The following is a 63083-nucleotide window of genomic DNA, read 5'->3' as shown; positions in this document are numbered from 1 at the left end:
GCTCCTATAGGTCACATGGCCTTTACAGATTCTCAACGACTACAGTTTCGTCCTGCAGTGTGGTTTCATACCTGTGGTTGTGCAGGACATAGAGTAATAGAGGCAGGCGGAGGATGACAGAACAACAAAAATGAAAATGTTTTACTGAATATGTTGGTTTCAAGTCATATTTTGCAGGAGTCAAGTAGTTTTAAACAGCCAACCATTGACACATGAGGATGCAAAATAACCTCAACCTGTGATCGGGTTGGTTAATAAAAATTCTTCCACAAGGATCCTGTGACTGGTAAAAGCTGGACTAAGCAGGTCATACCTCCTACTATTAACAATTTCAACACCACTTCAGTTTCAACATGCAGCTATTTTAAATTTACAGATTACATTTAAGATCTGTTTCTGTGATTCACCTACAGGAGTTTGATCTCAAGCACCACTCAAGGTTAATTTACCTGGCAACCCCTAAATCTGTGTGCTGCTGGAAATGAAGCTCCCGTCAGTAGGTGGTTATCTTAGCTTAACAGCCGTGACGACTGTTACTGTGTACAAATGTGTCATTTTTTAACATTTAAGTTTTTGTCCAGATTAAATAAACAATACATAACGTGTGAATTAATGAGCTTTAGAGGTGCTAACAGGTGAATTTTATTACCTTTTCACAGGCTAGTTGTTTTCTCGTATGGAGTACAGACACGGTAGAATTGATGGTTTCATCTACCTCTCAAACGTTTAGCAAATATATTTTCTTCCCCAAAATGTCAAACAGTTCCTGAAGGCTACTGTTTAAATCCCTCACATAAAACCAGGAACATGTAAATTAGCAAATAGGAGCAGAAATTCAACAAAGAATGGATAAAAAGGTAATATTTCCTTCATAATAATAATAATATAATATATATAACATAATAATACAGCTTTGCCATTTTGATTTTTAGCAGAAGGTTGAGTTTTTTCATCAGGCTGAATAGTTTAGGAAAACTGTTAATTGGTGACAGCATTTGGCAGTAAAAGGAAGAATTAAAATTTGCATTTATTTTGGAAGATTTAAGAATTAAGAGATAAATCAGCTTTATGTCATCTACAGTTTAGTTCTGTTTAATCATAGATCCTCTAAAGGTATCATTTCCCAGGGTATTTCCAGGTCCCATACATGCTTTTTTGTGCAAGCTTCCTCCTGTTCTTGTAAAAATACTTCTACTCTGTTGCATCTCTCAGTCTACCTCCATGCACAGCTGTGTTCTCTTCATTCGTTCCTCTCCCTTTTTTGGCCTCTCCCACCCCTCTTTCTACGATGAAGCGCTTTGCATTCTGTGCCATCAGGCCCAGTATTACAGGGACAGCATCCCCGGGGCCACATTAACTCGACGGTGAGGACAATGCCACCATCATGTCAGCTCCCATCAGCCTCCATCCTGACTGGAGAGGAGGAGAGAAGGAATGAGTGGAACAACACGAAAGCCAGGGGCTGGGACTCTTTAGAAAAGAAGAGAAAGGGAGAATTGAAAATAGAAAAACAAACGTACATGACTGCGTGTTTTCCTTCCTTGGGGGAAGGAAAAGGAAGGAGTCACTGTGGATCTGGCTCTCTCACTACTGAACTGTCTGGCTTATAACTCAGCGTGTGAGGACGTGTGTGGAAGCCTGTGTGTAATTTCCAACCCACAGGCTTCATTGCAGGGGGATCCACTGAGGCATTTTCAGGCCTGGAGCATGAGACATTTCTCATGTCGCCTGTGTAGGCTGGACAGCAGAGGACACTGTGCAGAGCTGTGGCCACTGCTATGAATGTGCACAGTTAATGCAACGCTTCCAAGTGTTCATGCCGGTGAAGGTTTACATCTGCAAAACCTACAGGAAAACTGTTAATGATGATCGCACATGTCCAGAAATGCTTCCATAAGGTTCTGAAATATTAGTTGAGCTAAAGCAGCTGACAGGTGATGCTACGCTTTTTATTTGGTGAAAGTGTGGAGTGGTTTTATAGCAGATGAGTTAAGGGTAAAAAAAAAAAAAGAGATGGAAACACAACAAAAGAGCTTAAACCAAGGCCAAACTGCTAAATGCAGCATAATTACACAAACAATACAAAACAAAATGTTTTTGAGATGTGACATCACATAAAGTTATGACATTTAACCAACTCCCAAAATTTTAGTTGCAGCTCTGGAGACTTGTCAACCCACATTAAAACATCTCTAACAGTGATTGATATGCAAAAAGCGTCTACTTAGCATCTCCAAATCTCATTTTAGGTGTTTACAACACAACATACGGGTCTGAAACTTTAAATGTCTTTTGTTCTGTGAGACAGCTATAGTCTGAGCTGAAGGCTTAACCTTCCTCAAATCCTTTCAAAGATGAGAGACACTGCAAGAGTCAGGTGATAATTCTCTATGAATCGGAGTGACCTTTCACACTCCTCCTGTGATCTATTATTATAAACGTATAATTAAAGGAAGTTTTTGGTAAATGACAACAATAAAAAGTAACAAATCACACAGTTAAATTGTTGAGGGTAAAATCACAAAAGCTTATTGCTTTTGTGGATATCTCAAAGGGAAATAGAGAGAGAGATGAGAGATGTCACAAACAGACACACAGTCAGGTCAAAAATGTACCAACAAAAAAAACAAACACATATTTGTCAAATAATCATTAAACCTCTCAGAGTGTTAGACAGAGAACTACAACGCTGTATAAACATGGAAAAGTATTTTAACTAAACTAAACTTAACTAAAGTTCATACTGTATGGAAACAAGTTTTGAATTCTTCCCTGTAGTTACTAATAATGGATTTATGTAACAAATTAAGACAATTATTTAAATCTCCAGCCACTAAAAGTGACCGACTACATAAAAACTGCTCTTTTCATGGTCCCAGCTGCTACACATGAAGATTGAAAAGAATAAACTTTATACCTGCTAAAGAAATGGTGCACTTTACAACCAAGGGATGATTTTTGTTTTGTTTTGTTGTTTGTTTGTTTAGATGGATGAAGTCCCTTCTTGTGTAGTTTAATGTGAAAGGCAACATATTAGCATACCATGCCAGTTGCATAAGAATTCAATCCCCATTTGTAAAACAATCACTGAAAGTACTCATAGTAGTCCATTTAGTTTGAAAGCTGTCATGTATTTTGACTTGTTTAAACAGTGCAGAGAGTTTTTCTAAATTTAAAAAATAATAAAATCTATGGCTTCGCTGGACTATTAATGCATTACTCTAAGACACTATCTAAATGTGTAAGTCAGCCAAAGCTGCATGATTCAGTGTAAAAGAACGAAAGATAAAAACCGCCGAGGGGGTAAACGTATTTATACACACTGTAGTGTTAATAATCTGCATGAGGAACTCTTATAATGTTCATGCAGAAATCCTTCATGTCTGTAATTACTCCCTTTTTTCTAATTAGAGGTGCAGCAAAGCAACCTGGGTAGGCACTAACACTCTGAAAAACATTGAGATCTGCTAGTTGGGAGGCACTAAATAAGTTTTAGAAGCAATAAAGCTTTTAGATGTTTGCAGTGAACAAGTGCTTTCAACATTTGTCTGAGTTTGAAATCATGAATTCCCCCCCCCCACATAAAACAAGGCTACGACTTGGTTCTCTGCAGATGGAACTAAATACTGCTTTCATCTATTTGTAGTAAATGTTTGACATTTTGAGTAGATGATATTTCAATCTTTTGAATACATGGTATTTTTTTAGGTTGTATATAGTGTAAACACAAACTAGAAATGATCTGTTGTGCTTTCATTATGTAAATATGTTTATATGTCATATTTTGTGTCATTTCCTATGTATTTTGTTAAACTAAGGGCTGCATCAAGTCATTTCACTTCTGAGAGTATCTATTATACTAAAACTGCCGTCAGTGTCAAATTGTATTATTTCATGATGATTTTAGGAACATGCAACATAGGGAGATCTGTATTTTTTTTTTGTTGTTGTTGTTGTTGTGGGGAAGCTCCCGTTACATCCAGTATATAATGTGCAATATGCAGGTTAAAATAAGTCTAGTGTGCTGTACGTCACACTGTGGCAGAAGAACTGCTAATGTAGCATAGAGCAACAATAAAGAAGACAAGTTGTCTAAAATCTAGACAGCGTTTCTATTGTGAAGGAATGACTACTAATAAGCAAGAAGGCGTTAAAAAAGCCAGTGGTGGTGAGAGTAAATTTGATTTGAATTAGAATATTTGCAGGGAGGCGGGTTGTGATATTTAATGCTGTGTATAAGGACTGAGTTTAACTTTTTCACTGTTAGGAGCAAACAACCCCATTTTGGCACTGTGAACCTGTGAGTAACTTGCACTATAAAATATATGTAAAGAATATAAAGGAGAACAGAACTACTAATAAATAAATGTGTAAGTGCTAATTATGAGATTATGATAACCAAGTAAATCCAAAGAGGTGTCAGTATATTGCACACTCCATGTACCTGTGCTTCTTATTACAACTCGTTTATACTCAAAATGTTCTTTACAGACGATTGTTTAGTAGCAGCCACTGCCACTTTTGAAAATGAAACATTAAAGACTGTAAAATTAACCTAAAGCGTTGGTTTGCTTTGTTTGTATCAAAGAAACACTGGACCTCTGGGAAAAACCCTTCAACGAGCAGCAGATACCTTCATTTCACAGACCGACGCCCTGCAGCCAGAAACACACTTTACTGCAGTTATTATCTAATCAAGCTGCATGTGCAACTGAGAATAAGCCAAATCAGTGTCACTGATGAGAATACAGGTGAAAAGCAGCTGTTTCACTGTCAGCAGCTCCTCTTAAATAGTTGGAGGACAACGTTCTTTTAAACCACATTATCACAAATTAGCCAAGCTGAGATTTGAAGAAGTGACAATCACCAAACCTGTCCCAGTAACCACTAATTCACCCATCAATTTCAGAAATGTGAACATGTTCAAGATTTATGTAATGCCTTGATGTGCTGTAGACATGAACTAGATGCAGAGGCTGTGAATCTGTGGCGCCACCTCATGGGTTGTAGGTGTTACTACAAGAACCCAGGGCTTCAGTGAGGGGGCCTCAATTCCTAATCTACCAATTTTAAAATTCACTTATCTGTCCACAGAAAACATAAAAAATGACAATGTTTTTCATATATTGTACCAAGAGGGTGGTGAGAAGCCGTTATTTGACAGAAAACAGGTCGGAGCACAAGTTTAAGAAATAAAGAACATTTTAATGTCACAACTTGAGTCAAGTTTCTGATGTCGGACATTTAACAAAGTGCACAGTGTCAGTAAACGTACCACTTTTAATACGTTTTAATCTTTTACTTAAATTTTGTTTCAGGTTCAAACAAATACAAATACCTAAGCCTGATTAAATATATTAAATATTTTAATTGTTAAGAAAGGTACGGAGCATTGTGATTTGTGACACAATTTTTAGACATTTTATGTAACACTTTTTAATGTAACGCAATTTAAGTCTGATCAAATAGGCCTAACAGTAGTAAATTAAACTGTGCTAACATGTCGTATGTTAAAAATAGCTGTGCTGTAAGTACGATGTATTCAGAAAGGTAACTCACACATAGTTTTGGCCTAAAACCCAGAAAATGCAGTACTGAAAGAAAACAGTGATTAATACCCACATGCTAACAGAGGTAAAAAGCTGTTAGCTTAAAAACTGCAGTACATATGATTTACTATAAATGGTTTAATCATGTAAATACAAACTATGCAAATTCTTAAACATTCTGTGTTGTCAGACATAAGGCTTGTCTTTATAAACTCAACATCTCTAAAGTAAAGAAACTTAAACATGTACTGATGATTGGTCCTGTATTACTATAAACTATCCTATGTTCTGTAGTTATAAAATGCTCCTCAACATGTTTCTCAGACAGTCACAATCATGCGCCCTGTTTACCTTTGGAATGTTTCACTATTTGTTTGTTGACACTAATCCATGTTGGTTGCCAAAGAGAAAAACAAAAAATCATTATTAAAAAAGGCACATTTAGAGGATTAAAAACCCTTGGAGACATGATAAGGCCCATTAGCGGAGATTACAAGTACTGGCTTTGCTAAAAAAAAATAAATAAATAAATAAATGATAATAAACTGATTCCTGATGATGAATGAAGGCCCACAACTATGAAGTCTGGATGTACATGGTAAATATGTGGAGCTCTCCGCTGTTAATAATATGGTGACGAGACAAGGCCAGAGCCAGAAGAAGCACGAGAAGGCTGCACTATGTTTCAGGCTTTTACTGGTTTAGAGCTGGTCAGGTAAAAGCTGGTTATATTCTGCATATATAAAGAAAACATGATTCTGTTCATAAGTAACCCAATGGTCTATTTCTATTCATTACTTTCATGTTACAATTACTCTGTACACATAAATCAAATCAACAGGCTGCAATAACAAGCACCTCAGTAGAGAATGATGGTGTGGATTCCTTCAAATCTCTGGGGAACGTGGATCTCAGGGAATCTATTTCAGTACAGGTGTGGGCGAGGATTCTCAGGTGTGTCCATAAAACCTCTTCCTGTGCCAGAGACAGTCTCACATAGATGCAAGATTGTACACCGTATTTACAAGATCTACAATGCTTTCTCATTATTTGTTTATTTGTCATTATTACTATTATCATCATCACCACTGTTTAATTTGATTATATTAAGTTTCTCTTTTATTTCTGCACTATTACTGTATTATGTTTTTTGATTTTTGATTTTTTTTTTTTACTTATGTTGATCGCTGTTCAGGGGCCTATTCTGCTTATTTTCATGCTTTGACTAATTTTTTACCAGTGTTTGTCTACATGACTTGTAGCCTTCTACTATGTTTGCAGCACACTTTTTACATTTTTGTTTCTTTCTCCATGGTTTTGTAGGCACATTAGGGTGTGTAAAAGCCAATAAACAAAGTTTTTTAAAAACTAAAAGAAAAAGAAATTATAAATATTGGCAGTAGTAAGGGTAATGTGGCAAATGATGAATTCAAAAACAAATAAAGAGGATGTGTATCTGCACTTGTATCTGTATGTAATGCATAGCACCCAGTATAATTCTATTAGTCCCACAGCCCTAGAGCCTGGCACACCTTAAAATTGATGTGCCAAAACAGAAATAAAGCTGATACCAATTGCCACATGATGGGCCTCTCCACCAGAGTCACAGATAAAATAAAGGTTTAGGTTGAGGCTGGTGGATCATATAGAATGCCCTCCCTCTCAACCAAGCTTGTTTTGTTTTGTTTTACATGCCCACCCCATCTACCGTTGTCCAGTTATGTTGTTGCCTCCAGGATTTATGACGATGGAATCCAGTAAGGGACGGAGAGCCTGGCCAAATGGCCTACAGAGGAAAAACAGCTGTACAGTTACACTGAAACCGAACGGTATAAAGAAAGGAAACAAATTACAGAAGGAGAAAAATGGGAAGGAGAAAATCTCACATGGAGAAAGAGATAAATAACAGTCAGCAGTTATACAGTGTCACAACTAACATTTCCATATTATTTTAGTGCTATTGCAAGCAATTTGCTTATGTAACACTGATCAATTTCAAATTTCTAAATGTTGTGATGGATGTTAATGCATATAGTTCTTTCTGTGTCATCTCCTTAGGGAGGTACGAGGGAAGGAAAAGGACACCATCACATCATCTCACACAAGACATCATCAGTCTTGAAAATTCAGAACACCACAGGATATATTTGAGGTGAGGTGATGCAATTTGCTATTCTCCTTTACCTGTTTGTACTTTAGTTAACGTGTTTGGGCTGAACAACCTTGGATCTGAACACGTTTTAATAGTTCCTTTCTACGGTGGATTTGTATCTTCATACAGTAATTGTGCATTGAGTTTAGGAACATTATGAAGCTTGTCAAAGTGAGTTCACTCACGTGGATAGTACTTCGGATGGAAGGTCTGTGATGTACGATGGGATCTTTTTACCCGTAAGAAACTGAGCCACCTCGTTGCTGAAAGTGTTGCAGTTGTGCTCAAACAAGTTGTACTTGTCACTTCTGTTTAATGCAAAAGAAAGGAGACAGAGGAAGAGAGCAGACAGAGAGGCCAGACAGGGTGGAGGGGGGCAGGTGAGTGGCAGGAAAAGACAAGATAGAGAGAGACATTTTGACTGAGAGATAACAGTATCAACTGAGGAATAAGACATTAGATGTATGGACTTTAAATATAAATTAAGCATGATAATGATGCCTCATAACTGATTCAAATAGTTTTCAAAAAGGAAATTATTGTTGTTATCACAATTATGGAGAAGTGAACAAATGTTTAAACATGTTTATTTCCTGTAATGAGTACTGTTGTGATAAAGAGGTCCCCTACCTAGCCACTCAAAATTTCAGTTTTTACCTGTATGTGGACTCTTCCAGTGAAGTCAGATGCTCCATAAATATCTCTTCAGGTACCTCAGTGAAGCCCAGGTCAACAATGGAGTTAGGCTCACCCAAAGGGGTGCCACCCTATAACACAAACACATTCATCACTTTGACCAAAGCTGTTTCTGAACCAATTTGGATTTATGTGTGTTTATGTGTAGTAAGTCTGAAGAAAAATACACAGCAGATTCATACAGGTGAACAACTATTGATGCCTTCTCCAACATAGAAGTACTCCTTTCCATGGACCACAATAGCAGTGTGCCTGTAAGCCACCAGAACACATAATTATATTAAATCAAGCTTTCAAAAGTAGCTCACTATAAGTAATTGAATATTTTCTGACTTACTACAAAATTTCCTATCAAAAGATGCACTTACCATATCCCATCAAGTTGTTTGCCTATGAACACAAAATATAAAAAACATGAACAGAAAAACTATCCCAAACTTATTCATGGATCATGTCTATTTGTAAATCTGTAAAATTATAGCTCAGGCCTAAGAACATCCCCGCTGTCTCCTGGCTTCTCCCCCAGGCCTGGAGCGCACTCTCTACGGATTTCATGAACAGGTAGCTCGTCAGAAACTCACCTAGCATGAGAGGACTCAGCTGCCGGGCCATGCCTCGGGACATGTCGTAGATGTAAAGTTTTACAGGATAAGAGTCGGTGTGATCCATGCTGACACAGAGGGATTTCTTCAAAATGACAACAGAACCTAACTTAGCTCAAAGTTAGCTAAGTTAGCTGACTCACACCCACCAAAAGTTAGCCGACTAGCTAGTTGCCGGTAGCTAGCACACAAAACTTTAATAAAAAGCCTATTGTTGAACTAAGATATAAAACCAAATCAGACACTACTTGAAAAGGTAAGTAATAAGTATACTAATAAAGTACAGCCCGTTATAAAAGCCTCCTGTTACTGCCGGTGCTGTGTCACTGTCCGACTGTAAACAATAACACGACTGTCAGTTGGCACCGGCGTGGAGCGCGTGAGGGACACTTCACCGGAGACGAGCCTCCCTGCAGAAAACCCCGCCCTCCCCACTAGGATTGGACAGCAGCTTTGATTGACAGACAGGCGTCCTATAGGCGACGAGCCGTCCGTACGAGCGTGCTCGTTCATGTGTTGAACGCGCCAGTGTTGTCCGGACTTGTTCAAGAGTGTGTCTTGGTAAGTAGTTGTGTGTTTTTGCAATGATTTATTAACTATAGCTAAGTTATATGTTGTTATTTTAATGCGTGTACTTCATATACTTTGTGTGTAATATATATAGTTATTCACCAAGCGTCTAGTTAAAGTAAGTGTAGCTAATTACAAGCTAAGCTAGCTAATGTTAGTTTGAATGGCTAAACCCAGGGTTAGCGTTTATTTAGTTAAGCGTGAATAGTGTTGTAATAAACATTGGTAGTGTTTATGATGTACTTTATCCTTTGCACAGTGTGCTCTCGGATTAACGTTGTTACGTACAGCACTCATTTGCTTCAAATGACCGCTATTCTCTGGAAGTTTTTGTGGAGGACGTGAAATAAGTAATTAAGCGTCGAAGTTAGGCAGCAGTCACTACACGTATCCCACATGTCCCTCAGTGTGAGAGCGCACATGCAGCACTACATCAAAACGTTTTAAATATCTATCACTGCAGCAGTTTTCAGGCTTATTTATGTGTCCTGTTCTTGCTCTTTGACAGCTCTAATGGCAGAGTGGAACGCCTACTACCGGGATGAGGATGAGGATGAAGAGCAGGAGGAAGGAGAGCAGTCTGGAGGTGACATGAATGCTCCGCAGGGTCATGATTTCTTTCTGCTAGATTTGCAACGTTATTTCCTTTTTTTTAATCATATTTCACCAGTTAAAGAATTGGAAATGTATATGACAAGTTTGATTAGGTCACACTTTAATGCTGTGCAATTTTGTGTTGTGAACTTCAATTAATAATAATTAATGCATGTTTAAAAGCTGTATTCAAATTACTAGAACTTTTAAAGTTAAATCCAACAAATCCTGCCTTTGTCAGGAGGCTACAAGATCACGGGAAGAGACAGTTTGGTCTTTTTGGTTGATGCCTCCAAAGAAATGTTCATCACAGGAGAGGAGGGACAGCCCTCCAACTTTGACATGACAATGCAGGTAAGATGTTTTTTGTTTGTTTGGTTTTTTGTTTGTTTGGTTTTTTTTTTGCTGCTTGGGAATTGCCAGGAGTTATCTCAGATAATATATAGGAGAGGCACGTAGGTTGGGAGAGGCACTGTTAATTGTAAGTTGTTCTGACTATAAAAAATGTAAAGCTTTCCTGCATCATTATTACAGAAATATCTTATTAGTTACTTATGTTCTCAGATTTACTGTATCAATATTATGACAATAAATGTGTGTGTCCTGTCATTGTAGGTTGTGCGCAGTGTGTATACCAGTAAGATCATCAGTAGTCACAGAGACCTGGTGGCTCTTGTCTTCTTTGGCACAGAACAAAGTAAAAACCCCAGGAACTCATTCAAGCATGTTTATGTGTACCACGACCTCGACGAACCTGGTAAGAACATTATGATCACACTTCATCTATAATGCTAATATTTTACTGCAAACACAAATGTGGGTACAGGTATTATTCAGTGTATGTATTCACATATTGTAACTTCTTATTGCTATTGCATGTCATTTTAGAGTTTGTGCATTTTAGTCAATATTGCATGTCTAGCAAAAAATAAACCGTAAGCAATTCCTCTTAACCAGATAGTGTGTATTTGGATTAAATGGGGTAAAATGTTGATCCAGGGGCTAACATTACTTCTTCAAGTTGATGTTGTCACTTGCTAAAAATGTCTTTCATAGCATCTTATTAAAATATTGAGTATTTCAAAATGTTAAAATATTTTTTACAGGTGCAAAGCGTGTGCAGGACGTGGAAGCTCTGCGAGGGGAAAAGGGTGCACAGTTTGCAGCAGAAACCATGGGCAGTGGGGAGACATCACTAGGAGACGCCCTGTGGTGCTGCGCCAACCTCTACAATGACATCAAGCTTCGACTCTCACACAAGAGGCTCATGATCTTCACATGCAGAGATGAGCCACACGGGGGCGACAGCACGAAGGACCGACAGGCTCGTACTAAGGCCAGTGACCTCAAAGAGACAGGTGGGTCTGAGGCAAAGGCCAGCATTACAGAAAAGCTTTAACTGTAAAACAGCAGTATTACAGGTGCAACACCTAACAACATAATTTTACTCCATAATTTATAATTGGTCATTCTCTACCAAAGTCCCATATTCAGATTTAGACTGATGATACAAATGTATTTGTACATTAAAACTTTACATTGCAGGCGAAATCTGTTTAATTTCTGTAAGGCCTCACTGACTTATGTGGTCTCTCATAGGTGTTGTTATTGATTTGATGCACCTGATGAAACCAGGCGGCTTCGATGTCTCTCTGTTCTTTTGTGACATTGTGAGTCCACCGGAGGATGAGAGTGAGTTGGGGCTGCAGCTGGAGCCTAGTGACAAACTGGAGGACCTGAAGAAGAGGGTGCGAGCAAAGGAGCAGAAGAAGAGAGCCATGGCCAGGTAGAGATAAGTGATAAGTTAGCATTTCCATATTTGCATGCCTTTGTCTTATTTTTGGTTAGTATTTGTTGGTGCCTTAATTCTACTTCTCTCTCTTTTTTTCATCCTTCTATCATGTTTTTTGCTGTCTTTAGGTTAAACCTGTGTCTTGGTGAGGGCATAAACATAGCAGTGGGAATTTATGCAACTGCTGTCTCAGCCCGAAAACCTGGAGCCATCAGACTTTACAGGGAAACCAACGAGCCGGTCCGCAGCAAAACCCGCACCTTCCACACCCAGACTGGCAGCCTGCTACTGCCCAGTGAGATAAAGAAAGCCCAGGTAAGACCAGAGCTGATTATAATGCTAATTGTGATTGTTTTAATATTCAGGAAAGCGTAATTTGTGAAGGATTTAACTGAACTGTGATATATATCATGTGTACACATAGTGTGAGGTTTTATAATAACTAACCAACAATGCATCCTAAATGAAGAGTTATTACCTTCTATAAGAGCATGATCATAAACGACTAAACACAGAAAAATTACCCAGAAAAATTCATCATATAGCCACTGAATTCATTAATTATTTGTGACTTTGTTAGTTCTTCTTTTCCTCTTTGTTCTTACACATCTGCCATAGGTGTATGGTAAAAGGAAAATAGTAATGGAGAGGGACGAGGTGGACGCCATCAAGAAGTTTGATGACCCTGGACTATTTCTGATTGGATTCAAACCTATGGAGCGGCTCAAACTTCACCACCACATTCGACCTGCTGTTTTCCTGTATCCCGAGGAGGATGAGGTGAAAGGTAACTCTATTTCTGTGTCGGATTTACTTTAGATTTAATAGGAAGAAATTAAAGAAAGATGAATTATTAATATGTCCTTTTTGCTTATTGATATTATGGATTTTAAATTGTGTTGGATTTGAAAAAGACTATAAAACATTATGGTATATCTGTGCATTAATTTGTTATTGCAGTTAGGTATACCATGAGGTTCTAAATGAGCTCAAGTAGCACTGCACTATATTCTCAGTTTGGGAATATCGTGGAGACTATTACGATATGATAGTGAACAAATATTATCATGAGGCTGCTTGCTTGGTTATCAAGGAAAATACAAAGATTAATAAGAATTTTGAAATGTATATAGCTCAACTCAAAAAGTTGCTAAATCTAACAACACATGTAGTCATATAACCACACACGACACCATGCACATCCACTCCCTAAACAGAGGTCGACTGGGCGTGTCTTCATTAGGGGCATAGATCATGAGCAAGCTTCACACAAACAGAGAATAAGTCGTCACGTTTACACAAAAATATTTATTTAATTAGGTCACAGTCATACACTTGCAGCAGCTGACATTGTAATGCATTAAAGTGGGGTTTGTGAAACGTCTTGATTTCTCCTTGACAAGGTGAAAACTACACACTTATTTTATGAGAGATGTTTATTGAGAGAATTAAAACTGCATATTGTGATACTGCATAACTGAGCTTTTAAAATGAAATTGTTGGTTCTTTTTCTCACAGCTTAATTATTTTTTTCCCTCAGGAAGCGCGTGTCTGTTCTCTGCCTTGTTGGAAAAGTGTAGCGAGAAGAATGTGTTTGCGCTGTGCCGTTGCATCTCCAGACGAAACTACCCTCCTCGATTTGCTGCTCTGGTGCCACAGAAGGAGGAGGTCGGCGAGGGGAAAGTACAGATCACACCACCAGGTAAATACTTGGGTTTGACATGTTAAATAAGCCCCAGTGTGATAAATAAAGTAGTCTAAGCTTTAAAAGAGTTTTTTATTGATAAGCAAGACAAGCAAATATATTATTTATATATATATATATATATATATATATAGTTTAGGTTACTTTAGTGGACTGTAGCTGAACCTTGTCAACTCTACGTCAGGTTTCAATGTAATCTACCTGCCATATGCTGATGACATACGGACTCTGGATCCTCCCCAGCACCCATCTGCCACACAAACGCAGGTGGACAAGATGAAAGAGATCGTCTCCAAGCTCCGCTTTAAATACAGGTAGCTGCACATGCAATGCTTTGCACCTATTGTGCTTTGTACTTTGCCAAATTCTGTAATTCTACATAACATCATCATATCTCTCTTGCAGGATTTATAGATGTTATAATAACAAAATTAGAAATAACAGATACTATATCTGCTTATAAGAAGTAGGTTTCCTTCAGTAACATATTCTCATTCTATCAAATGAAATGCAGGAGTGACGCGTTTGAAAACCCAGTCATCCAGCAGCATTACAGGAACCTGGAAGCTTTGGCTCTGGATATGATGGCTCCAGAGGACACAGAGGACCTCATCAGTAAGATACAGACAAAAACACTAATCCTGGTTCTTCATTTTCCTCTTCTGACAGAACTTTTTCTTGTTTTGTTTTGTTTTGTTTTTTCTGACACTTTCTTCCTCTCTCTGCATCTCTGTATCAGTGCCAAAGGTGGAACAGATTGACCACCGTCTGGGTCCTCTAGTCCAGGAGTTTAAAGATCTGGTCTACCCTGCCAACTACAATCCTGAGAATAAACCAGCCGCCAAGCGCAAAACAGGTCAGAGCTACAGACACAAGAGAAATATTTAAAGTTACTTCTCACTCTGTGTACGTTGTTTTTTGCTTGGTGTTAACATCAGTTTGAACTGTACTCACCTAATACACAGACCCAGCAGCTGTTTGATTAAGTACTTTTAAAATGACACTGGTTCAGTTACATCTGTCCAGTTGTCATTACATGCAACAGTACAGTAAAAATTACATTACTCTTTTGGCTGAATGTTTTCTCCACTCATCAACTTGCAGCAGATACCGGAGGTGGAGCTGAAAAGAAATCCAAAGTGGAGATGCCAGAAGACGAGCTGAGAGCCCGTGTGCAGAACGGCACCCTGGGAAAGCTGACAGTGCCCGTGCTGAAGGAGGCCTGTAAGCAGTTTGGGGTTCGCACCACTGGGACCAAGAAGCAGGAGCTGATAGATGCTCTGATTGCACGTCTGAGCTCGTGAGGAGTGACTCTCTGACTCTCTGTGATCATTCTGTCTGCTGCTGATTCCAAACGTCTCCAGCCATATTTTGAAAGGCAACACGTCCCAGTGCAGCTTTGTACTACTATCTGCAGTAGAATGTAAATTAAAAACAAAAAAACACCTTGTGTTCATTTGTCTTCACTTAAAACATAACGAGTGATGACACTTTGTGTTAATAAATCAAAAAGCTTTTCTACCTTTGCATCTACTTTGTTTTATTTACTGTACATCCTAAGCAGCAGTTCCAGTTATTCTTGTAGCAAGAAAAAAGGTGTGTTCTTCCAAGGAGAGACGGCAGCATTATCTGCATACCTGGACCTTTTCAATGCATTGTTGTCCCAGCATGCTGCTTTGTTGATGACAAGAATGTGCAGACAAATGCTAGAGTGCACAGCAGCCGGAAGAAGGGTTCACATACAACTTTGATCACGTGAGTTGCATCAGGTTTTGACAAACTGATAGTAGATGGCACTCCTGCCAGAGGTTTATGTGACTGCACAGTAGGTAATGGTGCCTTAGGGACATTTTGATATAGATATGGCTTCAAATAGACCTTTGAACTGCAGACTGAGAGCTATCTAGCTTTCCTGTTTTGGTAATACCTGACTGAATGTTTTTGTCATTCTGAGTTGACTAACTTATCAAAGTAGACTGTTCTTACCCTGATCCTAAGTTTTGAGTGGAGTTGTTTGTTCAATCGTGTATGTGTTGCAACATGTCAACTTGGGCGTTGCTTTGAACTTTTAGGACTTTTATACTGAAAGTTCTGAGCAGAAGTGGTGAAGAAGTGTGTCACCTATACTCGCTGCCTTGACAGTAGCTGAACTTCTGGGAACTGCAGGGAAATGGAGTGTCGCTGTGAAAAGGACAACTACGAGGATGCTGTTACAGGTAAGATAAAACATTAGAATCATCCAAAACATATTTTAAAGACACTGAAGCTGTTTGCAGTAATAAACAGGGGTATTTGTGTGTTAACACTATTGGATGACTCTAAATGAAAAGTTAATGACTGAATGTTTGTGACTCACTTTATGATCTTTTCATGCTTTAATATTGCGTCTTTATGTTTGCAGACAGCAAAGCTGTTAAATTTTAAAAGAGTTATTTGCATGTAATTCTTTTCATTTCCGGGTTAGATTTTCAAAATAAATGTAAGCAATTAAAAGCTTGTTACGTTTCAGTTCTGACAATTACACAAAAATGAATACGTAATCGATCAAGTAGCATTGTACTGCCTTATTGAAAACCACGATAAAGTTTCCTGCTATTAAATGAATCCTAAAAGAACAGAAAGTGTGATGCCATAAAAACATTAAACTGAAAGTCTGTGGACACGGATGTGCCAACTATCTCACACAAACAAAGCTTTGCATTCATCAACAAGACCCCCCTGGGATTTCATGCTGCATTTCACATTGGGTGAAAAGTAAAGCCTGTGATAAGTTGTGAACAATACTGCTGTACTAATGCTATTCTCCGTCCCCCCCCCTCTTCTGTTTAGGCTGGTGGCCAAACAGCAACAGCATCCAGATGGGAGTTTTCACTGTGTTGGGCTATCTTCTCTACAGATTCTCACAGAGTCAGTCACTCAGTTCACACGGCTTTGTAGAAACAGAAACACATCAGCCATGTTGTGTCTCTGATTGATTAACCCGTCCTCCACACTGATAATGAGTCTACAAACTAGAAAGCGCAATGTTACAAACTTTATTTGGATCTGGTTTTGGTGAGGGTGACTTTGCCCCTCTTGATTTTTAGCATCAGATATCAACATATAGCACACATTGACCACACATTAACTGCCCACATCTCTGATATCATTTACCAAATGTAATAACTTGAATATGGTGTTATTATAGCTCCTAGTAATGTATCATGACCTGTAAAACTGTTTGACCTGTTTTTTTCTGCAGCCCTCCCAGCTCTGATCCGATGGCCAGTTCGTCTCTTCTGCTCTTTAACTGGTGAGTTAGAGGCAAAACTGTTCATTATTGTACAAAAACAAACTTTCTCATCTGTACAGTAGATGAAATAAGAAAAAGGACATGACACGAGTCATGTATGATATGAAATAAAATCACCTACCGACTATTAATGTGTGCTGTTTTTCTGCCCCAGGTCTGACTGCTCTATGGGGCTGGGTGGGCCGCATTGTGGGAACGATTTGTGGTAAAAAATATGATATACATAATATATTAAACATCCCTCATTTGTGACCATGAAGGACTTTAATAAAAATGTGTCACGTGCCAAAACTTCTTCTGACTTTTCATCTCAGGAATCCAGAAGGTGTTTAAATTGCTGTCTCGAATTTGGAGGTTTGTCATCGGTGAGTGGTGGATGTTGTTTACTCTTCACTGTGTGCTTAAAATTAACTTTAAGTGAAGGCAAACAGGTCATGAAACTTTCTCACACACAGTTTGCCTGGGTAACGTTGGTTAGACAGAACTGCACAATAATTCCAGGCCTGTCATTAAAAGTTAACTCTACTGACTTATTATCTGCCCCACCTGCAGCGTTTTCCTCCAGGTGCAGGTGGCTAGTTGCTGTCGTCACAGGTCAGTCTACCATCATTTTCCTTTAAACATTTATTTGGAGTTCTGCTTTTTTTATTGGAGCTGGACTGAGAATCACACATTTTACACAGAGTTTTTTAATGTCTATCTAAAACTACTTGTGCAGGTAATGAAGTACTGGAGTTAGACATAGGTCACACCAGCAGCAGTCCCAACAAGCCAGGCCTGAGGCTGATCCTCATTGGACCCGCAGGTGGGGGACGAACCTCCCTTGCAGACACGTTGTTGGGCAACACTGAGACAAAGGCACCCATGGGTGGCCCCCTGAAGGAGAGCAGCAATCACAGGACTTTAGTGGATGGTAGAGAGGTGACAGTGATCGACACTCCAGATCTTTTGGGGCCATCACTGGGGAACAATAACAGAGCCAGAGAAGCTCTGAGGAGTCTTAAGCTTGCCAGTCCTGGACCACATGCCTTCCTGGTGGTGCTCCAGGCTCCAGGCTCCAGCACGATCGACCAGGACGCTACTCGAGCGATCCAAGCCACCCTGGAACTGTTTGGAGATGAAGTCGTGGGATACATCATCCCAGTGCTCACCCACGCAGACCGCCTGAGTCAGATGTGTACTGTAGATCAGCTTCTGGATGTGGATGCAGGGCATCTGAGAAGAGCTGTGTCTCTGTGCGGCCAGAGGCCTGAGCTGGTGGACAACAGGGCAGATCGCCCCCCACAGGCGCAGAGCGTGATACGCAGGCAGCTAGTGGGGCGGGTGATGGAGATGAAGAAGCTGAGAGGGCACTATGTCCATGAGCTGCAGAGGAGGGAAGACCGCATCAGGGAGGAGCTGCTTGCTGAAATGTCCTCTGCACTGGCGAGAAAACTGGGACGCATGTAAAAAACATCAGAGAGCTCAGACCCTACCTCTCGGACAATACAACACAACCTATTGCTCAGGCTCTGGTCATATCTCACCAGCTCACCTTGAACTCCCTCATTCTGGTCTACAATCCTCCTCACTCACTGAGCTCTGCAAGCAAACTACTTCTTGTGGTTCCCTCCCCTCACCTCAATAGAGCCCAGACTAAACTTATCAGCTCTGCGGTTCCACTAGGTATTGCACTTATACCCCAAGAAACAGGAAACAGCTCTTTCTAGAGCCCTTTTACTTTAAAGTTCGTCTCCTTGCCTTAGATGTTTTGCTTGCTTTGCATCTCACTTGTAAGTCGCTTTGGATAAGGCCTTCTGCCAAATAACTAAATGTAAATGTAAATAAGTGAGAGACAGCCTGTGTTAGAGGGTGTTTCTATGTGAGAGTTGCTGGGGGAGTGGAAAAATAAGGAGGCAGGATTCACACAAGTTTTAAACATGCAATTTTGACTTTACAGTGCAAGTGTGATTCTCTGCTTGAGGTATTTTTGTCACTTTGCTGGTTCACCACTGTCCAAATGAATTTACTGCTGCTGGTTGCATGTCGGTTTTAGATACTTTTGGTTAGGTATCATTGTCACAGATGCTTCATTGTCCTATTTTTATGTTGTATTATTCCTGGATGTCTGTACATTCTTTTGTATGGACAAGGGCCTGATTCTCCTGCACTTGGCCTCTTTCTAGCTTTCATAATTTATAAGACATATCAAACTTTAAAGATGAAAACTGAGTCATACTAAGTCCAACAGGGCTGTCCAGTATCCAGTGTGCATCCTCTGGATTCCTGTGTAAAACCAAAAATATAACAATAATAAACAAATGTATTGGTATTATTGGTTTATCATCTTAACTTAATACTTGACAATAAAAGGTTAATATCTGATTCATGAATAAACTGACATTCAGACATTCATCATTGACACGTCTAGTGTTTACTGATCTATTTATCAAACTACTGACTTTTCATCAGTCGGATTAACGTTACCCACAATTGAAGACTGAAGAAATCCTAATCATAAAACACTTGTGTCTCTGTGGTTGGAGAAAACTGGAAATACAGTCATTACGTTCAAAGCAGGGAGAAGTCGTTAAGGAAAAACGTGTTTCAGTTTTTCACACCCTCCAGTGATATGTACTGCTTTAATATTAAACCCTGCTTAACTAAATATATAGTCTCCAAATGTACAGTAGATGTCCTGTCTACTCATAATGTAACACACACACACACACACAGTGCTCACATATAGACTCAATTATTGAACAGATGAACTCATTTAGGGGCCTGGAGCTTTTGGATCTTTCCCATATTATGTGTATTACCATCCATTTAGAGTCATGTTTCTGGCCTCCAGTCAAATTATAGGATGTAAAGTCACTCCCAAAAATCTGGAGATTGCCAAACTTTCCAGCACTGTGTTAAATAAATTAAAAAAAAGAAAGGAGTAGAAAACACACCTGAGATAATATTATCACAATTTTTTTTTTTAAATGTTATCATTGTAGAGAGTGTGTCAGCATATCTTTACCTCATTCTTATGCAGTTTATTGCTTATTTCTTCCAACATGGTCACGAATATTGCCTACATCTTCAAACATTGAGGGCTTAAAACCAAAACAACGAGCTGAAAGAGACTGAAAAGGAGAAGTGAGACAGAGAACTGCAGAGTCAGCTCATTAACAGCTATGTGAATCACTGGGGGGCCGTAGTAATAAATGCACTAAATAGAACATGGGACTTACAGGATTGCGCGACAGCTGAGCTAGCATTATGTATTTGTTTAATGTACCATTTCCAGGTGGAGACACGGAGGCAGCGTGGGTTTCGCAGTCTCAGGAAGGGACTGCTCCTCAGGCTACTGACGCAGGCGGTGACAGCAACATGGAGCCAGCGGAACGCTACTGCGCATGTGCGTGTGTGTGTGCACGGAGAGAGAGAGAGACAGAGCTACACCAGGAAAAAAGTGGCAAAGACAAAGGACTGAGCAGCCTGGAGGACAACAGGAGACACTAGGACCTGCTTTTACACCGCTTGACGACAGCCCGGCTGGAACAGCGCCGTCGGGAATCCGCCTGGTGAGTGGCCGTCGAGAGAAAACGAAGTTAAATGGCGTGAAAGAGGCGTTTGTGTTCAGTGTTTGCTGTAGACACGGGAGTCACGTAGAGCAGGCGCAAGACCAACGCTAGATCTGTGTCCCTCCGTGGGATGGACTGCATCTGGACGTGTGTGGTTTCACACCAGGACTCCGGCTGAGCTGAGCTGGAGGCACCGGCAGCTCTCTGAGGTGCTGGTCTGCTCTGGTACGCAGGCTGTTGTCATGTTTTGCTGGCTGACTGAAAAAAGCCTGCTTCCTCTATCCAGTCCAAGCTACTGGAAATGTTTACCTTCTTCTCATTTTCAGGTCTGCCGACCGAGATTCACCCTGTAGCAGCGTTATAAAGCTGTCTCACTTATCTGTCATCAACAATACCCTTTGCTTTAAAAGGTTTAAAGTGTGCAGCTGCTGCTCAGCTCAAGGCAGATGTAACTTTCAGCTCCTCTAACTTGTCCAAGTGGCCGAATTATAAATGAGCAACAAAAGCAGATCACAAAAAACACAGCTTTTCTTTCTGTCTGGCTTCTTATTTTATTTCTTTTTCCTCAGGCTTTTCATCTGTTCAGCATCAGACCCTTGCTGCATCTGTTCCAGGGGAAGCGGCACCTCACGGTCAGCAGTCCGGCTGATGGGAGGAACTACAAAGCCATAGGCCCGGTGGCTGGATGGAAAGAGCTGTCGACCCACGAGAAACGCAGAGATGATGGAGGGAGTGGAAACACACGCAGCGCAACCAGTGGTAGCGTGATTGACGACGCTACTGTGGTGTTGTTGGAGGAGTAGTCTTTCATTTGGAAGCATCTGGAGTATCTTTGGGTTTTGTGTTTCTTCCTGGCAGTCCCGTCTGGAGTTGCAGCCTTGACCCCCCCCCCCCCCCCTCCCTTGCACCTTTAGAGAAAGAGCAGGTGTTGCTGTGTTAAACAGCTACAGGTCTCGCTTACCTTGCAACCCCCACCTCACTCTCGACCATACTCGGAGACGCACAGGCTCCTCTCCTCCTTGTGGCTGAGAGGTTGCTATGGCAATGGTTGTCATGATGCCAATGTAGGATTCTGAAGGTAGTAGTTGTGGAGGTAGTGGTGGAGCCGGAGGAGGAGGTGGAGGAGGTGGTGGCGGCGGTGGTGAACGTCCAGGTATGGGAAGTGCTCCATATCCAGCTGGTGAGTGGAAGGGGAAGGGGCGAGGCGGCCTGCAGGAGCTGGGCTGCATGCCCTGGAAGGTCAGCAAGCAAAAAGGTGGAGGAGGAGGGGAGGTGGGAATGGGAGCGGAGGAGAGGAAATGCAGAGATCCCAGGGACTCTCAGCAACAGCAGCAGCAGCAGGATCTGTCATCCTCTTCTTCCTCGCTTACCCCTCCAGCACCTCTCCAGTTCTCTCTGACACCTCTACCTATTTATCATGAGAAGCAGCGGAGGGAGCTGTGTGCCCTGCACGCCCTCAATAACGTCTTCCAGGATGGGACAGCCTTCAGTCGGGACACCTTGCAGGAGATATACCAGAGGTGAGCCAGCGTACACGCTAGGCACAAATGTAACGTGTATCCAATATGTTGTCTCTTAATCTATCCTTTCGATGTGCAGACTGTCTCCCAGCACTCTGGTGACACCTCACAAGAAAAGCATGCTGGGAAATGGGAACTATGATGTAAATGTCATCATGGCAGCCCTGCAGACCCGGGGATTTGAGGCAGTGTGGTGGGATAAAAGAAGGTATGTAGAGCTGCCAGAAGAGTCGCATCAACATCAAATGTTGGTATGGTGCAGTTTTATTAATTGATTGATGTAGCTGCAGTAGATCGGTTTGACTGCTGTTCTAGTTACTTCTTCTCTAAATGGTCAATATGAGGGTAAGGCAGAACCTACACCAAAAGGAAACTAATTTGTCCTTGTTCCATGTTATTCTTCCTTTTTACTTTATCTTCCATGAATACGCACAACAACAGGAACAAATCAATCATTAGCTCTGACAACTGAAGCAAAGAACCATCCAAGAATGTAAACAAGAGGTAAACAATCTGAAGATGCTTCCTGGGTCCTCCTCTGCACCTCAGCAACCTAATCAGAAGGGGCTTCAGGTCTTTGATTAGTCAGCAGTCCCATCAGCTGACAAAGTCTAAGAGACAGTTTTATCAGCGTTCCTACTTCCCTCATTATCAGTCTTACATGAGTGTTGACAGCAGCCAGTTTTGCTTTTATCACTAAAGTTAATGTTATCAGAAAAGCCATATTCCTGTTTTCTGTCTTGACCAAAAGAGGAACAAAATCATAGCTGCTCATAATCTAGTGACAAGTCCATGATTAACAGAACACAGAGGGCGTTTAACTTCTATCATATTAGTAAAAGTTTTATATATTTTTGATTGTAAATATTCAGTAGTGATATGTTTAAGTCCCGAACCAAAGACTTACTAACAGGGAAGCTAACACGTCGTTCAAATTACCACTTAGATTTCCTGCAAGGGTGTAAGAAGAGTTTTTAATAACAATCATTATTGATGTATTTACACTGCATGCAGGAAACGTATGATAGTCAGGATTTTGCAATCGCCGTCAGAAGTCCAGCCTCAGTAGGGGTAATTCCAAAATTTCGTATCACACATTACAAATACAGATTGTAATCACAGCTGTAATACCACAACGTTAGGGGGGAAATAATTCATATCATGCTGCAATACGTTCTGTTCTGTTACAGATGCACAGTGACATTAGATGCTGTTTGATACTACAGCAGAAGTGTTAAGTTAATGATGGTTTGGCCTTATGATGAATGGAAACAATGCACATGCTACTGCACAACATTTCCATCTCTAAAATTTCCATGTCTATATGGTTTCATCAGACTGTATTGTGCCGTAAATGTATATTATATTTGAGTAGTTCCTTCTTTTTGAAAATCAATTTTCTTATTTGTTTTCTAGCTAATACAGTGTACGTTTTTTCTCAATACTCTCACAGTTGCAGAAATACTTCCATTGTGATCTTTCTGTTGACAATGGACCATACACAGATCTTGATTCTTCATCTTATGAGAACAACATTGGTTTACAAAAGTAAATATTGCCTTTCTTTTTTTCTTTCAGGGATGTAGGCAGCATTGAGCTGTCCAATGTGACAGGCTTCATTCTAAATGTGCCGTCCAACCTGCGCTGGGGGCCTCTCCGGCTGCCGCTCAAACGCCAGCACTGGATAGGAGTCAGAGAGGTGGGGGGAGTCTACTACAACTTGGACTCCAAGCTGCGTAGCCCTCAACCCATCGGCAATCCGGATGAGCTCAGGTGAGGGTTAGAGTGTGTTTATCCAATGAGATGTGTTCTCAGTGTGCCAGCTACAGCATGTTGATGATTGTTTTACTGATTTGTCATAAATAATTGGGTCACAGGTGTGTTCATGTAGAGGATGCATGACTGGTTCTGTCATGTAACAGCATATTAGCAAGGATGATTTGTCTACCCATTTAGCAATTTGTGCCACAGTTCGATTTCTTTACAACTCTTGACCAACTTTTATATTAAGTATTCAGTCTGTCTCTGAATATCAGAACTGAAGCATTTCAGGGAAACGGAAGCAAAATTAATGGTAGTCCTCCACCACTCAAAACTCAACTTAGTGTGTTTTTCAGACATATCTCTACTTCTAAGTAATCTCACCTGCTTATATTTGCTAGTTAGGTGGATCCTAATTTAGCATTTATTGAGCATGGCAACCCCTCGCAGTAGAAATAAAAATTAGCATAACATGGCTAAAAGTAGAGTCTATAAATAAGAACAATATAAAAATGTTTATGATAAGAAATAAAGAAACTGTGATAAACTGCCTAAAAGGGAGGACAAAACCACTCAGATGGTTTCCTTTTAAAATAAGACGACCTACACCCAGCAAAAGCAAAGCAAGGTTGGTTGAGTTACTGTTCCTTCAGAGGAAACTTGAAGTCTGGAGTTCGATAGTGTAGTGTTTTTAAAGTCCATCAGGCAACAGGTTGGTGCTGCTTTGCAACCTGCCGAAAACTTGTGCCAGCTCAACAGGAAATCATCATAATTATATAAGCACCTGAAGCATTGCTATCCAATAGTGATGAACTATTGGTTCTTTACTGACAGGTAATACAAGCTTTGTGGACGCATTACTCGAGCAGTGTGTGACAGCATTTACATGTAGTTTTAATCAGCACAGTAATATTACGTTACAGTTTCCCCGTCACTCATCATAACTGGAACAGCTATAACACTGTTCAGCTACAATCCCATACAAAGTTGATTCAGTTCCTTCAGCACTCACTGAAGTGCAGCACGTACAGCTACAAATGCCAGGGAGACTGATGTGTTCATTTACCCGAGTTTGACAGCAGACTTGTTGCCTTAAAACTGCACTAACTGATTTATATCAAACTTGATTTAATAATAGTAAATCAATATCAATTTTAAAAGATCATAGTGATATATTAGCTGTACTCAGCTTTTCAGCACCATTTTAGCTCATTGTTTTGGTTTTCGTGCATGCAAACTCTGCAGCCTAAGTAACTTACTAAACTGGTTTGAAGATACAGCAGTCAGCTCTTTTGTTCTTGCTCTGATAAGTGTAGTACTGATTGTATTTTACTTTTTCAGGACTAGACACACAGTCTTAGCCACTTAAGAGCCAGATAGTCTATGAGGAATTGGCAGAGATCAGAAACAACATGGTAATCATAATATTGCCCCCTATTTGCATGCTATTTACAGTTTATTACATACTTTATGAGGTGATAGTATGTTAGTGTTGTGTTTGCAGGTAATTCAAATGCCATCAAGATGCCAAACAAAACAAGTAGTGCAGCTTTAAAGCAGATCTGTCCCTTAAATTGTTATGCAGTTAAGTGTCTTGTTTCGCTCTTTAATTCAAATCCATGTTTTAATTTTAATGACTGTGATTGTATTGTTTGCTTTTGATTTTTGCCACAACCCAGGAAGTTCCTCCGCCAGCAGCTGCGAGGGAAGAACTGTGAACTCCTATTGGTTGTCTCAGAGGAAGTTGAAGCACACCAAACATGGCGGTCTGATGGCTAAGAGTTTAACCAGCCAATCACGGCTCTAACGGGACTCATCATGCCAACCACAGAATGAACAAGAAAGGAAGTAGAATTGTGCACAACCAATCACATGGATGCATATTGGCGTTGATGGTTTTTTCCCCCTTTTTTGGGTTTTGTTTACACAGCCATTGCTGGACTCTTATCTGATAAGATGCAAAGCAATGAAGGAAGCAAACACTTTACAGGGAGAATCAAAGAATCACAGTCATTTAGTTTAGTTACAAGTTAAGACTTATAAAAAGCTATAATTCTGTTTCTGCTTTCCTTGTGTTTTTATATATATTGACTATTTTTCAATGTCAGTTTTGCTCTGTTGCATTTTTTTTTTTTTTTTTTGTCTTTCCTTTTTTACTGTTCAAGTTTCCAAAGTCAAAGGAGTGCGGGCTTTATGAAAAATGCAGTGTTTATATGCCTGTCTCCCTCAGTGCTCCTCTTTGCTTCAGTCATAAAGTGTTGTGTTTTCATCTCCCTCTTCATGTCATCAGTTTCTCTCTGTCCATGTCCGCCATTCACTTTGACTAAAGTGTGCTCTTTCATGCCTTTGTGTGACTCCATCTCACTCCTCCACTGTGTACCGCTTTCATGTCACAAGTCAAAATCAGCAATTTCTCGCATTGCCAACATTGTATTTCATTCACTTCGCAATCATTTCAGGCACACACTGAGCCTGTACTGTACAGAGGCTGTGCTGGCACAACAGTTTTATATGGCAACTAAGCAATGCAACACCTAGGCCAAGCACTCTCTCTACTGGATGTTTGTCTCACTTTCCTTCCAAGGAAGAATTAAGATTATATGTTTCTTCAAATGTTCTCATGCACAAGGTTACTATTAAGTAATCAAGTCTGCTCGGTGTGAAACAAAATGCAATACTGATATTAAAATACTCAAGTAGAATTATATTGCTTTGTGATATAATAATGATTAAGTTAGAGTGGTAAAAATCTGATTTATCAAAATCTCCCAAAATATATAATACTCTGTATTACTGTGTGTCATTATAGTAAATGTTTGACTTGGACAAACATCTCAACTCAAGGTCCAGTTGTCGTGGAAATATAAATGTGGAGCTAAGATAATCAATTTGTTTATTGACAAGAAAATCAATAATTTACAATAACAATTATTAATTATTATAAGTGTCAAATACCTTTTTCCAATTAGAAATTCCAGTAATTAAGTAATAATATCCAGTTCCAATTTTATTTGCAGATTTTCTTAATCAGTTATTATAAAACAGATTTTTGACTGGTTGTCCTATAAAAGAAGCAGCTTTGTTGATTTTACCACTGATATTTTTCATATTTTCACTGACCGAATAATTAATCAAGAAAATAGTTCATAGATTAATCAGAAAATATCTGTTAGTTGGTTGTTTTACAGTCCAATGGGAACTGAGCAAACTTAATCTGTTGATGACGACCATGTAATATGATGAAAGGCTCCAGAAAAAACAAGTTGGTGAACTAGTTGGCAAGTTTAGATTGTTTGAAGTTATTGTTAACTTGTCATCAATATGAAGAAATACTAGTTTTATTTGTTCATGTAACCCACGCTTGGTCAGTTAGAGTCACTATAATTTATTCCACAGTGGTAAAACAACAAAACACACAAAGACACTTCTTGGATTTTATTTGTGTCTTACCCCCCCTTTTGCCTCCAGGCCAGTCCAAAGGGTCACCACCGCAGCAGCCCTCTGTAGCACAGGAGCTCGGCTTATGCAGGGCTCCTCCTCTTCTTAAACATCTCTTCTTCAAACCTGCCAAACACAGCTCTGGGAGGTGTCGTAGATTGGTCCACACGGTCTTGCTCAGTCAGCACTAATCTGTAATGTCTAAGGTTTTGGTCTGAGGAAGGGTTTTGGTGTTATTTTGTGAGAGGGGAAGTCGTCCATTAGAGAAACAGTGGAAGGAAGGAGTGCAACGTGCCTGAGCGGAGATTAATCTAGAAAACTTGGAAGGACAAGTTGAAGCTGATGGGCTGGCTACTATTGAGCACACGACCAGCCAGACGTGTAGTTGATTATTGTGAATGGGTCTCACAAGAGATTTCACTGTTGTAGCTTTCAGATGTATCAGCTTAAGAGAAGCTGTTTATAATATAAAAGTATTGTCTGTATATGACAATATTGGCCTTAACTTGTTTACATTAAAAAAATTATATGTGTTGCTATGGAGATTGAGAGGGGCTGTGCATTTTGACGCCATTTCAGGAGATTTATTCCAAAGCACCAATTTATCGTAAATTGAGAGGAGAAACCGCTGATGCCCGACCACAGGGTGACTCACCTGTAATGATGTTTTGACTTTTGCAGCCAAGGACTTTATGTTATATACCTTTGTTGAAATAGTGATTTTACAAACACAAGATCACATGTTTTTTAGTGGTGCATGTTTTATTTTTGGAATGAAACCGTTCAGTCTCAGCTCTGTCCGTGTTCCATGTCATGTTATATCCAAGTGAACCTGCACTAAAGGTCGTCACTAATACGCTGAGATATGTGGATGACATCATGTTAAGAGTAGTGGCTCACAGTTGCATTCAACGTTTGCTTTCTTTGCCATGACAATCCATTCAGCCCTTCCTATGTAAGGAATCCTGATTACCACTGTATTTTGTTTTTATTTTTTGCATAGAAATAAAATGCTTACAATAGCACTTTATGTACAAGCTACAGTGTGAGTGAATTAATGGGTCATTACTTGCTCTCAAAGAGTGATTCATGATCAGGTCATAGGTGGTGAGTAAGTTCATCTACTCAATTACTGCTTTTAATACTTATATTGGTATATTACTTCAGGCTACTTTAGATTATCCCAATATCCAAAAATATTTCAGAGGAAAATTTACTTTGGCAGTGACCGTGACCTTTGACCTCTGGCCATGAAAAACCAGATCAGGTTATCATTGACTCCAGCTGTACAGTTATACCAAATTTGAAGAAATTCCCATCAAAGCGTCCTTCACATGTTGCATTCACAACAAAGGGCCGCAAGGACTGAATGAAGGGGAAGTCAGTGTGACCTTTGACCTAATCAGTTCAAGTTGTGCTAAATCTGAAGTCATTTCCTCCGCGTTGGCCCTGGCAATCGTTGCAGCGGAGGCACTAAGATGTTGTACAAACTCAACTGCACCAGGCTCCGATCGGGTTCAGGGATGTAATGCAGTGTGCTTGTTGTGTTTGGCCACATAAATATGTGGACCAATCCATATTTGAATCCAACCTGCTCTCTGCTCAGCCCTCTGAATCATAGGAGCCGTGACAACATTTTTCTAATATAAAAATAATAAAGTTACTGTGTAGGGTTTGTTTTACCCCTTTAATAATTCTAGACTCCTTCAGCTGATCTTGTGTCTCTGTGGAGGGACTCCACCCTAAACCACTGGGCTTAACAAGCCACCAGTGTCTAATTGTGTAGTATTTCAAGTTGAAACTGACCACAACAGGAAAAGGCCACATTCTGATGAGTGCATCGGTTTGACTCGATGCAATAAAACAGCAGTCACATGCTGGGTTTTCACAGTGCTGCAGCGCTGACGATGGAAACACGATGAAGATGATGGAGCAGCCCGGTGCCGTGCGCGGGCCCGCCGCGGGGGCGCGCTCTAGGGGGGGGGACGACGCGGTGTGCAGATGTGTCGCAGATTTTGTAAAGTCACTGGACGCGTGGAAAGATCCAGGAGGAGGAGGAGGACGCCCCGGGGCAAGGGCTTTTAAACGACGAGGCCGAGGGACAGGACGCAGCCGGCGGAGAGCCGTCACAGCCGGTGAATGTTGAGCTGAGTTCGTGGAGGGGGAAGGACGCTAGTTTGACAGGTTTTAACCCGACGGACCGCGGCGCGCAGCGATGGAGCTGTCGGCGATTGGAGAGCAAGTGTTTGCTGTGGAATCAATCGTCAAGAAAAGAGTTAGAAAGGTAACGGGCTCACATCTTTAAATAGTGTTTCACAGCCGCTGTCCGCGTTTGAAGGAGACCCGTGTCTGGGAGGATGGGATGCTACTTTGGATGCTAATGAAACCCTGGTTATCTAATTGCAGGCTGTGTGAAGGGGGCGGGTGCAACTAGCATGTCCCTGTTGTAGCGTGGACTGTGTTGTCATTGCGCTGCAGCTCAACGTGTCAGGTGTTGTTTTGTTTTGTTTTTTAGTTTTTTCTTTTTGCTAAACAGACATGTTATCTACATAAAACAGCCTCGTTTCAGGCCTGTTTGCTTGCTCATTTTCTTTGGGTACAAACACCATATGGTGTTGACAGGTGCAGGTGCGCAGCTAGAAATAATTGGGCCCCTGAAACTACTGTTTACTATCAGTTCCTCCAGCACTGACACATCTACCTGAAACAAGAAGCACTGATCAGCTGTTTAAATATGATGAAACAGCTTTATGATTAAAAAACTATCGTTAAACTACTGTATAAGCACAGGTACAGAGGTGGAACATTAATATTATTTAACATTATTTAATTAACCTTAGTTTTTTACAGTAATACAGTGCTGCTAAGAGCTTATTCACATTATTCTTTGAACAATTTGTTGGTTTACTCACTGATAGTTTAGTCTAAAATGATTATTCTACTGTGTTAGTATATTCATAGTGTATAAATGAAAGATAAGTAGGATGCAGATCTGTGAGGTTAGTTAGGTACATTTTGAGTTGAAGCGATCTTTCCAGTGACTCTTCGAAATGGATTATTAAAAACCTTGAGGCCGGAAACTAACTTATGAGTGACTAATGTTTATGGGCATCACAGAAAATAATTTATGTCAACTAGGTTACAAGTCATAGGAATTCTGAGGGTTTCAATGAACTTATTATAAAAGCCAGAGTGAATAGAGGGAGCACATGCAACAGCCGCTTAACATTTGGTCAACTACTATACAGTTAATGCATATCTGTTGTCCTGAATACCAGGAACCGTGGTAAAATGAAATCACTATGAAAAGAAGTGACTTCAGCCACTGAAAATATCTTGAGAGCTCTAAAGTTGTTGGAGGATGATGTCACAGAGGATGACTCACTTTGAGTGGCTTGGTTTGTAAATGGAAACAACACAGTACAGTTTATATTATCTGTTAATTATTGCTTGATGACAGGTCAACATCATCCTACACATAATTCCTTTGATTAATGTTCAGATATAACACATAACGTAGATGCAGAGGGTTTAATTTAAATGTGTGTGGGCCAAGCTGCAGTTTATTCTATGATTTAATTTATGAAATGAATGTCCTGACTGATTCTCCTCCTAAACCATTACAGGGGAACGTGGAGTATCTGTTGAAGTGGAAAGGGTGGCCTCCAAAGTAAGTGTGTAACATTAATCTGACAGATGAATGGATTATATGAAAAAAAAAGCATCATATTCACATAGAGTACATAAGCTCATACATAAGCACAGAACGTACCTGGGCCGTGTAACAATGAACACATCAGCAATGTGTTATGCTTACTAACGCAGATAACATAGCATGGCATATGCAGAGTAAAGTAATGACTGGTTGACTTTCTGTAGATGATACTGTCCACTGTGTCCGTTTGCTCAGCACTTAGTTACTGTTTGTGTGGAACCGAAGAAGATGGAGCCCATGTGTGAGGCCTTTTTCAGCCAAGACATAGTAACTGTTTTAATATCTTTTTTTTAAATGGAAAATGTAAAACAATGCACCATTAATCAACAGACTGATTTAATTAAGCGACTGAATGTAATAACAAATGAATGAAGGAAATTAATAGGAGAATTAAGGCCTTTATAAACCTTTCTTTTACTATATTACAGGTACAGCACATGGGAACCTGAGGAACACATTCTGGACCGGCGCTTGGTGCAGGCCTATGAAGAGAAGTAAGGCTCCACAGGGCTTGTAATACTCATGCTGCCTGAGTCGACACATAGTGGAGCAGGAATGTGCACACTAAATTAGTTTTCCTCTTACATTATATTAATCAGAAAGACCTCATGACTCAGCAGACCACAAGTGAGATCTGACACCTCCTCCCAGCTGGCAGTAGCATGTGTCCTGGGTTGATGGTTGCAGCTGGATCTATCAAAACCCATAAAATCCGCATCTAAATGCACCAATTGTGCAATGTGTGTTTTCCCAATCGCCAAGTGGCAAACTTGTTAGCAAACACTTGCCAGGTCACATATTCGTCATCAAATTCTGAAGGAAATGTTGGGCTCTTTAGGTGCTAAATGCTACATTGCACAGTGCATTTTGCTGATACTAGTTCTGTCCTTGGTTTTTCCAGAGAGGAGAGAGTTCGAGCTCTGGGTCACAGAAGAAAAGGTCCCAAATCCAAAAGACTCCTTCTACAGGTACAGCATCACAGTGATTAATGCTTTGGTGTACAGTTAGTTAGTAAGTTTTTCTTTTCTTGAAAACTGTCATTACAAACTTTCTACTCTACTCTAGTTTGTTTTCTTATTGTACCTCACTAACTCACAGCTATTTGAAATATGTCTCTGTTATGCAATGATGTGTTTTGGATTTGGATTCAGAATACTGTCTACACCATGGACCTCCGCAGCGCTCACAAGACTCCAGAGAAGCCCCCCCCTCAACTACATCTCTCCTTGACACGCTCCCTAGTCCCTGAGGATGAGGACGAGGCGTACAGCGACTGCGGACAGGACGCCCAGCCACAGATGGCATATTGCAAAAGCAAATCCAGGAAGTCACATTTCAGGTGCCTTGACTCAAACCCTCCCAGTCCTACGGAAGAGGATTGGGAAGGTCGAGGAGAGGAAGAGGAGGAGGACGATGTAGACGTAGAGGAGGATATGGAGGAAGAGGAGGAGACAGTCGTGGCTCAGAAGGAGACTACAGAGAAGAGCGTGGGCATTTTTAATGGTAAGTGTGTCAGTCGGTCAGACAGTGGACTCTAATCACCATCACGACCCAGTTTACTTGAGCCGTTGTGAATGTCCTGATAGGCACAGACATATAATGTTCATTAAACTTCCTCCACCCAGAGCTGAACTAAAGAGCTCATCACACAGAGGCCAAAATGTAGATTTCTTAAAGATTAATGCATGTTAAATTAGCAGATGTAAAACTTACCCTCTTTGTGTTTGTGAGATTAGAATATCCATAGAGGTTGACTCAGTAACAGTACACATGTGATAGGCTTCATGCAATCAATGCCTGACTGCAACACCACCCTTTTCTCCATCTCTCTTTCCCTGTCCATCCTGGTGCCTCATTTAGGACAGGAGAGGACAGACAAGTGGAGCTCCGCTGTTGGACCAGATGAGATCATTGCATCAGAGATGACAGACAATGTCTGGAGACCAATCATTGGTCCGGGAGAGGTGACAGTCACAGACATCACCCTCAACTCCCTCACAGTGACTTTCAAAGAGTCAAGAGTGGCCAAAGGCTTCTTCAGAGGATGGGGCCTGGAGGTCTGAGTCCAATGAAGTGGCAGTAGGTTGGGCACAAGGGCACTATGGGATTGAGTGGGAAGCATTATGTTCATGGTGGTTGAAGGCCAGCGTTGGCGTTTTCCCTCTTTCCCTCTTTGGCTACTTCTGGCCTGGTCAGTCTTTACATGCACAGAGTCACCTGGATATGAGCAGCTGCCAGATAATGTTGTAGCTCGGTTGCCTTGAATTAAACAGGCATTAAATACCTGGAACTGGTAGTGGCTTTTGTTGATGAGAACAGAAATAAAAGTGTGTCATACCACTTTATTAGTGGTCAGTGGACAGGTTACATTTTAAAACTGTTAACAGAGTGGGCCTTTGGTTTTTATTTTATAAATGGTTACTGCTGTCATCAGATCCATGAATGGTTTACGCGTATACATTACACAAAAGGAGCTAACAAATAGTAGAACGAAACTTTCCACCTGAACGTGAAAACAGAATATTCTGATATTTGGTGGAAGTAAAATCTGGTAACGCTGTCGAGAAGACAGACTCCTCTGTGCATGTAGACATGGCCGGTCTTTTCCGTTTCCCTTCCACACCAAGCTAACCGTTTAATACTGGATTTAAACATATTGTACATACTCCAAACTACAGTGAGGTGCACATAGCCGTCAGTCCCATATTAACATGCAATGCTGTACCTATAACCTGTAAACACATAGACTGTTACTACTGTACAACATGTGGCTTAGTCTTGTATGCGTTTCAAAATCCTCCAAGAGATGATTTGATCCGCCGGCATGCCTTTCTCCTCTAGTACAGTTTTATCAATGCAAGGTCAGACGGCGTAGTTCTCTCTGTCCAATAAGCACTTCATCTGGAAGCACGACTGAGTCTGGAGAGCGCTGTATTCACTTCATGAGGGGTTGTGTGTTCATCAGATGCTTCTTTGTAGAGTTCAAAGATCAGCGCTAACATTTAATTCTAAAGTTCCTCTCAAATCAGTGGTTTTCAGAAATGTTCAGGATTCTGTGTTTACTCTTGAATTGTAGTCTTTCAGGTTAAAAAGTCTAAGTTAGACAGTCAACAGCAGTTAAAGCCACAGCACTGAGCTCTAATAGTTGTCAACCTGTTACAAAACGAACATAGTGTGCAAGACAGACAACTACTACGCTATAGAACACTTCATAAAGTCTGCCTCTTTTAGAAAGGCACTACGTTCAGTTAATAAACCATCAAACCACAGATTTAAATCTTAAATAAAACACTTTGCTAACAATTCGCTTCTGAAGTCGTGATGTCACGTAGTACTGCAGTTGCAATTAGACAGTGTACTGCACTTGTAGTACTTGTAAGCATCATATTCAAAAGATTTATACTGAGAAATCCCACTATTCACCTAGAGAACCTTACCCTAAGTGGTTCCCAACCTCAGGGTCGGGACCCCTCAGAAGGGTCACAAGGAGAATGTAGTTGGTCGTCATACTAGTCGAGGTATGTAACAGATACATTTATTGATCTGTACTACAGCAGCTGAGCAAACATTACAGTAAAGATACCTAAAATTAAAAAATATACAACTGTAGTAAAAGTGGGGAAAAAAATCGATGTACACAAACATTATGTTTTCTTTGTCTGGCTTTGCTCTAACCTGGGTTGTTGGGGAAAGATAAACTGTCACTGCACAAACTGTGCTGTGAAAATCAAATACAGGTTCGTTCGACAAAACAATCTCACATTAATGTCCATTTAGAGCTTTTGATCATACAGTATGTCATAATGTTCATCAACAGATGTAGTTTGTTCAGTTTTCATGGAAAATCTTAATTTCTTTCTAATGTAGCAGTTACAGTTACAATTAGTAATATTACAAAGCCAATTATATTCTGAAATCAAGTGAACGTTGCGGCTGCCTGTAAAGTTGGAAATGAATCTAAAACCCTGCAGCATGAATTAGGAAAATGGTCAGTGGTACAGCAAGTACAGTCACTTCAAAACTGTTGACACCCTTTTACTTTGTGCACGTGTTGTTGCAGGTGCTTTCTGTTTGCTTTCATTTCTCCTTCAGATTTGTCTAGAATTTGAAGAAAGTCCACCTGTAGCAAGTTTGAGTCATTGGACGTAATTCAGAAAGGAACAAGGAGCTTATACAAGGTATTAACCGAAGTGTGTGAGTGCTTTTGTAAACGACAGATGTAAGTGTTTGATTTTTAAGAAATTTGCTAAAATAAACAAAAAATATGTTTGACAGGGTTTGAACAAGCTCCAAAGTGACTTTATATGCAATTTGTAGTTAACAGGCTAAGACACCGGCCTGATTTTAAAGGATGAGCAAACTAAAGAACAATTAAACAATCATTAAATAGTAAAAATCAGAACCCATTCATTTAAATTGAAACGTTTCCCAGTCAGTGATAAACACTGTAAAAGCTAATTTCACACACAAAAAAAAAAGGTCATTAAAGTCCAACTCTGAGGGCAGTGTATCGCTGTTACCCTGCTGGCTTCGTGGCCAGAGGACACAGGAGCTGATGTGATGTGTCATGTCTGTGGAATCTCCCACAGCGGCGTCTCATTGGTCCGAACGTTGTTTATCCCACACTGAGGCTGACGGGTCAGCGCAGTGTGATCCCAAAACCGTCTGTGTGTGACAATGAAGCTGCAGGGAATGGAAGTGCCTGATGTTGCATAATTTTGTTGTTGTTTAGTCTGTGGAGCTTTTGGGGCTCACGTCTCTCTCGATCCTTTACACGCACACACCCACAATATTACAGTCTCATCGGATTTGGTTTCTCTAAGACTGAATGCACGATCCTCTGCTGATGATCAAGACTTGAAATGTGAGATTTAGAAGAGGAGGAAGGTGGTGGAGGCTTTAGGGAGGAACATATTTTGTAGTCATTATTTTTCTACATTTACCTGAATGTATATTTATTCTTTAAAGATACCTGTGTATTTGTCATGCAGAGGACTGAATAGTTTTTATAACGTTTGAGATTGCTACTGAACTGATGCCATAAAATAAATGTACTCACATGACAAAACAAGCACCTTGGATTTGACGTTGCCTAATGTGGTTGCCCATGCTGCTTTTGTCCACCACAGATTCGTGCACTTTATCGTGATGTAAACCTGCACATTACCTGCTCCAGTCTACAAAGTGTCATTGTGTATACAGTATTTCTATGGTAATACAAAAATAAATGTCATCTTTAATAGAATTTGTTTTGAACTTGGCTTGCTTATTGCTTGTTCCAGGTATTGAGGTCCAGATTTACAGTGCACGTGCATTACGACTTACATTTTTAAAACCCAGGTAGAATACAGTATAAGAAACATCATCGCTCAAACCGGGGATCATTTAAGCACCGTGACTCTTAATTTGCAAATAACCTACTTACTCAAAACAGTCACGTCTTTAATTCCCTTTAGGGACTGTGTGAAAAGTATTAGTGAGATGGGAACAAGGAAGGTTTTTCATTATTTTTTCTTGTTTTTTGATGTGATGAAAGAATAGCAGCACATGGAAGCTTCTCTAAATTTAGAATCATCCCAGATTTATATGTCAGCCTTCACTATTGATATTAAAAAATATTATGACTGTCAAGCAATTAAAATTGAATTAATTAAAATTAACCTCATACATACCTTTTTTGTTAATGAATAATTGACATAGTTAAATGTCTTTTAGCTTTTATCTCGAACCTCTGAGTTTACTACTAAATGCTTTCCATTCACTAGAGATCCCCAACTGTTGGCCCATGATGAGATTGCACAACCCCTACTTTCAGTTCTGACAGTATGTCTCTTGGCCCACATCGCTCTGCAGATTATACTGTGCCCTCCCTGCGCTTCACACAACCCTGGTGTTGAAATTCACACAGCTCCAGCTACTCTTTACCAGTTTTTTCTTTCTCAGTGCTTATGTTAAAGGGCACCACATAACACCATTAATCAGCATTAATTTCAAAACACATAGTTTAGGAAATATGGAAAATAAAGAGGCAACAATCAAGTATTTTTCCATAGGTACAAACATACTTTATTGTACAATTAATTTATTGGCAAAAAACAATCAGACCACCAAAATAACTTAAAAAAAGAAACTAATGAAAATGGAGCAACAGTTATTTTTGCTTCCTCTCAGCAAGCACCAAAATTGTTAACAAGAGGAACGAAAAAGTGGTCGAGGATTCCATTTGAATACTAAACGAATATTTAAATAGTCGTATTTCCAGTCTCTTTTTAGGAGAAGAAATTATAAAAACAAAACTTTTTGTTCAGTTGCCATCAGTTTGTACAGTGATTCAGTATGTTTACAACTATATTTATGTAAATGAAACATTTCTTCAAAAGGATGGTATAATATACTCCACGGCCTCCCCAGGCCAACTGAGTGACTGTCTGCAGTGTCTTTTTGCATCACCATAACATCTTTAATACAAAACAAAACATGTTTTTTTTTATCTAATAATTCCTGTAGCTTCAAGTTTTATTTCCAAAAAATAAAATTAAATAATATATCTATATATAAAAGACAGTTTTTCCTTGTTTTTCTTATAAAATAAGTCTCAAGATATATTGCCACCTGGTTCTGATGCGTTCCCTCCCCATACCCAGCAAGCCAAGCCTTAGAGAAAAATAGTGAGCATGTGAATATTGTGTCTTCAGTCCTCTCTGTAAAAAGCTAAATGACCAAATTTAAACTCATTCAGATCACACCTGTAATCAACCTCCGCCTCGGCTCTACTTCATGCAGGTTTCACGTTTGGAGATCGTTCAGGCGTGTGACTTGTTGCAATGACCCGCTCCCTCCCTAAAACCTTGTCAAAAAATACACTGAAAAAGGCGCATTGGTGCTTGTGACCTACTACACCCCACACTGTACCTTTTAGAAAAAAATCTCAATACTGTACAGTAGCTCAGGAGTACTTTAGTAGTTTTTTTTTCTTTTTTCCTTTTTTAAACAGATACAGCAAATATCCAAACAAACAAGAGGGGGAACGAAGCAGCAGAAAATAACTGCTCATACGGTTTTAAAGTATGTACAGGGTTTTATGCTTATTTTTTTTTTTTTTTTTTTTAAACATTTTTCACTTTCATTACAAAAACAGTATCGAAGTTCACCATTTCTTACTTTGTACAGTACATTGAATTAAACCTTGTGGCTGAGAAGCAGTCATGAAGACGAGGGACACAAAGGGACAGAAGAGACTGCTGAAAGGGCAACCGTTGGGGTTCAGGATACAGGCAGGATTTTCTTAAACCTCTGCAGCCTGAAAACAACTTTATCAGGCTCCTCTTCTTCATGTCACAGTTCATAAACAAAATTAGAATATGTACACACGCAACCCTTTTAAACATCAGCCAGCAAGAAACAAGAGCACAAGGCGCTTCCAGCTTGACGATCAGGCATCAACAGTTCATTCCACTGTTTGTTTTGGGGTGGGGGTCAGGGTAACAAAAGGTGTGCACATTAATAGGAAAACGGAGGGTGGAGAGGTGGATGGATGCACGGAATTCTCTGTTCTGCAGATGTGGCCAACGTTTGCAGGAAAACACAACCAAACTCCAGAGTCAGCGTTACCCACTCCCCAAAACACTGTTGAATTAAGTCAAACCTACAGACCCTGACCATAAAAAACAAAAAACAACTCAAACAGCATTAAACACACCCTTCCACCCTAGCAAATCAAAGAAAATCTTTGTATATGAATTGTTGCAGTCACTGTAATATGTACACCGCTGTGAAAACTGTCCAGAAGACTCCTGTAACGGAAGATATGTTGATGCTTGTTTGTAATGATCCACTGTGTGATAAAAATAAAATCAGAAATAAAATATACTCTTTGCAAAATACATACAATCATGACTGGGTTATTGAGGAGGAAAACAAAACAATTAAAAAGTACATTGTGTCAACTCACTTTAATTTTTAGCCACATTTAAAATCCTAAAAATATTCATAAAAAGGCAAAATTCTCAGTCCCCAAAAATATTGTGTCATAGACTTAAGGAAGAAATATCTTCAACCTGAAACACTGCCCTTCCACCTGTTTGTACACAATTGGCAAAAATATATAGATATATATTAACAGCAATAACTTATCATTGTTTTAATTTATTCATTTATTCACTTCTAAGATTTGTGTTGCATCTCCCATAGGAAGGAAGCTTCAGTTCTTCTTTATACATCCCAAAAATATTTAAATAAAAAATAAAAACTTCTAAAACCCCAAAGCCACAGTCCTGCCTCACTTTCCTTTCACGGCAGTTTGTCTTTTGGGGTGACTCAGAGCATTAAGACAGAAAGACTGCATGGAGTTGAGGCTAAATTAGCTCTAAACCGTTCGTTCCTAGCTCCTGGTTGTTGTTGCTGCTGTTGTTATTCCCGCCCAACATGTCCGACTGAGCCCCCTGTCCACCGTGCATCCCCGCCATCCCGCTCAGCTGAGACATGATGGAGTTCTGGTCTGAGCTGAACTGACCAGGATCTACAGAACTACCTGGCTGCTGCTGAGATAACGTTTGCTGTTGGGGTTGTGGATGCTGGGGTGGTGCCATGCTGGGGTGATGTTGGCCTAAGTGGCCCGGGTGGGGTGATCCTGTCTGGGTCTGTGGGGAGATACGATGAGGAGAGGGCTGGGGCTGAGGTTGGGAGGAGTGCTGCATGCGCGGAGACGGGCTGGAGTGTGGGGGCTGCGATTGTGGTCTTGGCGAAGGCTGAGGTGACCTGACCTGACTGCTAAGTGAACCTGCCGGACCAAGTCCTCCTTGTCCTTGGAGATGGTGTGGGGAGTGAGCCATCTGCTGCTGGGGACTCATGGGACTGCTGTGCTGGGCTGGAGAGCCCCCACCTAGGTGCTGATGTTGCAATAGCCTCTGGTGGATGTTCTGGTGAAGCATGCCTTGGTTTGTCTGCGGCAGTGGGGGCCCACCACTCCCTCCGACTACAGCTTGCTGTTGTTGTCCCTGCCCTGGTACTCCTTGTCCAGGTTGGAGTGAAGGTCCTCCTTGTCCAGGCTGGAGCGGAGGTCCTCCTGGTCCTCCAGCACCTCCACCAGGCCCTCCATCTTGTCCTTGTAGCCCTCCCATTGAATTTTGCTGCTGCTGCTGCTGCTGCTGCTGCTGCTGTTGTTGCATCTGCATCTGATGCTGAATCCTTTGCTGCAGCACTGCAGCTACTTGCGACATGGAGTTGGTGTAGCCTTGCTGCTGGCCAAGCTGTCCTGGCCCACCCTGTGGTCCTCCTTGCTGCTGAGGACCCACTACGCCAGCCCCACCAGCCTGGGGTTGTGAAGGAGGAATCCCTGGTTGTCCCTGACCCGGCTGCATGAATCCCTGCTGGCCCTGCTGCTGCGGGAACGACCCGTGGTTTCCCAACTGTTGCTGTTGCTGCTGCTGCAGTTGTCTTCTCATCATCTCTCTAAACTGTGGATTCATGTTGCCTTGTTGCCCTGTTTGCATTGCTCCTTGCTGTTGTTGTTGCTGCTGTAACGCAGCAATTTGCTGTTGCTGCAGATTCCCAGGCAACATTGGCCTCTGCTGTTGCTGCTGTTGTAACTGCTGAAGCTGAGCCATGGTGGGCATATTCCCTCCCCCTGCCCCACCCTGAGCTAAGTTCATCCCTGGCTGTCCTGCCTGGTTCACATTAACCTGCTGTTGTCCATCCATGTTAGCAAGGTGATTAGCCCCAGGTCCCCCTACACCAGCCCCCTGGAACCTCACACCTCCAGGGGCCCCTTGTGCAGGACCCACTGCTCCTCCAGGACCCCCCTGACCACCTTGATACCTGGCTGCTCTTTGCCTGATAAAAGCAGCCATAAGGGTTGGATTGGAACGAAGGATGTTGAGGACTTGCTGCTGCTGAAGGGGTGAGCTTGGGGAGCGCAGTGTTCGCAGGAGGTCTTGTAGTGCACCCTGTGGTAAGTTTGGTGCACCCATTACCTGCATCATCCCACGGTTCCCTGGTTGTGACTGTTGCTGATTTATCTGCTGCTGCTGTTGCTGAGCAACTGCTGGCTGCTGCTGTGGTGTCATGTGACCCATCATACCCGGCCTTTGCTGTGGGTTCATGGCTGGTCCTGCAGCACCCCACTGCTGGGTTGTTTGCTGCAGCTGTGCACCGCCTGCCTGCTGGACTTGCTGGAGCTGCTGCTGAACTTGAGGTGGCAACTGTGACTGAGGGCCACTTTGCTGCATCCCTGCCATCATTCCCTGTTGCTGTGGGTCTAACATGGTCCTGCCGACAACTCCCTGAGCCTGGGGGGGCATACCAGGGGTTCCAATGTGGGGCATGCCCAACTGAGCCTGCGTGTTCTGGTGGTGAGCATGTGAAGGCATTATCCCACCCTGTCCCAAGCCACGGATCTGAGCTTGGGCTTGGGCCATCTGTCTCTGGGTCTCTGCTAGGCGCTGGATTTTGAGGGCTGTCTCTACAGCAGCCAGAGGGGGCCCTTGCTGCTGGCCTTGTACAGACATTGATCCCTGGCCTGGGTTGGGTTGTTGCTGTTGAGGTGGGGTGGCCGGACCCAGTCCAGGTTTGCCCATGGACTGGGGAAGATGAGATGCACCAGGTGGTCTGGGATTGTAAGGAGGTAAACCACCAGGGTGCTGCTGCTGGAGTTGCTGGACGTTTGGGGGCTGCTGCTGGAGTGGCGTCACCATCTGCTGAGCAGAGTTCATCATTCCCCCTCCACCTCCTCCACCCACTTGCTGAAACTGGTGGATATGGTGTTGAGGTGGTATAGTACCACCTTGCTGCTGAACCTGCTGTTGCTGGCCTGGAGTTCCCATTCCCACCATTCCACCCATCCCAACTCCCTGCTGCTGAGGAAGTGCAGGCATGTTTCCCTGGGTGGGTGTCTGTGGGGTTGGAGGCTGTGTGCCCATCCCAGATGTAGGGGTCCCAGGACCTGTTGCTCCATTGTTAGCCCCTGGCGAAGGCAGGCCATTGCCCCCTGGAGCTCCTCCAGGAGTAGGCTGACCCACTCTCTGCATGCTAGCCATTCTTCTCCTAAGCATCTGAGCTTGCTGGAGCCTGTGCTGCAGCTGCTGCTGACGGAGCTTGTGCTTGATGTTTAGGCAGAACGGGACAGGGCACTTGTTCTCCTGACAGTGCTTTGCATGGTAGCAACACAATGCAATAAGCTGCTTGCAGATGGGGCAACCACCATTGGTTTTTCTTTTGCAGCCTTTTGTGTGCTGAACAACCCGTTTCATCTTCTGGCAGGACGGCAAAGAGCAGTTTGCATTTCGACATTGGCAGGCGTGGACGAGGGACTGGATGCAGCGTTGGATGCTAAGGCGACGAGAATCTCCAGGGCTCTGGGTGGTGGCAGCAGCCTGGTTGCTGCTCTCATCATCCAAACCAAGGCCTAACTTCTCCATCTTGTGCTCGTGGCCCTTAGTGTTGTAACATGTGATGCAAAGGTCGTAATCCTGCGAGGGATGGTATAAAGGGGGTTTAGAAGTGATATATTGCAGGTTTTACGGTAACATATTAAATCCCATAACCTTCATCTTTTATTTTATTATCACCTGTTACACTGATTAACACAACCATTCCCCAACTCACCTCACAAACGGTACAGTGGAAGCGAGTCTCCACATGGTGTTTGCACTCATTACAAGTGTAGACAAAGCGGTCCTGGCTTTGGTTATGCAACTCCACCAACATGCACATAGAGCTCCACTTGGACCTCCTCAGCGAGCTGAACTCCAGGTGTTTGTCCCGGGCCAGCGTTAGGAAAGCATCACGGCCATCCATGAGGTCACACGCCATCAGAGGATCTGGGTCTGCAATAGGAGGTAAGGCATTTGCCATAGGACCTGCTATCAGCCGGATCACAAAGAAAACCTAGGACAGGGAAGAGTGGAGAACATATGAGAGACAGGTTAAATGTTGCAATACCAATTACATTTTGTGCCAGTGCTTATGTCGGATTTCACACACAAGAAAAGAGTCTAGAAAATAAAAGTAATATGTGATCTAACTATGCAGTTTTGTTATAACAGTAATTTGTAAGTTGCTTGAAAGTATTATCTTATACCTCTTTATGTTTTTCCATAGTAGCGTAGAGTTTCTGTGAAAGGTCATTAGAAACATTGGGCATCCCCGGCTTCTTCTTATTGGCTCGGCTCAAGCTGCTCTTGTTTTTACTTGTCTTCTTGTTGTTCTTCTTCTTTGCATTTTTACTGTCACCTTTTGTGTCCTGAACAAGAGCAGAGAGGAATGATAAGTGATCACCTAATCAATAAGCTCATGTGCTAAATATAGATCATATTAATAGATCACAGCATTCTTACATCAATGCTCTCATTGGAAGTGCTGTTCTCCTCCCTTTTCCTCTCCTCCTCCTCTTGTTCCAGCTCTTTGATGCTCTCCTCCAGAACATTAGGCCAGAAGTCACCCTCAAAGTAAGGCAACTCCTTGGCGCTAGTTAAACGGTCCTCTGTTGCCTGCTTGAAGATATCCTTTAGGGATAGGTTGAAAATAAAATATAAGTTTTTGCACAAATAAAAATTCAGTTGTTACTTGCAGCTATACCACTGTATGTACACCGAACACTCAACCCAAAAACTTTGCAGAAAGAAAAATTGCTGCCTCTCTACCTTGTAGTCATGCACTATCCGCTCTGCCACAGCTTTGTCTAACATCTTCTTGTACCACTCCTGAAGACGTTTGGGTTTTGGGATCTTCTGATCTGCAGGGTGACAGTGGAAGATGTAGTCATCCCCCTCACTAGGTGGACAGGCCCAGATGTGGCCTGTGGTGTAGCTGAGGAGGACACACAGGAGACAATGAGCATGATTGATTTATAGACCAATAATATTAAGGTGTGTGATGGTACAGCCTTCAGGTACTGATGACTGTTTAGTCAATAGACAGTTTGTTTGAGCAGCAGAACTCACCCCAGCTTCTTGACATATTCCAAGTACCCGATAAGAATTTCATGGTAAACTGCTGTTCTTAGAGTGCGAGGCTGAAAGAAGTGTACACTGTCCAGGTAGGAGATGTATACTCGCCTGAGTGGATGAAAGGAAAAAGAATTATATATGTGCTGAAATAGAACAAATAGAACCAAAGAAATAGACATTTGAAAATCATTCAATTTGAACTTGGTAAATGTTTATAACATGGCACTGTCCATACCTCTGGTTGGGCTGTGGGCAATCAGATCCGTACTCTTGAACGTGCATACCAAAGAAGCAGACATCTGCTCCATCAATGTCCTCAAATGCAAAAAGGGCTTTTGTCCTGTATGGGAAAGACTCTGACATCTCTCCACTGTCCACAAATCTGGAGACAAAAATGTGAGTTTAAATTAGACAAAAAGACAAACTATTAATAAAAAGAAATCAGCTGTGATACAGCACTAGTATCCATTCTGCACTGCCTGAATACTACTGAAAGATGCTAAAATTCATCAAGTGGTTCTCTCACAAGATTCTAACTTTCTACCTGAAACATAATTTAAAGTGGTACTGACAGTTGATTGGACATTAAATTTATATACCTGGACTTCATGCCTGGTTTAACTTCCACCACTTTGTCAGAAACATGGACGACACGAATGAAGACTTCTCCAGACTCTGGGTTGTTCTGACGCTTCAAGAAGTCATTCACCCTCATCTCCAGGAAACTTCCCAACTTTGTCTGGGGCAACCCTGTGTAGAGAGAGAGGGAGAAAACATTTTTTTGTTGTATTTGAATTAGTATACTAAGAAGTGTAAAAACAGCATAGTGCATATACATGGTAAATAATGGTACTGTTAATTTTAATTGTTAAGATTTCTTCGGTTAAGCAGGAACAAATTCTTAAGTCAGTATGACATGCAACTGGTCAGCATTGCCACTTACTTTTGGCACAATACTTGTTCTCTTTTCTTGTCTTGTTTGTCTTCTTTAAGCAGCCGTCACATACAAAACTAGAATATCACAAATAGACCAAAAAGGAAGAGGTAGAGTCAGTTTAATTACACAAAAGATATTTAGTTAATGATATCAATGACTTTCACATGGACCATGAGAATGACTGGAAATGGGGAGGAAAAAAAAAAAAGTTATTCACCCCGATGGCCAGATGGTTTCATTGTGCAAGACACAAATCTGGTGCATCCTGCGCCCACAGTCCATACATTCAACAAACCTGAAATACACAAGGATTAAATTAGAAGTGACACATTAAACTACTGTTTTTCATCTGGTGACTTAAATCAAATTTCCCAAATCCAACATACAATATTTTACAAATGGTTAACTTACAGTTCAGGGTCCAGTGTGTCATTCTTCTTCTTCTCAAACTGATCCTTATTAATGGATCTATAAATGTAAGAAACATCACAGGGAAACTGTCAAGGGGCAGTAAACAAATCCTTTAAATAAATCAGACTCAAAGTTCCATTTTCCATACTTTTCCTCAATTTCCTCATTCTTCAGTCTCTTAACTGAATACTGCCAAGCCAGGCTTTACCATTATACAGCAAAGCTATAAGCTTTCATTGTTCTGAATCCACAAACCATGTACTTTTTACAAATATACCTCAACACTGCTTTATTTTCTATACAGCGCTTTCTACATTTGTATAGGAATGTTAGTGATAAGTTTGCCTTTTATTAAATAAATGTCATAATTATCACAAGATAGCGCAATTATTAGAAATTGTTTTAAAGGTAAATATAATTATAATAAATGTCTCAGTTTAAACAAAGAAGAACAAAGAATACCTAAAATTTAAAAATGTTAATGTTAATATTATCTCAGCTGGATGGTCATTTTCAGCTGTTAATGAAAAGAAAATTTGCTTTTCAAATGGATTTTTATGTTGACTAATAATGAAGATAAACACAGCAATACTCACGTCTGTGGCTGCGTGGGGTCGTCGCCCAGGGAAACCGTTTCCCCCTGGATCTCGTTGAAACACTTCTCGCAGAAGTGGTACCTGTCAGCAAGAAGCCCAAATTTTGGTGAACTACACCGTTCCCCACAGCACAGTCAATAACAGACAGCGCATGGGAGGGCAGTCACCAAATGGTACAGGACATGGGCAAGGCAGGGTGCCACAAGTGGAAAAGCAGGAAGTAGGAGCGCAGGACAGCAGGAAGTCGTCATCGCAACAGCCAGTCATGATTTTGAGGGTGAGGGTGAGGGGATAGGGAATGGGTTTTGGAGGTGGATGATTGGTCAAGGCAAAAGCAAGCCAATGTCGATATCACAGCCAATGGAAGGGAGGACAGACAAGTCGTACGGACCAGGAACAAGACGAGACGACCATCCAAGACAACACACAGCAGAGAGCCAAGGCAAAGCACAGATTAGCAAATTGGACATGACAGCATGAGCAACAACAACCACCATCACAGCTAACAGAGCAGGAGCAGAATCAATGGGAGCTAAACGGTTAAAAGGGAACTGGAGCAGGAAGTTGCAGCAGACATAATACAGACACTTAACAATTATGAACAAATAAGCACAGACAACTGCTCAGATGTTCGTTCAAGCAGTTCATTTTAAAGTCGGTCCTTTCACATTCCACGTCTAAGGTTGTTTTTGTGGAAAAAAGTGTAGACAAGAACAACCAGTGTGGACTTTTCTACAGGGCACAGGTCAACATGGTGAAAAAGCAGCAACAAAAACTTACTGTGTGGAAATGAAGTTTTCAAAAGATGGAAATTTTCAAAAAACACAAGAGGAACAAGACATTTTTGGTGCTTTGGAACTGCAGCTTTCCTATAAACAGCAACACATACTCGATCTTTTCATACACTCTTAAAAATCTGTGTCATGAAACAAGCAACTTAAAGAATGTGAAGAGAGGGCCGACTGTTAAAATGCCAGTACATTAGGAACCACATAAAGGTATAAAAACAGGGGACATGAAGTGAAGGGAAGTGTTTAAGGAAACAAAATTGAGATTCAGATGAACACTCACACCTCACTTCCTCTTATAGAGCTCATTTCAATTTAACATAATTTTGAAAGGCTGCCTGTTTATGTCATTTTCAATTAATCTCTTCTACAATCACTTCCATCCATTTTGTCATCCCTCCACCCTTCACCCTTAAGGCGTTTCCCTCCCTCCATACCTGTTCTGGTAGCTGAAGTAAGCAGCATCTCGGGGAATAGTGCACAGCTGCTTCCCATAGCAGCACAGTGTCTGAGGAGAGAACTCCAGCTGATGGACAGAAACAAAGTATGCATTTATTTATGATGAAAATACAATGAACTTCAAGTGAAAACAAACAGACAAAATATTTTAGATACAAAAAATACAGGTATACAAAATATCAAATGTACAGTATTATTAAGGATACTGCAAGTCATACTGGGTGACATGATCCGACATCCACAATGCAGCTGTAAAAAACTTCCCCAGTAGAGCTGATCTGAGCTCAGTTCTGTTTGGCTTAGTTCTATGAAAGGTAATTATAGCCAACATCAAGCAATACTTTATATCATTGTCAGAATTCAACCCTTCAGCCAGCCTCTCACACTAAGAGCCAATCAGTTTTGTTATTTATCTCCAAAACCAAAAATAGCAGAGTCTAATGAGAGCTGAAATGTGATACAGTGGTAGTATGCCCAAGGACAAATTTAGCTGAACCCACTTCACTGCCTCCATTTTCAGATGTCAATGAGTGGAGTTCATTTCTGCACCAAAAACGAACTCAAACCTTTCATACACACACACATACCTTATTCAAGCACATTTTCATTATAAACATTTTTTTTAGAGTCATATTATACATCGTTATTATTACACAGTGCTTTTATAGAGCCTCTGTTCACCTGAGCAACAGGTCTAACAAGACTAAGAACTGTTCTAGTTTTAAACTTTATTTCTTTTTACTCATCAGCTTGTCAATTTTTTCATGTAAAGACTAATAGCAACTGTCATGTTGCATAAAAGCAAGCGTGTCAAATAGTGACAAACAGCTAACACTAAGCAATAATAATTGTGCATCACACATTTGTTACCTTTCATCTCATCTTTATCACTCAGATTACTGCAAAATTGCTCTTCACTCACACACTTTTATAATCATTTAGATAATTATGCAGCACTATAGTCTCACCTTCCTCCCACAACAGTAGCCGAGGCTCTGCATGACAGGATCAATCTCCTGCTCAAAAACCTCAGCTAGCTTGGAGCAATACTTGTAGACTCTGGAAGTTTTGCGGTTGTAGAGCCAGGCGTTGTTGAACATCAGCCAAATGTCATCCACATATTGCCAGGGATCCTGGTACTGACCTACAACCAAAAAGCATTGATGAGTAAGAGGACATTAATCATTTTAATGTTAAACAATAAATAGTGTTTGTTACACTGTTTTTTTAGAAACCTCTGGACAAAACCTTGTAATATTCTGCATCAAGTACTAACCTGTGTCTAGCTTTCGTTTAATAGTTGATAAGTCCATGGGATTCTTCACAATGTCAAAGTAGTCCTGCAAGATCACAATGTGCACGTGTCAAAGTTGAGGAGAAAACTTTTTGACTCAAACATTTTTGTGAGTAAACTATGTACACAAGTAATGCCAATGATATCATCCAAGAGCCAGTGTAAATATGTTTGAAGTACATTTCATTTTCTGAAGAACAATACATATGTAAAATGGCAAACACTGACAAGAAGAGTGCAGATTACACAGGAATACCTACAGGTATGCACAGCAGTTGTGGGTCTACAGGCATTCTAAAGGGTAGAGACTCTGGATCTTGTCTGTAGAGAGATTCAAGGGTGGGCATCAGTGCCTGACGAAGCTCCTCTGGTTTGAAGACTGGGAGGACATGGAGACCAATCAGTTAAAAACAAAAGACAAAAAAACCCACATTAAGCATGAACGACAAAATACAGTTACAAATTCAGAAAGGCCTCTAAGATTCAGAGGGATTATATTTTTCCAAGTAAAAGTATTTATGTCCTCCTTACTCTTCTTTTTCACTGGGGTCTGTGTTACACCTCCCCCTGATGTCTCCTCCTCTTTCAACTCGGGCTTCCTGTCTTCTGTCTTTACGCCCATCATCTGTGTGGTTGTTGATGTATCCATGGGAACACCTTTACCGCCTTCTCCAGAACACTCCTCTTTTTTCACTTCTAATTTCACTGGCTTTTCTTCCATTTTGAGGTTGCTAAGCTTTCCTCCTTTGGAGCAGCTGCCAGTGTCGCTCTCCTCCTCCTCATCTTGCTGCTTCACCTCCATTTTGGGGTCGAGGTTTGCAGCTGAGGTGTCCGACAGAGGCTGCTGGGAGGAAGTGTCCAGGCTGCTGACAGAGGCCGGAGTCAGGGCCTGACTATCTGCTGGGAATGAACCCTTTTGCGACAACTAGAGGGAGAAAGAGTCGGTGAAAAAAAAAAACGTAAATGCAGAGAAACAATGAATATGACATTGATGCATGAAAGTATGTAAGAAAACAGACAACAAGATACACTACAGAGATAAAATAGCAGAACACATAAAACCTGGCATTAAACCCAGAGATAACGTATAAAGAACACAATTAATTAATAATCCTGAAGGAAACATGTTTCTGCTATTAGATCAATAGAATTAAGGGGACTTGGTGACATTTTTGAGACAAAATTAAACTGACCGGAGTGCGCGGCAGCTGAGCACCATGCGGCGTGGAGCTGGAGGCCAGTCCAGGGTGAGATGGAGTGGTTGAACCAGCTGGCCCTATATGGTGCTGCTGGAGGGGCTTGTTGGAGCCAGGGCCTTGGCCATGCTGGTTCTGCTGGGGGGCTGGAGGGGGAGCCAGCTGTGGTGCATTAGGGGTATGTGGCTGTGGGGTTTGGGACCCAGAGAGTCTGGGTGGCGTTTGGTGTGGGGTAGGGGATCGGCTGTGAGCAGGGGAGGGCGAGCTGACACGCATGGCTCCCAAATGGGGGATGGAGTTGGGTTGCTGGTTTGTGTTAGATGGAGTCATTGAGGAAGGTGGTGCTCCAACAGCTGAGTTAGGACCACCACCCACGCTCTGGGGGCCCATTGGCCCCACTGCAGAGACACTACCGGGACCGCTGGCTGAACCAGGTTGTGCTAGAGGGCTAGCAACTGGAAGAGAGGGAGGAGTTCCAATCTGCGTCTGAGAATAGAAGAAGAGATGAAGATGGATACCAGTTGAAAAGGTCCACGGGAGCAAAGTTGATAAAAAAAATGTATCATTTAGAATATGTGTATTAAAGAGAACAAGACACACACAATAACATTTACTTGAGTACTGTACTTGCATACAATTGCCTTAGACATTATTTTCATTTTACATTACTTTTGCTCTACAACAATTTAAAACAACTTTTTGTTCTTTTTACCCCACTGCATTTATTTCAAAGTTTTGGTTAATAGTTACTTTGCAGGTGCAAAGGCACACTTGTGAGTGCTTTTTAAGGCAAATACCTTTGTGGCACCTTTGTCACTAACTAAAACACTGGCATTACACAAAGGTTTCATACAAAATAATACATGAGTTGTGCTTTAAAATCAAAAGTCCATATGCTAATGTTCTGTTAGAATATATTTGAGTAACATCACAACAGCAGGCCTCTTTACCTGCGCCATGCCTGCCTGTGTTCCAGGCTGGTTCATCCCAGGCTGAGCTGTTCCAACACCTGGTCCTGAGCCAGGAAACTGTCCCTGGGACAAATACTGGTTCTGCAGTTGGTTGACATTGGGCTGGCCCATTCTGTTTCCAACCATTCCCATCTAGAAGTGTAATAACACATGGTAGGGGTACTTCCATAAGATTTTGTTATGAGCAGATTCAACTGTGCAAGTAAGAGTTTACAATAAGGCTGGGCGATAAAGTGATAAAGATATCTATCGCAAAATACGTTTTCCTCAATTGAACATTATAACATGCTCAATGTAACTTTGACAGAACTTATTCCATCCGTGTTTTAACAGAGAACATGAAAAGCTCAAGTTTAAAATAAAGACAACAGTGCCAAGCTGAACCAACCTAACATGGCTGGAAAAGTTACAGCCATGTTAGGTTGACGCACAGAAAGGAAATGACGACAGAAAGGTTAACGAAAAGTTGAGCAATATCCTTACTGAAGAAGATATCCCAACGGACACAGTCCAAGGATCAAAAGACGAGGAGATGAGAGATGTGGAGATGTTTTGGCTATTTAAATTCTGACCGAGAAGCAGACTGGAGTGCAAAACTGTGTCAAAAGTGTCATCCCACAAAAGCAATGTCATCCTTTTGACCACAGACAACGCAAGACTACAGTACTAGGCTTAGACAGCAAGTACTGGTGCTTCTTATACAACTAGTGGGATACCTGCACAACAACAGATCATAGTGTCCACTCTCTTCAGCACCATGTCTTACGACCAAAAACCATGAAAAACAGTGATTTCAGACATGTATAACTGGCTTACTTACATAATGCCAGTAAGCACTGTGGGAATGTTAAGTGGCTGAATTAACCTTATGGACATCTTTACATCTCATTAAGGAGTGAAAAGGAACTCTTAATGACAAAAATAGTGATTTGATTTATATCCAACGATAATTAGAATTTGTCCATATCGCCCAGCCCTAGTTTACAATAATACAGACACTTAATAAAAAAAAGACACATACATTTAAATTATTTCTTAGATGCGTTTAGAGACAGATAACAAAACCATGTTATGCTGTGTTCAGTACTGACCTGGTTGCTGGATGCTCCCATGGGCAGAGGAGGTGTGGACCTTTGACCCATTCCCTGCATCCCCATCTGATTGAACTGATTCATACCTGACAAAATACAGAGTTATACAGTTATAATGCAACACATAACAGTTATGTAGACAAAATGATCTACTCTGTATTTTGTTCTATGCTGTATGAGAACTACGCAAAGCACTATAATATTTCTAGTCTAATACAAGTAATCAAATCCTGTAAACAATGCTGCACCTTCATTGACATTTAAGCCGATTAAACAGATATAGTGTGTCAAAATTGTGTTTCAACAATACACTGGTGTGTCCTGGTGATTTACCTGGCCCTTGCATCCTGTTGACCATCTGATTTGGTCCAGCTGGTCGCACCATTGATGGGTCAGGGAGGGGACCATCTGTAACAGCAGAGGCAGGAGATTAAGAAAATCAAGCTGTTTACAGAGGAGAAGGAAAGGTGCAAATGCCTGAACTAAGTCCATGTGAAAAGGTCTGTGCAAATTCTGCAGTGTTTCATCCTATTTGGTCAGTAAAATGCAGGTCAAGCCTCTATTTTTTTTTTATTAACACCAAACCGTAACACAAATGTGAATACACTGACAAAAACTACACTATGAGACCCAGCATGACAATTAACAATAAACAATTAACTGTGAGACAATACAGGACAAGGTGTGCACTTCAAGAGCAAAGGATCGAATTCACGTTAACTCTTAGCTCTACTATTAACTCTTTCCAGCTGGTTAAATAACTGGTTACCAAAACTACTCAATACAAAATGCTACTTCTGACATCCACTAGTGTTGATTTTTTTTGTGTGATTCTACCCTACATGTTGAAAAATTACTTAACCAGCAGACCCAAAACTATCTCAAATTCTTTCAGAATAAATCTGCATTATTCCCATGGGTGTGTGCAGTCTTGTGAAACATTAGGTCATTCAACTCTACATACAGTACGTCCACTTACTTGGTGGCAGCCCAGTTGGAGGTTGACCCATCCCAGCAGGTCCAAGTCCCAGACCCTGCTTCTGAAGTCGGGTCCTCCTCTTCTCCTCCAGCTCCTTCTGGATCTTATAGATCTTCTCTGCTAACAGGTGATAGTATTCAGCCTTTTGAAAGGAGCATTAAAAAAAAGGAGGGGTTAAATATCACATTCATATTTTGAATGGAGAGCAATATAAGAAAAACAAAAGTGCTCCTCAGAGAGTTCCAAATTTCATGATTATTTCAAATCAAATTTTATTTTTTACTCCAATTTTCCTTTAGTGGGCTTTACAATCTGCACAACAACATCCTCTGTCCTTACACCACTTGTGATGGGTAAACTGGAGCTGACTCCCATAATATTAGAACCCAGGATCTCTGGTGTGACAAACATTTGCTTTACCAGCTGCAGTAACTTCAGTACATTCTACAGACATATCCCAAAATGGCATGTGAGCCACAAAATGTTTAACTTAATGTTAAACCGATAAATAACTTCCCAGCTGGTTATAGCAGCAAAATGACAAATGGTTTCTTTCCTTTTTTTCTGAAAGATAACAAAATAAATGAGAGAGCAACTTACTCTACTGTTGGCTGACTCATACATGTCTCCCTCAACTTTTCTGGCATAGGCCACCAGGTTCTCCATTCGACGGTCCTTGAGGGCAGCAGGATCTGGAGTTGGAAAGATGGCCTGAACACTGTGGGTGGGAGCACAGGGAGGGTAAGCAAAAGAAGGAGGATTTTGTGGAAGGAGGTATAAATTATGCAGCTGTTAACTGGTGTCTGAAAGTATTGCTTAAATACTGTGTCATTTGTGTTGATATGGCATCTAAACCCTAATCATAGTCTCTGAGGGAACTTCTGAGTGGGTAAAAGAGGCTTTACCCAGGGTGTGCATAGTGTGTCTTTGGAAACTGCCAGTGCCTAGTCATAGCCCTAGTGTTTATCGTGGCTAAGTTAACATTACTGTTCATCAGTCTTAAATATCTTGTTAAAAGTCTGAATACAGAATTGTCACCAGTGAACCCCTGAGCCCATAAGCTACATTTTCTGCCAAAGCAGAATCGCCCTTTCATGTACAACATCGCCTCTCTGCAAGTGATTCTGAAAAAAATGCTCACATTACTTGCATTACAACAATTTCAATTACATTTTTTTTGTACAGCGCCAAATTGCACCAGACGTCATCTCAAGGCACTTTAGAGTGTAAGGTTTAAGACCTTTAAGACCTCACAAAATGATGCAAGCATGGGCAACAGTGGAAAGGAAAAACTCCCTTTAGAGGAAGAAACCTCAAGTTTTTTTATGTGTTGGGGCGCAAATTGGGGCTACTAAACAAAAAGAATGTGTGTTTACACTTTGCAAAAAATAATTACACATTTGAGTTGCTGTTTAATACTTACAGTTTGTGTACCAAGTGGTTTCGTAGGTCTTGCGTGATGTCCTCATGCCAGCTCTTCCTCATGCCTGTGGCAGAGGGAGGGGCGGCTGTAGGCAGGGAGCCGACCCCACTGGCATCATTCATCAAACTAGGAGATATAGGGAGGGTATCATTGTAGTGATTTGTTTTAGAAATAAAAAAGAATAGAAGAATAGAGTAAAATAGCCATTTCTTATCAAGGTTCCAACTAAATGGCACATTATGATATGTATGTATATGCTTACCCTTGGCTGTTCACATTCAAATGCATCATGGTATCCTGCAACAAGTTGGATTGTTGGTTCTGGGGTGGAGCTCCCACACCCCCATTAACGCCCATTGGATTTGCACCTTTTCACAGAGAGGAAAAAACTTATAAGTTTGCATTTTTGTGTTCACCTTCTAGCTACAGCACATCAGTGTTTATGTCTTATTAATGTTATCACTGTCCACTGCACTACATTTCAGCCTGGACTACTATTGACCTGTTCCATCCATCTTTAGATTTTGTTTGTTCTTATTGAGTTTTTTTTCTGGTTGTGGTTTTCTTTCCTTTGGAACTGAGAGCAGCTGTAACAAGGCAAAACAATTTTCCTCTAGGATTAATGAGGTTTTTTATCATGTTGAATCTGAAGCATGTTTAAGCTCTTATCTACACTACGTGCGGCATCAAAATGCACACAACTCACCCATTGGGTTCAGAGGTCTCATTCCAGCCTGACCTTGCAGGCCTTGGTTGGGCATATTGGTCTGGGGAGTTGGGGACTGGATCTGGTTGCCCTGGTAAGTGAGGCCCAGGGCTGCATAAGCTCTTTCTATGGAACTCGGATCAATCTGGCTCGGTGGGTTGAGGTTGGGAGTACTTTGTTGGCCACCTGGTACTGCCCCGAGAGAGCTACTCAGACTGGCACTGGCACCACCAAGTAGAGCTATGAGGACATAAAAGAAGGGAGGAAAGAGTTAAAATATATATCTGATCTGTTCAACTGAATATAAATACTATAAAACTCCAAGTGCAAGAAAACCCTGTGACTAAACACAATCATACCATCATTTGTATAACCGCACACTGGCCATTTTATTAGGTAGACCTGTAGAATCTAAAGCAAACCAATACAGCAGCTCTACCATAAACCCCATTTACCCAGATAAGGGGGGCAAAACATTAGAAATGCCCCTTAATATAATGCTCTCTAGTACGACTCCACCACCTACTATCACCTCAATAATAAACATCTAATAGAATTTTCACTTTTCTGACAGTTTCAACAGAATCTGATATATTGTAACCTTTTAAAATTACAATTCATGGCTGAGCTGCTGCACCGGTTTGCATTAGATTGTACAGGTTTGCGTCAATTATGTATGACTTTGCCAGTTCCCAAGTTCTCAATCCCAGGTCCCAATTCAGCACAAAGTAAGGCTGCAAAATATCAGTGATGCTAGCAACATATTTTTAATACACATAAAATATGTGAAAGATAGAACTACACAACAAAAGTCACACAATATGATAATAAGGTGTAGAGCAGCAGGGAAAAAGGGCTATCTAACTGTAGCATTGTTTGGTCAGATACAGACACTCACACTGGGGGTTCCTCTTGTCCCCGGCATTCTTCAGTGGGAGACAGACAGGACAGTCATGTCGTGTGCAGTTCTTCCAATGAGAAATGATCTGCCTTGATGATGCACAGTGCGGAACTGAGGATGAAAAAGAGAGTCAGGAAGAGTTCACAGTGAATTGTCCACGATAACATTTTAATATCACTGGAACAAACCTGCTGGTCAAACCAAGAGACACATCCTATCATAGCTATAGGAGCATGCACAATTCTTTTTACTCACCCTGACAAGACTTGCCAGCCTGGCAGTGAGTCATGTGGTTAAGGACGTTCTTCATAGTGCGGCAGTGGGGCAGGTTGCATTGCCGGACCTCACCGTTGGCCTGCTCTCTTCGCTGGCACTTGTGTGCATGAAGCAGGAGTACCAGTTGCTGCTGGATTAGTTTACGCTTCTCAGGGTCAGCTGTAGGTGGTGCACCAGCTGCAGCAGATGCTGTGGAAATCTGGGTACCGGGACCCACCAGGCCTGCCTGTGCGTTTGGCACCATCCCTGGACCTGCTCCCACAGGTGCACCAGAGGGCCCACCCACACCGGTTTGTGACTGCTGGGAGCCCTGGTAAATGAAGTATGAGAGAATAAGATGTGACATGGATGAGAGAGGTTAAACACCACATAGGAAAAGAGAAGTAAAAGGCATACAAATGAGAGAAGCTGACAACAGGAAGGGGTTGTGAATTACAATAAGAATAATTTGGGTTGGCAATCTAAGATTGGTTCAACTTACAAAAAACAGGGAGAACAAGGCAGTAGAAAGGTGGGATGGGTGAGGTTGGAGGAGAGAGATGAGGTAATACATTTTACTTAAAGCATAGTCTTTCAATTGGCACAAACAATCTGTATTTCCTCACCATTGCAGCCATCCCTTGCATGGGCTGGTTCTTCTTGTCTACATTGAATTGGGCCAGGCTATGGGCCATGGGCCTTTTGTTCTGGAGTTGAGGGCCCAGCCCTGCGCCTCCTAGACCTTGATTTCCTTGCCCTGCATATGGACCTCCAAAAGGGCCCCCTTGATTTCCCATCATCCCCATCTAGAGAGAAGAGAAGAGAACAAGCAGAGATAGAGAGAGGTTAATACCAAAAGAGATATGAATTGTAAAGTAAAAGACAGCGGAATGAGACAGTAGCAGAGTTGTAATAAGACCCTTGACTATGAAGTTGCAGCTACTTTTGGTTTCATCAGTGACAGTGTTTGAAATGTACATTTCATACTGGAGCAATGTGTTCGTCTCCTAGCTGTTAAACAAGCAGAACCTGTGGATACTTCCTCACACCATGAATGGTGTGTCTTTTCATCTCCCAGAGACAAGAAAGTAACAAAAAAAATAAATTAATTAAAACCTTACAACATAACCGTTTCTTTAACCCCTTGTGCTTCCTACTCCTCAGGAGCAACTAAGATACCCATGGCAAATAAAAAAAAACATCTTCTAAATCAGTTGACCAGTTTACAACATCAATTAAGATACAGTTACATCATTAGATAAATCACCGAAACATAAGTAAACAATTACTTCATATCATGTACACAACATCAACATCAACAGCAACACCAGCAGTTGCTAAAGTAGTTCCCCTTTTTATTCAGGATATCGTAGGAGTTATTTAAACTTTCTTAAAACCACTCATTAACTCTTGATCAGAATAAGATTATCTTATCCTATCTTTATTTATTCCATCACCTTTTTAAGCTGCATTGCATTTCAAATCAAACATCAGTGTCTCCACCACATTCATTCATTCAGCCGCTTGCTGCTGCAACGTTTTTACTGTCACTCCCATGGGACTGTCAATCACACAAGCAGAGCAGTTTTGACCATGCTACAACTTCAACTACAAGAATATGGGTGCTGTGCATAGCTGATAGTTCTTAAAATATACAGATATAGCAACCGATCCAAAAGGTGCTACACTGAGTTTGCTTGGGATGAAATGGCATATGTCTCTGAGTTGCAAACCAAACTAGAACCATGTGGAGTTGACTGAAAACTATTAATCATGCAAAAATTAAATGAACTGTACTTACTAGGTAATGAACTCGAACTATGATGTCTACGTTAATTATATACCTAAACTTGCCTATATTATTGCATGCTTATGTTTCAAATCTTGTGGACCATGTTAAGGGTTTGGAAGATTTCATGGGCAATAATGGGAGTTCTACAAATAGCTACAAAGGAAACAACTTTTTTTTTTTACCCAATATGCCATCTACAAAGTTCTATACAAATTATTCACACGTAATATTCAATCATATCAATAATGGGTGGAGTCCTTACCTTGTTCATTGCTCCAGGTTGCTGTCCTCTCATCCCAGCCTGGACTCCAGCTCCCTGCTGCTGCAGGGTCTCAGCCAACAGGTTGCTGTTTCCACCCATTCCCTGATTCCCAAAGCCCATTCTGGGGGAGCCGTTCATCTGGTTCCCAATCATGCCAGGTTGCAGCTGTCCATTATTGCCTTTCTGCTGTGCTCCCATCATGGCTCTGTTCATGGCACCCATCATTCCAGCTGCAGCGTTCTGTTGCTGCTGCATCACGTTAGCCTGCTGCTGAGGAGAGAGGTGCTGCTGACCCTGGCCCATAATTGCCTGAGGTCCCTGGCCAGGGGATGCCTTCAGGTTTGCCAAGTGTTGCCCCATAGCAGTGGGGCCTCCTGGGCTGCCCATGGCTCCTTGGTGCCCTTGCTGGGTCGAGGCGGGTGCCCCTGAACGCAAAAGCTCGGACAGCTGTTTGTGCTTGGCCACCGCATCCTGGCCTCCGCCAACAACACCAGGACCTCCTCCAGGGCCATGCCCAAGACCCATTCCTCCTGTCCCTGCATTGCCTCCACCAGGACCCACCCCTGTAGGTCCTCCCAGAGTGGTGTGCAACTGGTTGAGGTCCCCACCATTGACCAGGCCAGGTTCATTAGAGCTGATGAGCTCATCTGGGAGATCATGTTCCAAGTCAAAGAGTGAGCCAAAATCTAAAATGTAGAAGAAATTAAAAGTTTAGGAGGGAGGAGACAATGAGATGAAAGCAGGGAATGAGTGAGGAAGACAAAAGGGCCACAGTTGTTAAGCTGGTATAATCCTTCATTTTTCAGCATGACTGAGTGAAAATGAAATTGCACGCTTGACATTAATAATTGTGTGCGAAGCTGGCTACACAACCATACCTGCAAACACACACACGCCCACTTGTCCTGCTCAAATAGTGAATCCCTAAACAGCGAAGTGATTCAACATATTGCAAAGACAGGTTTGGACAGACAAGATGACAAATGGACCATTGCATAGATGATACACCACAAAATGGAGCTAAGAAAGTAACGATGCACCTTCACTGTTAGTTTGTATCCACCACAGATTAGGCAATGAAGAAAGACACATGATGGACATTCTAATCATGCATCTTTGCAATGGTCATCAAAACCATCAAGCATGTATATCCAAATTCCTATGGTACAAAATCTAATTTGGACCCGACTTTCACAAATATCCGTATTCTTCCATAGATGAGGATTTCTTGTAACTGTATAACTCACTCACATCACTCATAACATTTATGCATCCAGATGTTTTCTAGGTACCATGCAAGACACATATTTACTCACTACAGATCAAAAAAGTCAAATGCTTTTGCTTTTTTACAACATGGTAATTTGCCAATGTTAAATATTTTGACAAAGAACGACTTTATGAAGTTACTGAGCTAGAATTTAAAAAACCTGCGGTTCTAGGCAAGAGTCTTAGATAAATTAAATATAAAAATTGAACTCATAAGCAGCAAAACTCATTTGAATTTGAAGCTTTGGTATCTAAAACACAGCATGGCAGCATCAGTAATAATCTTAGAAGACAACATATTTGAGTGCAATATATTTCAGCCTCGTATACAGGGCATTTGCTTGACAGCACAGCACTTCTCCTCAAAGATGTATCACACTAGGAAACATAAATATGTGCAAAGACTGGATGATTTAACCGTACCAAGTCCCCTTCCATCGATGCTCACTGACACTGACAACCTAATCCTGCCAGTCTTAAACAGTCAGCCTAAGATGCAGCTGTTCGTGGTAAAATCGTGAAGTGAACGATTATGTGATGACATCTGGGTGAATATTTCGTTTGATGGAGCAGTAACTTGACTGGACATGGCGCTGTCCATGATCCAGTTTTGTTCTCAGGCCACTATTCCAGCTGCTGCCACACACCATCCACAGAAACACACCAACAATAGCAATTTGAGCTTAACAATCAGCCGGACCCGTGGGCCTAAACTAAGCTAGTCTTCAACAAGACTAGCACCATCGGCAAACTCCGTTTTTGCTAACATTACAGACGGTAACGATAGCTAACGTTAGTCAGTCCGAGTTATGATGGGGCAAAACATCAGACTGTTCAACGCTGGAAGCCTTAAAACTCAAATAACTGAACAGGGTGGCTTTTGCTGACAGCCAATTGGGCACTTATGAAAGACACTAAAAACTTTAGCTTAAGTTAACCAGGCACTGAGCTTGTTATCATCCCAGCCAAAGTGGCCATTAGACACGGGACCGACAGTTGAGGACCCGCATTCAGTTAGCTAGCCTAGCATTAGCCTACAAGAGCTACCTCCGGCTAAAATGGCTGTTAGCATTCGAGCTAGCTGGGGGAGCTCCTCATCACGTCCGACACACACACTCCTTACTAGCACGCTAACATTAGCGAGCTACGACAAAAACAGAAGAGTAATCCCGCGTCTTCCGCGCCGTTCAACTCGCCAGAAGAGGCCCCAAATGAACGAACTTACAAAATAACACCGTAACAAATTACATCGTCAAATAATACTTGCCATTTCCATCGCTGGCGGAGGCGGAAAGTGCCGGAGAAGAGAGTTTAGGCCTCTTGGCTGAAGGCGGGCCAGAGTCCAGAACGTTCTCGGCCATATTTTTTCGAAATAAAAATGTGTAAAGTATCCACAATTGCAGACGTTTTCACGCCTTTAGAAGCTCATTCCTTCTCGCTTCCAATATTGCGACTTTTCCCCCTCCTTTTGGGGGACTAAGAGGGGGAAAGTCCCGTGTGCGAATTACTCCTCTTTCCCTGGGTTCGCCTCTCGTTTTCAGCCTCGGCGTATATCAACCCCCCTCCTCCCTCCCTCGTCGGATTTTTTTGTTCTTTATAAATTTCTGCCAGCGGAGGAGGAGGGGGTCGGTGAAAGTAAAGAGGGAGACACACGCAGCGGCTTCCCTCTAAACTTCAACAGCCTGTTCGGGTGGCAAAGGAACTCTCTCCCATGGTGGCAGCCGTCATTTCAGCCTCCTTTCCAGCGGAGACTGGATGAAGATAATGTCGGGCAGGAAGGCTTGTTTGCCTGCGAAGTGATGGTGGTGGTGCTGCCGCTGGCAGCGGGCGAGGATGAGGGGATGCAAATATATATATATATACATATATATATATTTATTTATATGTATATAAATATAAAGAAGCTGACAAATGTGCAGCTTCAGTTGTGGATGCACTCCATTACATTACAATTATGCGTTGAATGTAAAAGTTCTGCATTATGGAAGTCATCTTGTTTCTTGTTTGCCGGCCGCAAAACTTCAAGTCGTTCAACTGTTTTCTTAAATATTAGCACTTTATATCACTTTATGTATTTACAACGAAGCTGCTTTTCAAGTGGCACAGGCCAAGGTGGATTCACACTGAAAACTAAAACTTGGTGAAACTTTTAACTCAGCAATTAACGCTCACCAAATTAAAGGTCCATCTACAGACATGGTGCTTTTGTTTGTTTTCTCAGAGGCGAAATGACGACTTCAAGCAGAAATTTGTAAGTTCTCAGCACAGACAAGTGCAATTTCCTCGGTCTGTCCTGGTGTTATGTGTCTTAATGACAAAGCCTCAGAGTCTCCAGTTAAAAAAGACACATTTCCCCGTTTTGGTCTTTCATTTAAAGACTCATCAGGTTTTTGTTCTTTGGTTTTTGTTGGTTACATATCAATCTGTAAATCAGTCCAGGGGACGCATTCAACAGCAGCCCACAGATTTCCTATTTCCTATTGCAAAAAAATAGCTTACGTATGTAGTTTAGAACATGTTTTCATGCATGTCTCCGTGCAGTTTGGTATGACGCATTTCCATTTTTATGTATGATTTAGATTTCAGTGACTGAAAAATGGGGTAAGAGTAGTTCACAAAAGGCAATAAGTAGTGTGTTTGCAAAACGTTAGAGCTCAGTGACGCCTAACACACACTATATGAACACTTTTTGAAATCCTGTTTGATTCAGGAGGTGCTCACATAACTGAAGAGACTGCAGGTTTCCTAAGAAAGTAACTTGCACAAATCTATAAATAATCTACAGTTCATACGCTCAAGGCCTAGAGGTCATTTGTTCATAACTTTCAACAATTCATTCTGAAAATGACATGCTGCGAGATGCCACATCTTGCATCTTGCATCTTATATCTACTGTAATTTTACTTCTTGTTTTACTCCATTGCAAGAAGTGCTACCTCCAAATTGTAACTGTAATGTCTTTTACATTCATTATGTGCATTAGCCTATGTATATGTTGTGTATTCTGCATATAGTTTTCTGCTTAATGTGTGTAATGTATATGAAAAATTGACCGTTAGTTATTTCTAAACTGCTCTGTGTGTGAAGTGTTTGCACCTGTATTGGCAATAATATAAAATAAATTTGTTGAAATCATAATACTTTGACTTGGAGCTGATGATATATGGTCACAGAATTTCTTTTCTTTTAGTGAAATGTCTTGACAACATCTGGATGAATTGTCATAACATTTGGTGCACACATTCATAACTAATATTTAACTAACTAATACGTGTTGATGATCGTGTTAGGTAAGGTTTACTAGTACCAGGTAAAGTAAGTACGGTAGGTGAGCCATGCACGTTATCATTAAATAAGGGAAAAAAAAAGATATACCACGTGAGGAGAAGATGCTTTCCATTTTATTTTTTCAGTAATTCAATTATACACACATTCTATATGTGTTGTGTTTGTGTCTTTTAACCAAAGAAGTTACGGCATCTTTACCACTTAACAGATACTATTGCAAATCAGAATAAATCACAATATATGCATTTAGCCCTGCATGTGTGTATCCCTGTAGCTTTCCACTTAATGAGTGTTTTATGCACAGTGGCAAGAAAAAGTATGTGAACCTATTTTTTATTTTTCTGCATTAATTTGTCATAAAATTTGACGTAAGGAGTATTAACAAATAAAATGTGCCAAAACATTCTGATCTTTTATGTCGACAACCATAAAAACCTCACACGACGAGTGGAAAAAGTATGTGAACCCTTCAAATAATGACCTCAAAAAAGCTACATGAGCCAAACCTCACCAAAAGAAGCTTTACAAGGTTACAAAGTGATTTCAAAGACTATAGAAATTCACCAGTCTACAGTCTGGAA

General features: G+C 41.2%; 6 protein-coding genes across 11 annotated transcripts; 4 read left to right on the top strand and 2 right to left on the bottom strand.

Annotated features, from left to right (window-relative positions):
• Nucleotides 1-5184: 5184 nt before the first annotated feature.
• desi1b (desumoylating isopeptidase 1b) lies at nucleotides 5185-9364 on the bottom strand. Its single transcript, XM_026352061.1, has 6 exons — nucleotides 8979-9364; nucleotides 8766-8787; nucleotides 8580-8649; nucleotides 8359-8468; nucleotides 7887-8009; nucleotides 5185-7335 (listed from the first exon to the last, which is right to left on the bottom strand). The coding sequence occupies exons 1-6, from the start codon at nucleotides 9064-9066 to the stop codon at nucleotides 7254-7256; spliced, it is 495 nt and encodes a 164-aa protein (XP_026207846.1). The 5' UTR covers nucleotides 9067-9364; the 3' UTR covers nucleotides 5185-7253.
• A 145-nt stretch (nucleotides 9365-9509) lies between these two features.
• xrcc6 (X-ray repair complementing defective repair in Chinese hamster cells 6) lies at nucleotides 9510-15181 on the top strand. Its single transcript, XM_026350557.2, has 13 exons — nucleotides 9510-9560; nucleotides 10078-10155; nucleotides 10405-10517; nucleotides 10779-10920; nucleotides 11270-11521; nucleotides 11763-11949; nucleotides 12084-12270; nucleotides 12574-12742; nucleotides 13496-13657; nucleotides 13845-13974; nucleotides 14175-14275; nucleotides 14400-14516; nucleotides 14765-15181. The coding sequence occupies exons 2-13, from the start codon at nucleotides 10083-10085 to the stop codon at nucleotides 14962-14964; spliced, it is 1833 nt and encodes a 610-aa protein (XP_026206342.1). The 5' UTR covers nucleotides 9510-9560; nucleotides 10078-10082; the 3' UTR covers nucleotides 14965-15181.
• A 120-nt stretch (nucleotides 15182-15301) lies between these two features.
• LOC113156442 (GTPase IMAP family member 1-like) lies at nucleotides 15302-19353 on the top strand. 4 transcript variants are annotated; one of them, XM_026351595.1, is made up of 8 exons: nucleotides 15302-15415; nucleotides 15733-15876; nucleotides 16490-16567; nucleotides 16902-16952; nucleotides 17107-17157; nucleotides 17267-17317; nucleotides 17505-17546; nucleotides 17671-19353. In XM_026351595.1, exons 2-8 carry the CDS (start codon nucleotides 15831-15833, stop codon nucleotides 18399-18401), a joined length of 1050 nt encoding a protein of 349 aa, XP_026207380.1. In that variant the 5' UTR covers nucleotides 15302-15415; nucleotides 15733-15830; the 3' UTR covers nucleotides 18402-19353. The 4 variants fall into 4 exon arrangements, with proteins under 4 accessions (XP_026207380.1, XP_026207381.1, XP_026207383.1 ...); XM_026351596.1 differs by lacking the exon at nucleotides 15302-15415 and adding an exon at nucleotides 15430-15489; XM_026351598.1 differs by lacking the exon at nucleotides 15302-15415 and adding an exon at nucleotides 15466-15485.
• A 1005-nt stretch (nucleotides 19354-20358) lies between these two features.
• On the top strand, nucleotides 20359-28262 carry josd1 (Josephin domain containing 1). Of its 2 annotated transcripts, none has more exons than XM_026351593.1 (5): nucleotides 20359-20506; nucleotides 21076-22026; nucleotides 22106-22234; nucleotides 23605-23799; nucleotides 25467-28262. In XM_026351593.1, exons 2-5 carry the CDS (start codon nucleotides 21662-21664, stop codon nucleotides 25564-25566), a joined length of 789 nt encoding a protein of 262 aa, XP_026207378.1. In that variant the 5' UTR covers nucleotides 20359-20506; nucleotides 21076-21661; the 3' UTR covers nucleotides 25567-28262. The 2 variants fall into 2 exon arrangements, with proteins under 2 accessions (XP_026207378.1, XP_026207379.1); XM_026351594.1 differs by lacking the exon at nucleotides 20359-20506 and adding an exon at nucleotides 20532-20731.
• Nucleotides 28263-29230: 968 nt separating this feature from the next.
• Nucleotides 29231-36345, top strand: cbx7b (chromobox homolog 7b). The gene is made up of 6 exons (XM_026350512.1): nucleotides 29231-29509; nucleotides 30852-30895; nucleotides 31369-31434; nucleotides 31842-31908; nucleotides 32092-32443; nucleotides 32801-36345. Exons 1-6 carry the CDS (start codon nucleotides 29441-29443, stop codon nucleotides 33001-33003), a joined length of 801 nt encoding a protein of 266 aa, XP_026206297.1. The 5' UTR covers nucleotides 29231-29440; the 3' UTR covers nucleotides 33004-36345.
• Nucleotides 36346-38012: 1667 nt separating this feature from the next.
• ep300a (E1A binding protein p300 a) lies at nucleotides 38013-60975 on the bottom strand. 2 transcript variants are annotated; one of them, XM_026350567.1, is made up of 31 exons: nucleotides 60482-60975; nucleotides 57946-58631; nucleotides 56518-56697; nucleotides 55892-56222; nucleotides 55628-55747; nucleotides 54736-54975; nucleotides 54292-54397; nucleotides 54030-54155; nucleotides 53207-53324; nucleotides 52607-52748; nucleotides 51961-52035; nucleotides 51628-51713; nucleotides 50516-50668; nucleotides 49563-50051; nucleotides 48901-49294; nucleotides 48630-48748; nucleotides 48352-48415; nucleotides 48044-48219; nucleotides 47054-47142; nucleotides 45829-45909; nucleotides 45233-45289; nucleotides 45039-45116; nucleotides 44828-44895; nucleotides 44484-44634; nucleotides 44120-44266; nucleotides 43879-43992; nucleotides 43579-43744; nucleotides 43273-43440; nucleotides 43017-43178; nucleotides 42542-42823; nucleotides 38013-42405 (listed from the first exon to the last, which is right to left on the bottom strand). In XM_026350567.1, exons 1-31 carry the CDS (start codon nucleotides 60573-60575, stop codon nucleotides 39295-39297), a joined length of 8373 nt encoding a protein of 2790 aa, XP_026206352.1. In that variant the 5' UTR covers nucleotides 60576-60975; the 3' UTR covers nucleotides 38013-39294. The 2 variants fall into 2 exon arrangements, with proteins under 2 accessions (XP_026206352.1, XP_026206353.1); XM_026350568.1 differs by having other exon boundaries at nucleotides 55634-55747.
• Nucleotides 60976-63083: the final 2108 nt, after the last annotated feature.

Source organism: Anabas testudineus, chromosome 19, assembly GCF_900324465.2.
Source record: "Anabas testudineus chromosome 19, fAnaTes1.2, whole genome shotgun sequence".
NCBI classification, from domain to species: Eukaryota; Metazoa; Chordata; class Actinopteri; order Anabantiformes; family Anabantidae; genus Anabas; species Anabas testudineus.
This window is presented reverse-complemented; position numbering and strand designations above follow the sequence as displayed.

Bases quoted from the DNA above. Each gene is read 5' to 3' on its own strand.
- desi1b (XM_026352061.1), bottom strand. From the start codon at position 9,066: ATGGATCACACCGACTCTTATCCTGTAAAACTTTACATCTACGACATG. The intron at 8,650-8,765 runs GTAAGTGCATCT...GGTGGCTTACAG, and splicing joins AAACAACTTGATGGGATATG to GCACACTGCTATTGTGGTCC. The intron at 8,010-8,358 runs GTAAAAACTGAA...TGCATTAAACAG, and splicing joins CTGGAAGAGTCCACATACAG to AAGTGACAAGTACAACTTGT.
- ep300a (XM_026350567.1), bottom strand. From the start codon at position 60,575: ATGGCCGAGAACGTTCTGGACTCTGGCCCGCCTTCAGCCAAGAGGCCT. The intron at 54,976-55,627 runs GTCTGTATCTGA...ATGTCCTCATAG, and splicing joins GAGGAACCCCCAGTGTGAGT to CTCTACTTGGTGGTGCCAGT. The intron at 42,406-42,541 runs GTGAGTTGGGGA...CATCCCTCGCAG, and splicing joins TCCACTGTACCGTTTGTGAG to GATTACGACCTTTGCATCAC.
- cbx7b (XM_026350512.1), top strand. From the start codon at position 29,441: ATGGAGCTGTCGGCGATTGGAGAGCAAGTGTTTGCTGTGGAATCAATC. The intron at 30,896-31,368 runs GTAAGTGTGTAA...ACTATATTACAG, and splicing joins TGGAAAGGGTGGCCTCCAAA to GTACAGCACATGGGAACCTG. The intron at 31,909-32,091 runs GTACAGCATCAC...ATTTGGATTCAG, and splicing joins CCAAAAGACTCCTTCTACAG to AATACTGTCTACACCATGGA.
- LOC113156442 (XM_026351595.1), top strand. From the start codon at position 15,831: ATGGAGTGTCGCTGTGAAAAGGACAACTACGAGGATGCTGTTACAG. The intron at 17,318-17,504 runs GTGAGTGGTGGA...CCCCACCTGCAG, and splicing joins AATTTGGAGGTTTGTCATCG to CGTTTTCCTCCAGGTGCAGG. The intron at 17,547-17,670 runs GTCAGTCTACCA...CTACTTGTGCAG, and splicing joins GCTAGTTGCTGTCGTCACAG to GTAATGAAGTACTGGAGTTA.
- josd1 (XM_026351593.1), top strand. From the start codon at position 21,662: ATGGGAAGTGCTCCATATCCAGCTGGTGAGTGGAAGGGGAAGGGGCGA. The intron at 22,235-23,604 runs GTATGTAGAGCT...TTTTTCTTTCAG, and splicing joins GTGTGGTGGGATAAAAGAAG to GGATGTAGGCAGCATTGAGC. The intron at 23,800-25,466 runs GTGAGGGTTAGA...GCCACAACCCAG, and splicing joins GGCAATCCGGATGAGCTCAG to GAAGTTCCTCCGCCAGCAGC.
- xrcc6 (XM_026350557.2), top strand. From the start codon at position 10,083: ATGGCAGAGTGGAACGCCTACTACCGGGATGAGGATGAGGATGAAGAG. The intron at 12,743-13,495 runs GTAACTCTATTT...TTTTTCCCTCAG, and splicing joins CGAGGAGGATGAGGTGAAAG to GAAGCGCGTGTCTGTTCTCT. The intron at 14,276-14,399 runs GTAAGATACAGA...TCTCTGTATCAG, and splicing joins GGACACAGAGGACCTCATCA to TGCCAAAGGTGGAACAGATT.